The sequence below is a fragment of the Cryptomeria japonica genome, chromosome 8 (genome assembly GCF_030272615.1).
Source record: "Cryptomeria japonica chromosome 8, Sugi_1.0, whole genome shotgun sequence".
NCBI classification, from domain to species: domain Eukaryota; kingdom Viridiplantae; phylum Streptophyta; class Pinopsida; order Cupressales; family Cupressaceae; genus Cryptomeria; species Cryptomeria japonica.
Window position 1 is genome coordinate 457,986,963 of NC_081412.1, and position 72,089 is coordinate 458,059,051.

Genomic DNA, 72,089 nt, shown 5'->3' on the forward strand with positions numbered 1-72,089 from the left:
CTTTCAGCAGGTGTTGATGCTCCTTATCTTTCTTGGGGAATTTCTTCACAGTAGCATAAGAGATTTTTCTATCTCTATAAAAATTTATCCCCTCCATGGACATGCCCATCACTTTAGCTATAAGCTCATCATTAATCTTTGTAACCCTACCAAATGGATTCACCTTACCATCCTTCCACCCCTTCACAAACTTCTTGGTAACACTCTAATTATGCCCATGCAACTTCTCAAGGAATGGCACCACACCCCCCTTTTGCAACCTGTTCCAAATGGTAGGGTTTTTCTTCTAGTTATCACAATTAGGCGGCTCCCCTTTGCATCTCTTACCCCCCATAGTCTCAATTCTTAACACGAAAACAACACTCTTCGATGAAACAGAGTCAACAACACAAAAACTAGCACCAGCTTCCAAAACAAGTAGCACTCATAAAACATGTGAGGTCTGGAGGTAATAATTATAAGTGAAGGCATTCAAATCAAACACAAGCCAAAAAATGATGACAAAATTAATCACTTTCATCATCAAATTTAGTACGAATCTCTTCAAATCTACCATGTGTTTGATCACGCATGAGAAAGGACTGAACCTCAATCTCCAAGGTGTCTTCCTTAAACCAAGTCTTCATTGAGTTAAGCCTAACCCCCATATTAGAAAAATAATCCGCTACACAATTAACTTCCCTATACTTATGGGAAATGCAGGACTCGTCAAAGGTTTTGATTATATTCATAGAGGATCTAATGATATTCTCAATAGTCTAGGAAGGCTTACTTTCCCCGCTTAGGAATTAAATAATTTTATTCGAGTCACCCTCAATGCACACCTTCGTGCATCGTAATTGTTTAGCAATTTGCAAATTTTGGAAGGCGCCCATGGCTTCAACAAGGTGGTTGGTCTGGGTACCCATGGGGAGTTCCACCACTGCAATACACCTACCATGTTCATCCCTTATCACTCCCCCACACCCAATCGGCCCCATATTGCTCTTAGCCACCCCATCAAAGTTAATTTAAAACATCCAGAAGGAGGAAATCTCCACACATAGCCATCTCTAGTCTTCTTCACCTTTCTTTGAATTTTGGGCATAACAACTCTCCACTCCTTAGAGATAGAACTCTCATAATCACTACTCAAGATTGAAGAAAACAATAAACAACACTAAACACCACATTAATATTCTTAGAGAGGGCCCTGCAAATTTTTTTTGCCACCACATCAGGGGGAAGAGAAGAATCCCTAAAAATCCAGTTAGTCCTCTCCTTCCATATATCCCAAGAGACATAAGGGAAAATAAAGGACCACAACATCTTTAAAGTATGGTTAGAAGAAGGACACCTCCATTGCATAAAAAAATCCAAAATATGCTAAGGGAAGACCCAAGATAGGTTCCACTTCTAAAGGACTCTGCTACAAATATCAAAAGAAAAAGAACAATGGAGAACATTATGGGAAACTGATTCCTCCTCCTACAAGCAAAGAAAACATCTGTTGGGGAGCAAAAAATACCTTGTACAGAGATTATCAGTAGTGAGAATTTTATTTTGAAGCATAAGCCAAAAAAAGATGTTAACTTTAGGGATAAGGTTCTTCACCTACACATTCACCCAATAGGAGGGGGGGAGGAAGCAAGAGACAACAAAGAAACAACAGAGGCCACAGAAAAATGACCAGAAGATATTCCTTTCCAAACTAGAGAATCTTGAGAATTCAAACAAGGGAGGCAAGAAAGAAGAGACAGTTAGATAGGAAGAAGCAAAGGAAAGACATCAAAAAATTTAACCCATCGAGAGTCCTTCCAATAGTCCACCATAAAAATACTAAAAGTAGCTTTGCAATCCTTCATGAAAGGAGCAAAATCAGGATTGTCACATAGAGGACCAAGAGAGAGACAAGAATATTCCTAGAATCTAAAAGTATTACCGTTTCCCACCTTCCAAGCACTTCCCATCATAGCCACCTCTCTAGCCTTGAGCACATTATTCCATAGGAAAGAACCCGAGGGGAGAGCTTCTGCATTAAAAAACTCCTTTAGAGAGGGAAAAAAAAACAAATAGTTGTTGTGCCAAATCAAGTTCCATTCACTACTATTTTCAAAAATCCTCCATATCTATTTGGCCAAGAGGTCTTTATTAAAGGATTAGATACATCGAATACCCAAACCACCTCCTACTATAGGTTTACAAACACTCTCCCATGCAAGAAAAGGCATACACTTTTTCTCCTCCACCCCAGACCAGAAGAACTGCTTTTGAATCCTTTCAATAAATTTAGCAAATTTGGTAGGAATTTTAAAGAGACTTAAAGTATAGGTTGGGAGATTTTGAAGAGTAGACTTCAAAAGTTGTATTTTCCCTACCTGACTCAACAAAGTGCCTTTCCACCCCGCCAACTTTTTATTGAATCTATCAATGAGAGATAGCCAAAAGGAATCATGTGGTTTCAAATAGAGGGGAAGAACAAGATAAGTAGAAGGAAAAGAATCAATATCACAACCAAGAATGTCTTCAATCCTTCTCTACCTAACCTCAGGAGTGTTGAAAAAGAAAAGGAACTTTTATTCCAATTAATCAACTGACCAGAAGCCTTACTATAAAGATTAAGAGTATTCTTCAAATTTCTTGATTCCCTAAGAGTAGAACTCCCCAAAACAATAGTATCATCAATGAAATGCTAGTGGGAGAACACAAGATTAGATGAAGAAGACCTCAAACCCTATAAAGAACATTCTAAAACCAGTTTCAGCAAGTATATGCCAAGAGCTTCCACCATAATGGTGAAGAGGATTGGAGAAATCAGATCCCCATGTCCTAAACCTCAGAAATACTTTAAGAAGAGAGAAGGGGAACCATTAATGAGGACAACAAAGGAGGGAGTAGAGACCAGCTGCCAAATAAGCCTAATAATTCTGCCACAAAACCCAAAGGCTTAACAGATTCTGGAAAGAAAAGACCAATCAAATCGGTCATAAGCTTTAGAAAGATCCAGCATCATAAGAAATCCCTCTTTACGAGACACATCCAAGGAATGGATTTTCTCGTGCACCGTAATGATAGAGTCAAGAATTTGCCTTCCCAGAACAAAGTCATTCTATTGTGGGGAAATCATAGCAGGCAAAATAGACAGAAGTTTCAAAGTGAGAACCTTTGAAATAATCTTGTAAAAATAATTACAGAGGCTAATAGGGAAGAAACAATCCATAGCCTCAGCCCCAGTAGACTTAGGGATCAACACAATAAAAGTAGAGTTAAGATCCTTTAGCAAATTATTGACCCCAAAAAACTCTTTCACCCCATCAGAGACATCCTTCTCCACAATGTGCCAAAAAAATTGAAAGAAAAACATCGAAAAAGTCTACTAGCGTCGGGGTTTTATTACCTTCAAAGGAAAAAATGGCAGCTTTCATTTCATCCTTAGAAGGAATAGCAGTCAAAAACTTGTTCTACTCCTCATTCAAGATAGAGGGAATGGATTCTAAAGGAGAATTTTGAGCTTCAACATCCAGATTATCTTCAGTCGAAATAAGGGAAGCAAAAAATCTAGAGGCTTCCCTACAAATTTCATCATCTTTCAACAACATCTTATCACCCACCACACACTTAGAAATCTTATTGGTCACTTTATCTTTAAGGGTAGTTAAATGGAAAAATTTCATATTTTTGTCCCCGGCAAACAACCTTAATGCTCTGGACCTTTTCTTCCAAAATACCTCTTCCCTAGCAATGATTTCATGATATTTTTTCATAATATCATTCTCCCTTTCCAAAGAACCAGAAGAATAACCTTCAGCCTAAATGTTGTCCTCAATATCTCTAAGCTCACACTAAATAACAGATTTAGAAGCAAAAAGGTTACCAAACACATCTTTATTCCATCTTCTAATATTATCTTTCACAAATCTGATTTTTTTGGCAACCCTGAACATAGTAGACCGATCCACTGCAATATTCCACCACTGCTTAATACTATCTTCCAGCAATGGGTGGGACAATCACATCTTTCAAACTTGAAGGGAAAGTTTCTCTTACCATCAATATCCTCAACAAGAACATAAATAGGGAAGATGATCATATCCAACCCTGGGGAGGGTGATAAGAGAGAAAACATACTTTACCAACAAATTATTAAAGATAAGGGTATGATCCAGATGCACTTGGATCAAATCATCACCCACTCTCCTATTGGTCCAGGTAAAAGAGGCACCTTGAAGATCAATATCATGTAAATAATAAGCATCAATAAAAGCCATCAAGTCCAACCGACTATCCACTTGGATTTGAGAGCCTCTAGATTTTTCAGAATTATGAAGGGGAGTATTAAAACCTCCCATAATAATCTAGTTTTCATTATAGTGCTTGGAGCGATGAGCCTCTAACTTCTTCCAAAACTTATTCCTAGCCACTTTAGAATTGGGAGTGTAGATATTAGGAAGAACCGAGGAAAAATCATCCCTAATATGATGAAATCTGACAGAGACAAAATTGGTATCCACATCCAAAATTTCACCTTTAATATAGTTAAGATTCCAAAAAATAGCAGTCCCACTCGAGGCACCTTCAGAACTACTATCAACCACCCCACAATGCTTGAAAAGCTTAAAATTTTCCACCTTTTCCTTAACCATTTTTGTTTCTTGAATAAGAACAACATCCAGCTTATGATCCCTAACCATAGATGGTCCGCTGACTACCATCTCCTATATTATGTCGACATTCTTGATCTCTAATCGATTTAGTATATTTCCTACTAGGAGTGACATTCGGGGTGCCAGTATCAAATTTACATTTCTGCCTAATAGAAACACCAACTTGTGAAGCCCCAACATTTTGTCCAGATTTCTTAGACTTCTTTATCTCCACTTTGGTAAATGGGACTTCACCCCCCAAAACCGCTCGAGTAGGCACATTATTTTATTTCCCTGATTTCAAGGGACCAATACCACCAACATATTCCTTTCGATTAATCTCCAATGAGGTTTGAGAAAGAGAGGTCTCTCCACCTCAGGGTAGGTGGATATCACACACTCCACAGATTGAGAACTCAAACAATTCAAGGAAACATTCAGACCCTCTATTTCCATATGCTTAGGAATAGTTAAAGCAACCCCTCCAGCATTATTTCCTCCATCTATATCTACATCCTCAAGTTGCAGGTTAGAAGTGTTAGGCTTCAAACAATCTCCAACAATACATTACTCCACTTTATCAGTACCATCATCACTATTTCCTTCTTCCATTTCTCTATCCTCCTTTTGTTGGTCTAGAGTCTTTGGCTTCAGAATATCATTAGCACTACCTTTCTCTAACTGAATCGGAACAATTGCAGCAGATCCATCTGGACCCCCTTGACCAACATTATCCTTAAAAACAAGGATTGCATCCCCAATCAGAACCCCCACAGAAGATATAGGACAAGTCTCAACCACACTAGCATTGCCCTAAACCTCCTTATTTTTTTTCTCTCTCCATTTATGTTGTCGATGGACACTCTTGGGGGCAATATTCTTGTTGGTTTGTAGAGGACATTTCTTAGCCCAGTGCCTAGATTTTTTACAATGGAAGCAGACAAACAACATTGTCTCAAATTCCATTGGCTAAGTCCATTTTTCCAACTTAGAAATGATATCCATCAAGGATTGGAGATCAGCATTCTGACTAATACAAATACAAATCCTAGCACAAACCAATCTTTTCCTAGTCGTCATTGGGTCAACAGATAAGAGTTCCCCAAAGGAGATGGCCAGACCCTTAAACACATCCTCATGCCATAATTCTAAGGGAAAGCTAGGCACTCTGACCCAAATAGGGGTAAAAGCAAAAATATCATCATTCAGATCTAGATTGGGAGACCAACGCTTCAAAAGCCAAAGAGGTCTTCATAATAACCCAAGGGCCTCCACAAAGAAAATCAAACAAATCTTCTTCACAAGAAAAGAAAAAGGAGAAAAAGCCTTTTGGCATAGCCGTTATTTCAATCTGACCTTTCAAGCGCCATTTCTTCTTGGCAAAAGATCTAACCAAATCAATATTAGGCCTAGGGCCCATGAACTTACCAACTAATGATAGAGCCGTAATAGAGATGTTATGATCTATCACCCGATCAGGGACAACAATCGCAAAACACCTAGAAGCCGACTTTGAAATATTACTAACAGGAGGGAACACTGACTTACCACCAATTTTAACACCAAAGAGGGAGGACCAAGGTTTGTCAGCAACCCGACCCTCCTTTCATGAGAACCCCTCCTAGGATCATCTAGAATCCCCCCATTTTGTGGGTCCCCATCTTTAGAAATCGAGCCTTCATCCTGACCGTCTCCTATCTTTTGACTGCCTTGTCCCGCTTGTTGTCCTTTAGAACTCACACCCACAACATTCCCTTGCAAATTTATCGTGATCAAAGGAGCAAGTTGCATGCCCAAGTTCCTGCTCAAACTCCCATTCGAATTTTGCCTGCCTTCCATGTTGATGTGAATTGAGCTTCTAATTTATAACTGTGCATTCTTTTTTCTTGTCAATGTTTTGAATCATACTTTCTATGATTTATCATCAAAATCAAGAGCTAGAGAAAAGAGTATCAGATCTGAAACTTCGCATCATATTCAATTATTTATCATAATAGTAAACTTTGCCTACCTCCTCAAGCATAATAAACTATTTAATTGAGAAAAGTCTATTAGAGAATTAAGTATTTTTCTCTCACAAGATTAACATGAGATATGAGATATGAGCAAATTTATCATAATAGTAAACTTTGCCTACCACCTCAAGCATAATGAAGTATTTAATTGAGACGAGTCTATTGGAGAATTAATTATTAAAGTCTATTAGAGAATTAAGTATATTTCTCTCACAAGATTAACATGAGATATGAGATATGAGCAAATGAAGAGTCTTTATATCCATTAAAATCAAATATTTTTATATATAAACAGAAAAAAGGCTTCCACCCTTACAAAGCAAAGCTATAGATCATCGAAATGTACTGAACAGTAACAGAAAAACGCACAACCACTACGCAAGACAAAACAACAAAACAACAGAAAATAGCAAATAGAACCCAGAGAAGAAAAGAACACAGTAGAGAAGGACTAGTAAAGAGAACTTCAATACTTCTTATTCTCCTTCTGGCAGAACGAACAACAATATCCGACTCCCGCAGCACATAAAGTGGAAAGAGTCTCCACACTTACAAAGAAGAGAATGAAATGGTGGAAAATTACTTAACAATAATAGAAAGATACTCAGCTACTAAGCAAGACAAACCAACCGAAAACAACAAACACAACCCTAAAAAGAAATGAACATAGTAATAAAGAGAAATTCAATCCTCCTTGTTGATGGTTCCCTCCACCTCATTTTCAGCTGGTTCAGATGGCATTGGACAACAATATCTGACTCCCGCAACACATGATCCAATGTCGCATCACATAAACTGATTAGCAGGGTAAGGCCAGTCACGGTCCTCATCACTCAAACAACATGGTCATGCATGAAATCTCAGTCTCATTTACGTAGCCACTAACCTCATAGACCTCTATGCATATAGATATATATTATTCTTATGTGCATTTATCTCTCTTCATTTGACCTAGCTATCTACTTGTCACATTCTTGCATGCATTTGTATTCATTTAGCATTATACACTCCAATTTGGCTCTCATTTATTTAGTTCACGATGGGTACGTGATCATTAGGATGTCCTTGCAAGTGCAAATTTGTCTTGTCATAAAATAATAATTAAATATTTAGGATTGGTCAGATGCTCCAGTTTACCTTTCCTTACCCACTATTGTCTAAACGAACATTTTCATGAATTCATAGGATATGTATTATTTAGACATATTTATTGTATTCATTATAATCATTTTATCATCTTAAAACGTTTAAAGACTAACTAATGGTGAAACATGTAGATTTGGTGAGCTAAAAAGAACAATAAATATTCATCATAAGCATTTGTCTATCGTCCTTGATCTGGTTTACAATATCAAAAAGTTGATCTAAATGAAAGATAGTTAGAGCTTGGTTGTATAACAAGATGTCAAAGGTATTTCTAAAAGCCATCAGTTTTAAATGATAAAAGGAGAATTATCTAGAAATATACCAAGAATGTGGAAGAATGAATAGTGCCTAGTCATGATAATATACCAACCCATAAAATATCTTTTGCAAGTACAAAATTAGTATAAGAACAAAGGCAATTATCAATATAAGATATCATATCTATTGAGGCCATAGATCAACATATCGAGAAATATTTATTTATTATATTATTTTTTTGTGACAAATCTAGGCCACTTTATCCTCCTTATTTTTAGTAAGAGTGTCGATTGTCAATCATTCAATAGTGTCTAGCTATTTAACTTTCCTCTACGTTGATTTATTCTTATGTGATTAATTATTATGACCTAGTCTTTGTAAATTGGGTTTCTTATTCATATTACTTACTAGTGTTTTTAGATTTGCATATTACATTTATAACTGTATCATATTTTTATAAATAATTTCTACTTTTAATTAAATTCATCATCTAATTAAGTTTTCATTCTTCATTCTATTCCTTATCATTCACCCACCCTTCAAAATCACATTAGGTTTTATAGTTTTAGAGGTTCTTTTTTTTTCATTTTGAGATCAATTATCTATTTCATTTACAATTATAAACTTTTATATTTCTTCTCTTGCTTACAAGTTCACTATCTCACTACAATTTATTTCCAATGATATGTGTAGACATATAAAAATGACCATATTCCTAAATGAATATTTTATGTTCATTTCTCTATTTAATTAAATCCAATTTAATTAAATTACCCACATTCCTCTATTTAATTAAGTAAATTACTCAATTTATTTAAATTAAATTCACTATACCATTTAATGAATAAATCATTTTATTCAATTAAATCCCCCCTATCCACTTTTAATTAAATTCAAATTTAATTAAATAGTTATTCTAAATTGAATAAATCTAATTTATTTAATTTCTCCAAATTGCAACCAAATTGAATTAAATCACTTTTTTTCAATTAAATCCTATTATCCCTCCATCAACTTGCAAAATCCCAAACCCCTTTCTAATCCCTTATAGAATCTTCTAATCACTTCTAATTAGCCTAACCCATCATTCTAAACTTTGTCACATCCCTAAGCAAAAGAGAGGTCACTTCTCAAAACCTCAAAGTCTTTGATAACCATTAAAGGCTTCAAGCCTCCAACCACTTAAATCCTCAAAGTCTTTGATAACCATTAAAGGCTTCAAGCCCTCAACCACTTAATTCCCCAAAGTCTTCAATAACCATTAATGGTTAACTCAAACCCTCTTACATGGTTAAAGAATTTGTTTTAACTCAACCTTCACCCAACCCAAGGGTCTCATCAAGCCTTTAATGCTTTGACCATGATTATCTCTTAATCATTTGCACAAAGATTTATCCTTGGATTAACTCTTAATCCATTGGGTAAGCCTAACTTAAGCTTAACCCTTATCTCTAAGATAACCATAAGGTCTTCTCAAGCATTGAATGCCTCCAACCCCTAATCTCAACCCAACCCTATGTTGACACTTGTCACCATTTCATTGGTGACAATTGCAAACATGGATCCCCAACTTCCAAACTCAACCCTTGATTAAACCATTCAATCCTGACTATCCATTGCCCTATTTTTGCTATAAATAGAGCTCTCATTCCTCCATTTTGATCATCCTCCAAATTTGTAGTATCACACTTATGCTCAAATACATTCAAGCTCTCATATATCATTTTTTATGCTCATCATTTAGCCTCTCTTTAGAATAGAAATTAGTCTAAATATGCATGTTTAGAATACTTTCTTTATCATTTAGCTCAATCATAGACTAAATATATCATGTTAGAATAGTATTCATACTAACTTTGTCATCTTATCATCTAGTTTATTTCATTTCTAGAATCATGCATAGCTTAGGATGCATTTCATTATAAAATATATCAAAACATCCCTCGTTCTTGCATTTGCCATCCCTAAACCATTTTTGTCAGTGATCTGAGAGCAAAAACATTGGTTTGAGGGACATTGTGAGATAGAGAACCATGGGACCCACCTTGGGAAATTGAGTAATACTTGGTTACTCCATAGCTTGCACCAAGAAGTCCTGTGTGTGTGTGTAGACTAGTATTTAGCAATATTTTCATATATTGAGATTTATCAACCCATTTTTCCTGCATACAATATGTCTTTTGTGTCTCTTGTTAGTGACTTCACTACTACATCATCCCAATATATACTCGATTGATCTAGGGGTATTAACTAATGTGATGTTATTAATAATGATAAAGTGATTAGTACATCTCTTGACATCTCCCCATCATATCATATTCTTCTCCCAGTTCATCTTCCTCTAATGAGTGTATGTGTGTATATATACATACATATATGTATGTATATATGTGCATATGTGTATGTGTGTGTATGTGTGTGTTTGTGTGCACACGTGTGTATACATATATACATATATATATGTATATGTATATATGTATATAGGTGTGTGTGTGTATATATATACATATACATATACATATACATATATATATACATATACATATATGTATATGTATACATATATGTATATGTATACATACATGTATATGTATATATACATATATGTATATACATATATGTATATGTATATATACATATATGTATATACATATACATGTATATATACATATATGTATATACATATACATGTATGTATACATATACATATATGTATATGTATACATATATGTCTATGTATATGTATATATATATATGTATATACATATACATATATACATAGATACATATATACATGTACATATATATGTATGCATATATATGTATACATACACATATATATCCATGTATGTATGTATACACACACACATACACACACACACACATATGATAGGTAATCTCACAATAATGGGACACAATAATGGGACACATCTGATATGTATATATATATGTATATGTATATATATGTATGTACATATATATATATATATATATATATATATATATATATATATATATATATATATATATATAGATACATACATATATATATGTATGTATCTGTATGTATCTATATATATATATATGTATATACATATATATATATATATGTATATGTATATGTATATGTATATGTATATATGTATGTATATATGTATATGTATATATATATATACATGTATACATAGATACATATATACATATACATATATATGTATGCATATATATGTATACATACACATATATATCCATGTATGTATGTATACACACGCACACATACACACACACACACACATATGATAGGTAATCTCACAATAATGGGACACACATTTTGGACAAACATGACATTGAAATGAATATTTTGAACTAAATCTTCACTTCCTGTCACCTATAGTTGCTAAACCATGAAGATTTGAAGATGATGAAAATTTTCCACATTTTGTCTAGAGATTCTAAATATATATTATCGAAATATTGTAATAAAATTGAATTTATTTTTCTATCTCCTTCAATAACTAGTATTTTAACAGTAAACGCCATTTTTAAAGAGTAATGTCTACTTCAAATCATATAAAAAAAATTTATGAAGGTTAAAATTCTTTAATTTTTTGAATTTAGGTCTATAACTATGATATCTAGTGGTTTCATTTTGTTTCATAATGTTTTACTGTGTATTTTTTGTTGAACACTATCCCTGTTGTCTCTCTACCAACCCCTACAATTCTATGGCAAAGAGTAATTGATTGGTCTCCCCAACAGATAATTCTGAGAGGGAATTACTAGGAAAAACCACAATGAAAATCAAACTCACTATATATATGTATTTATGTATGTATGTATGTATGTATGTATGTATGTATATGTATATATATATGTATGTGTATATATATATGTATGTATGTGTAGCGTCGTAAATTGTACACACTTGCTAGGGTGGTACAATTTCACACCTAGTTTAGCACCCACCTTGGCGCATTTTGTATTTTGCATTGCATTTCCCCTTTAGCACTTAATTAATCAAATTAATTAGGTCTAAGGTTCTATTTCATCATTTTCCACATCATAAAGTTGGGCCCTTTCATTAAAGTGTGCCCTTTTCATTTTATTCCTCCAATACATCATTTAATCAAAAACCCTAATTATGTCCTATTTTGAACTTGGGGGCTTGATTTCGGGGGTCAAAACATCTTGAAATCACCTGTAACTTCGGGATTCTACCTAAAATCATCATATCCGACGGCCCTAAAAATTTGGTGAAAAGTTGTCAAGACCATGGCGCCCGGAGTGCACACGGTCCCGGACATTTTTCTCGAAATTTTGGGAGCACAATCCAATCATAAAATAAATCTTAACCCCAAGAAATTGGTGGGAGATTCAATCTCTAGGTCGGCCAAAAGTTGAAATTAAGACCTAGGGTTTCATATATAAGAGCTCTCTTTCTTCATTTGAAAGGATCGGGATTTTTGGCTTTCAAGGAACCTCATATACAATGAAAGAGCAGATCTTTGAAGACTTCAACAACATTAAACATCCATCTATCAAGCATTTATCAATTTCATTCATCCATTTAGGGCTTGGAAGACATTGAAGAGCAATAGGGGATTATCGACTGAAGATTGGCTTGTACCCCTCCCTTGGAGTTGGGTATGATTTCATGTTGTTTTCATGTCTTTGCATAAGCATCATTATATCATTTGTATTCATGCTTTAGATCACTTTGCATCTTGATTTGGAGCATTTACATTATCATTTACAAGCAATTAGGGTTTACTTTCTAGGTTGCTCTAGTTTGCTTACTTGCATTTTAGGATCTTGCACACACAAGGTCTGCACACACATTACTTTTACAATACAACTTGGCTATTCATGGAGGTGGAAATCACCAAAGCGGGGGTTTGACTAAGGCAAAACCCTATATAGCCACCCACCACACCTTTTCAGATACAAGTGCAGGTTTCGAGATTCGGACGACGCCGCAAGTTGCAGATCCGAAAGAAGCAAACCGAGACAGCACTCCACACCAAGTTGCAGAGGAAAAGACCAGGATAGGGGCGTGGGGCGCCCTAGTCCTGCCAGGATAGGGGCGCTGGGCGCCCTGGTCCCTCTGTCAAATAGCAATTTTTAGCATTTTTGACAGCTTTTCAGGTTGCAAAATAGCAGTTTCTGGAGCAGTTTCAGGGGCAGAATCAGGACAGTGGCGCCTGCGCCCCCGTCCCGAAAATTTTCACTCAGATTTTAACTCTGGGTATGCATTTACATTCTTATCTTGTCCTTGTGTTTACAGATTTCCATTGTTTAAGTTCAATTCTGCAATCTTGTTATTAGTTCATACTTGCACTTTGGGGTTAGGAATTGAACTTGCATCATTTCATCTTTCAATTGCAACAAAGGAATAGAAATCCTAATATGTAGCCTGTGGCTCTCTCTTCCACAAGAAGAAGTAGCCAATTGTGAGATACCTCTAGGCTCTTTCGTATTCCACAAGTGTGTAATTGAAAGTGAGACTAGGGCATGTTTGCTTAGTGTCACTTTTTCTCCTACACATTTTGGTGAACCCGACGTGAACTCCAATCTTCTCTAATTCTGATTTATGTTTTCAAATTTGAGTGTTTATGCTATTTCAAATTCAAATTTGTATTTACAAGTTTTTATTTCTTGCAAGATTCAAAAAATTTAGAGGAAATTTTTGCTAAAACCCTAATTTTTCAATTCAAAGTCGAACTTGTGGATAGCTTAATTGGATCAATAATTTCAAATCTGATTTAGGAACTCATTTGAATCATAAATTTCATTTTCTAAATCTACATTCTAAGTGCTTGCATTGGTTAAAATTAAACATTTCCTTCTATTTTGCATGTGGTATCATTTGAAAGAGGAAAATTGTTGTCATGATGCATTCATTTCATAGATGTGATAGTGGGTTAGCTTCCCTTATTTCAATTTTTCCTCCTCCTAAAGAACCTCCCCCCATCTATAACAACATTTTAGTGCCTAAAAGAGTTGCTACCAATCCCTTTGAGACTCTCCCATGCTCTAAGGATGAAGACTTTAAGAGTGATCTTGACAACTCTCCTAAAATGTGCCCTTCCTATTTAGCTATCCTAGAGGAAGAGTATGATATCATAAACACCTTTCTTAATGTTACTTCACCTTCCCTACATGATGCCTCTCTAAGTGAAAAGGTATTTATGGACATTGACTTATTTTCTCCTAAAGTTGGTCCTTCCAATGGGGGCATGTTAGTGCAACAAGAGGTTATGAACACTTCTTTCAAAGATCTCCTTCCTAAGCATGAATCTTTGGAGAAATATGTTCATGTTCCTCCTAAAAAACACTCCCTTCATGAGGATCCTTTTGTGAAAGAAGATGACATTATCCCTACATTTCCTAGTGATGGCATTTCCTTTTCCAACAAAATTCCCACTAGAGATGATGAATTAATGATAAATGCTTACCCTTCTCCTAAAGTTTGTCTTACCCATAAGCATCCCTTAGAGAAAGAAGATGAAATAATAAGCAATTTCCTTAATTCTCTCTCCCCTAAAGATCATATTGAACATATTTTGAGGAAAAAGGATGAGTTTAACACATCTATTGATGCTCTCCCTCCTAAGGATGAGGAATTAATAAACAATGTTATCTTCTCTCCTGAAATAAACAATACTTCAAACATTCCTTTCAACAACCTTACTATTTGGGATGAACCATTAGAAGAAGGTGTAGATTATTCTCTACCCCATGAGAGAACCCTAGCCAAAGGGGATGAAATCAAGATTGAAAACTCCCTTGATAGTCTCTCACCTTCCTTGAATCTCAATTATTCTCCCTCTAAAAATAAAGCATCTCCCTCTCCTCAACTTGGTTCTACTCATAAGGATCCCCTAGTTCAAAGCAAGATGGTTAACATCTCTTTCAAATATCTCCCTCTCAAAAGTGAGACTTTAGAGAGTAATGTTGATCCTTCTCCTAGAGAGTTTATTCCCCATGTAGATCCTTTGATGATAGAGGATGATATGACCTTTCCTAGTATTACTTTTCCTACTAGAACATCAATGCCTACCCCTTGTCTCTCTCCTAAAATTGATTCAATCCATGATAAGATTTTAGTGCAAGAGAAGACTATCAATAATTCTTTCAATACTTTTGTTCATTCCTCTAAACCATCCTCAATCAATTTGATACATGTGAATGAAACACCTAACAAACCTCTCTTCACTGTCCAAGGTGCTTGTCCTCAAAATTCTCAACCTTTAAATAAGCCTATCTTAGTGGTTCAAGTTGGTTATGCTAATGATTCTTTTTGCACTCCTAAGAAACCTATTATTACTGTGCAAGGAGGTTATTCTACTAAGAGCCCTTATGAGTATGCTAAGCAACTGACTAGAGAGAGTTATAATGCGGTTGCGCATACCTATAACACAAGAAACAATAGGCAACCTAATCCTCCTCCACTTATCCCAACTTCACTTCCTCCTTCCCAACCTATTCTTCCTCAAGCTCCTCGTATTTCACAAGTTCTTGATAAAGAATATGATCTCATAGGACAACTTAAAGCTACCCCTGCTAAGATATCCCTTTGGGATTTGATCCAAACTTCTTCCGTTCATCATGGAATGTTACAAGATGCCTTGAAAGATTTGAATGTTCCTCCACCTAATACATCTAGTAATATAGTATCTTTGGTTAACTCTGTGATGAATCCTAAAGCTCAAATTGTGTTTACTCAAGATGAATTGCCTACTAGTGAAATTCAACATCAATATGATCCCTTGATGATTGTTGTTATCATAAATGACACTGCTATAAGACAAACATTGGTAGATAATGGCTCTAGCCTTAATGTGTGTAGCATTAATCTATTGCATAAGATGAATGTGGATACATCCCTTATTGAGCCTGACTCTCGTCCCATTCGAGGCTTTGATAATGTGGCTAAGTCTTCATTAGGTATTATCACCTTACCCATCACAGTGGGACCTGTTACTTTGCCTACTCCTATCCATGTTATGTCGGGAAATCTAACATACAACTTGTTATTAGGGAGACCTTGGATTCACTGTATGCAAGTTGTCCCCTCTACATTGCATAGACAAGCTAAATTTATTTATAACAATAAGACATATACCTTGATAGGTGATACTAATCTTCAGGCTTGTTTGCAAACATCTACTTCGAAAGGGAGTTCTTCTAAATCTTCCTCTTCTAATGATGACTCTTTAAACAAGATACCTATGAACAAATCATCATCCTCTGATAGTCAAAATTCTTTGGATGAGCCTAAAGTTCCTGAAGAAGATTCTTCTCAACCTGAATCTACACATGAAAAGGCTTTTGATCCTGAGAAGGTTCTCGCAGAAGACGATTGGGGATCTTTAGACTTTAACCCTACTTTTATAGGAGAATATAGAGTGCCTAAGATTGAGAAGGGAAAATCTAAGGAAGAAACTAAAAATCAATCAATCTCACCTGAGCTTATGAACAATAATTTTGTGGCTGCTTCTCAAACTTCTTCTCCTCACACCTCTAATTCTGAAGGATTTGATTCTTTGTCTTATGAAAAACCACCTTCTCTTTCTGAAATGGCTAATCGTTATGGTCATGGTTTTCATATTTTGGCTAAAAGTGGCTATAGTGGAAATGGTTGTGGCACAAATGAACAAGGAATTAAAGTTCCTTTAGAACATAACATGCATGAATATTCATTTGGACTTGGCTATAATCTTTCTAAGCCCACCAAAGCATCTAAAAGACCATCTCTCAATGTGAATGCTATATTTAGTAGTGATGATGATCTCACTTCAACTAAATCATCTTCTACTTCTATCAACTCCCATTCCCCTCATAAGGAAATCTTGGCGATGAACAAATCTCTTTATGAATCCCCTCAAATTTCTAATTCCACTTATGAATCTCTATCTCCTATCCATCATAAAGTCCTTTCCCCTAGGGATAAGGCTCTAATAAATTACACTCATCCCTCTTCTAAGATTTCTTGTGACTTTTCTTCTTCAATTTTATACATGTTTTTGATCTCCCTTATAGTTGAGCATTTAGCATGTTATATTCAAATACCTCATTCAGTCTATCATGTCTTTAAATAACATTAATGGCTATTATGTTGCTCATCATTATGTGACATTGGTAGCTCAGTTACTGGGGGCTCATTGTCATTCATGATGGTACAATTTCAAGTGCAATCATATTTTTGAAGCAACATAATAGCCTAATATTCTATGTTATCTCTTGTTCCTATGGGGACAAGAGTGATTTCATACATCTCTTCTTTTTATGGTTAAAATTTCCCTTTGGGGTAATAGTGTGGAAATATTGATCATCTTTTCTTTAGAATCCTCTTTTCCTAGATATGGGAGAAGATATTCTCTTTCTTATCCTACCCACTTCTTGTGAGGAGCATTTTACATACACTAATGTCTTGCTTGCATGAACTCATGTGAGTATGTAGTACATTTTGCTTATGTCTAAATCTCTCCCTAGAAGATTGTGTAAGTCCTTCTCATTGTCCTTATCCTTGGGAGGCAATGATCTTTCCTTATTTTTATCTAAGGATCCACTTTTTCCTATTTCGTGGATGGTGTGAGCTTTATTACTTGATGTTATTCCTTGTATGCATTTGTTGTTGTTTGTTCAAGGATTCTCTCTTACAAGAGGTGTAAGTCCTTGACTACAACCTCTTTTGCACTTGGTAAAATACATCCATAATGAATTCACTCTCCCAATTGGGTTAAAAAGAGCGTCATCCTTCATTAAGAATCACTTTCACATCGCAAAAGAAGGAAGTATTGCATTCTTATTCTCTTCTTTGTCTTATTCTAGAAGATGTTATATTTGTCTAAGACAATTCCTCTCAGGGATAGGTGTCTTTTGTACAAAGATCTCTTCTCCTCTAAGGATCTCCTTTACACATACTACAAGATATCCCTTTTCAACTATCGTATCCTTGCTTAAAGAGTGCAAAACTCTCTTGCTTGGATCTATGACATTATTGCATTTTTGGGGTATCTTCTTTTGTGATGAAGGTAGGTATCCTTGTTCTACTTTTCTTATGACATAAACATACACACTTTTTGAGCAATGGGTCATTCTTGGAACCAGAGCACAGACTCTTAGAGTGAGATGTCTTCATTTTTCTTTTATGCAAGGTGATTATTCTCGGAACCAAAGCACAGACTCTTAGAGCGAGATGTCACGCTTTTGTACTATACATATACAGGTTGTAGCATACTCGGGCATAGACTCCTATGAGGTGCTTCTAACCTCCCTTACACACACATGCACAAGGTTGAGTGGAACTAGCGGCATAAGGCTAGACTTTCTCACTCTCCTCCCTTACATGGATCACCTAGATAGACTCTAGGGGCTAGTTTTCCATGTCCTCTTTCCCATGGATCACCTAGACAAGATCTAGGGGCGAGAAGTCCATGTTTTCTCTCTCACTATTCTTTTCATGGATCACCAATGTGTGTATTCATGCTTTTTTCCTTTCTTTTCTTCTCTTTGCATGTTGTTTCCATTTACATCCTTCATCTTGTGTTAGAGAACTCTCAAATCCTCACACTCTTTGTTGAGTTGGAATTGAGATTTAGTCCTCTTTCTTACCAAATGATTCTGCATTAGTTTTTGATCTCATATCAAATCTTCTTGTGAGCATTTGTCATCAATATTCTTTAACAAGTTGAAGTGGTAAACATGATACCCTATTTCAACTCACTAAAATTAGCAAGCCGAAAAAGGGGGGGCATATAGCTACCCTTGAATTTTCATCACCTTCCTTAGTAAGCATTAGGTGATTTTGGGATCTAACATGTGGTTTTGTAGGTTGTGGTTCTTAACTGAGTACTGCAGATACCACTGGGGGCTTCATCCGACAACTTATGGATATATCCTTTTTCAAATAATGTTTACTTTTCTGTACTTTAGCTTGCATATGCACGTAGTGTTCATATGACCGCTAAAGTGGGGGCTAAATGTAGCATCGTAAATTGTACGCACTTGCTAGGGTGGTACAATTTCACACCTAGTTTAGCACCCGCCTTGGCACATTTTGTATTTTGCATTGCATTTCCCCTTTAGCACTTAATTAATCAAATTAATTAGGTCTAAGGTTCTATTTCATCATCTTCCACATCATAAAGTTGGGCCCTTTCATTAAAGTGTGCCCTTTTCATTTTATTCCTCCAAAACATCATTTAATCAAAAACCCTAATTAGGTCCTATTTTGAACTTGGGGGCTTGATTTCGGGGGTCAAAACATCTCGAAATCACCTGTAACTTCGGGATTCTCTCTAAAAAAATCATATCCGACGGCCCTGAAAATTTGGTGAAAAGTTGTCAGGACCATGGCGCCCAGAGTGCACACGGTCCCGGACATTTTTCCCGAAATTTTGGGAGCACAATCCAATCATAAAATAAATCTTAACCCCAAGAAATTGGCAGGAGATTCAATCTCTAGGTTGGCCAAAAGTTGAAATTAAGACCTAGGGTTTCATATATAAGAGCTCTCTTTCTTCATTTGAAAGGATTGGGGTTTTTGGCTTTCAAGGAACCTCATATACAGCGAAACAGTAGATCTTTGAAGACTTCAACAACATTAAACATCCATCTATCAAGAATTTATCAATTTCATTCATCCATTTAGGGCTTGGAAGACATTGAAGAGCAATAGGGGATTACCGACTGAAGATTGGCTTGTACCCCTCCCTTGGGGTTGGGTATGATTTCATGTTGTTTTCATGTCTTTGCATAAGGCTCATTATATCATTTTTATTCATGCTTTAGATCACTTTGCATCTTGATTTGGAGCATTTACATTATCATGTACAAGCAATTAGGGTTTACTTTCTAGGTTGCTCTAGTTTGCTTACTTGCATTTTAGGATCTTGCACACACACAAGGTCTGCACACACATTACTTTTACAATACAACTTGGCTATTCGTGGAGGTGGAAATCACCAAAGTGGGGGTTTGACTAAGGCAAAACCCTATATAGCCGCCCACCACACCTTTTCAGATACAAGTGCAGGTTTCGAGATTCGAACGACGCCGCAAGTTGCAGATCCGGAAGAAGCAAACCGAGATAGCACTCCACACCAAGTTGCAGAGCAAAAGACCAGGACAAGGGCATGGGGCGCCCTGGTCTTGCCAAGATAGGGGCGCTAGGCACCCTGGTCCCTCTGTCAGACAGCAATTTTCAGCATTTTTGATAGCTTTTCAGGTTGCAAAATAGCAGTTTTCGGAGCAGTTTCAGGGGCAGGATCAAGACAGTGGCACTCGCGCCCCCGTCCCAAACATTTTCACTCAGATTTTAACTCTGGGTACACATTTGCATTCTTGTCTTGTCCTTGTGTTTATAGCTTTCCATTGTTTAAGTTCAATTCTGCAATCTTGTTATTAGTTCATACTTGCACTTTGGGGTTAGGAATTGAACTTGCATCATTTCATCTTTCAATTGCAACAAAGGAATAGAAATCCTAATAGGTAGCCCGTGGCTCTCTCTTCCACAAGAAGAAGTAGCCAATTGTGAGATACCTCTAGGCTCTTTCGTATTCCACAAGTGTGCAATTGAAAGTGAGACTAGGGCATGTTTGCTTAGTGTCACTTTTTCTCCTACATAGTATGTATATATATATATATATACACACACACATATACATATAAATACATATACATATATATATGTATATGTATTTATATGTATATGTATATGTATATATATACATATATATACATATGCATATGTATATATATACATATATATACATATATATATACATACATATACATCTATATATATGTATGTATATATATATGTATATGTATATCTATATGTGTGTCTGTGCATGCATATATATAATATATATGTACATACATATATACATACACACACACACACACATACACATACATACATACATACATACATACATACATACATGTATGTATGTATACACACTACTCGAGACATGCAGACTAAGGTGCACAAACTAAAGCAAGATTCAAATGAAGGACTTGCACAACTAAAGATCACTTCTTCAGGTCAAGATATAGAAACAATTGTCCAAATACAATATGAGAAATAGATTGAACTACAATGAGAAAAAGTATCTAACAAATGCAGATAAGAGATCATTATTCAAGCACTCATCTGATTGCTCTAAATGACTTCTAGATCTCTATTCTATCTCAGCTTTAGATAACATTAGCATAGCATACCTTACTATCTCAACAACATGTATCACCCACCATTACATTACTGATCCAACTTATTTATACCATTAGAATTAATAATGTTCATTGTAAAGTTGGTTTGCTAAAAATGTAACATGTATTTTACCATCAGCCCAAAATAATCAATACAACTGATATCTTCATTTTTTTGTGAGTGTCTAAGGACTGTGTTCATATGTAAATAACATTTTTTATTTCTAGAACCATAACTTTTCCATTGATGTCAAAGGGGGAGTGTATAGAAGTAAAAAATGTTGATCTTAGGGGAGATTTTTTATCCTTTGATTCTTTAGATTCTGACAGTTATATTCTTGTTGCAGTATATATATCTTGGTTTTGTTCCGACAATTAGTCATTTTTTACTGAGTGTTTCCATCAATGCCAAAGGGGGAGATTGTTGGTGAGACACTCATGTTGTCATTGATTGGAACTTTAATTAGATATCCAATCCATAGTTCATGACTCATTCATATCGGAAGATTGATTGAGGTCCAGTGAAGTCCAGTGAGAAGAAAAAGTCATCTAGAAGAGTGTGCAGTATTGTGGTTAACAACTCAGTTGTGTTGAGTATTTATGGTTGTGGATGTGCAATATGCCTTATTCTAGGTTTATGGCCTCCAGTGTTGTGAATTGAGTAAGTTGGAAGATCCGGTAGATAGTTTTCTAGTAGAACAATATTTTGTGGCAATAACGTGTGAAGATTCTATGTGCAGATCATGCAAAGTGATTTTGGTAGTTGTTTGTGTGTTCGAGGTTGTTGAGATGACATGTGTGAAGTGGTGGACATTCTGTTTTGGTCTGCTTAGTTGTTTTTGGATTGGATTGAGCCAACTTAGGTAACATGTTTCATGTTACATGTTATGCATCTTTGGGCCGACTTGATGAAGACCAAATTTGAGGTTGCAAATATATAAGACTAATTGATTTGATCATTTGGAAGATCAATGGTTATTTGTGGTGTGTATGAGTAATTGTGCATATTTTCATGTGTGTAGTTGAAGGATTTGTGCTTTGAAGTACAATAGAATATCATAACAGAGCAGTGGTGCAAAATAGGGTGTTTCGTGCTTAGCAAGAACTATTTCAGGCATTTATAGATGTTGTTTATTAGATTTTGGCAGTTGTTTGTGTGTTTGAGGTTGTTGAGATGACATGTGTGAAGTGGTGGACATTCTACTTTGGTCTGCTTAGTTGTTTTTGGATTGGATTGAGCCAACTTAGGTAACATGTTTCATGTTACATGTTATGCATCTTTGGGCCGACTTGATGAAGACCAAATTTGAGGTTGCAAATATATAAGACTAATTGATTTGATCATTTGGAAGATCAATGGTTATGTGTGGTGTGTATGAGTAATTGTGCGTATTTTCATGTGTGTAGTTGAAGGATTTGTGCTTTGAAGTACAATAGAATATCATAACAGAGCATTGGTGCAAAATAGGGTGTTTCGTGCTTAGCAAGAACTGTTTCAGGCATTTGTAGATGTTGTTTATTAGTTCAAACATTCCAATTATTATATGTAATCATTTTGTAAGGTATTGAGCCTTTCAAGGTTGTAGCCCTTGCTTGTAATTGAGTAGTGAGCTCTAGGTAGTGCGCTTGAATGCATGTGCATTACCCTTATGTAATATTTTTATACTTCTAATAGAGTATACTAATATTGTGGTTTTGAATCCCACCATGGTTTTTCCCTTAATGGCATTTCCACAAAAGAAATCCTCATGTTATGGTTTTATTATTATTTTCTTTGTGTTTCCATACTTTAATTTCATTCATTGCATCAAGTGGTTTAAAGGACAGATTAAGAATGTTTTAAATTACAGAACACTGATTCACCCCTCCTCTCAATGTTCCTTGATTCTAACAACTCATCCATCCAAAATTACTCTAGTCAAATGATGCACTTCAACATTCTTTACAAGTATCAACATCACCACTTCTTTGGTCACACATAACCCTATCACAACTTTAAAAAGTTTCCTTCAAAATCCTGTATGGTTTATCAAGACAAATATATTCATCATGAATTTTTTTAAGAATAATTTTGATAATTTATTCATCACCGAACATCATAAAATAATTCCATGTATCCAAACCCTTGTACCCTAGGCTACTAAATTCACTTTTCAACCTCTACAAACTATCAACCAAATTATTGTGCCTAAATGCCCTAATCTCTCCATGATCATATTCCTCTAGAACAATAGTAATATACTAACAAAAATCTTCCTTATGAATAACATGATCATCATCTCCAGAAAAAAGTTCCAACTACATTTATATCCCACAAAATGAAAGGTTTCAACTCATACTCAAGTCTTGGTTCATAATTGATGCTTACATTTTTTTTCCATTTTGCCAAATCACTGCTTTGTAATCCTTCATCACACACTTTCACTTGAATTCAATCCTTCATTCTCCTTTGCTTTCCAAATTTGCAAGTGCACAAATGATTGTAATCGTCAAAATAAATACTCGCAAATTGGGTTTTCAAAAAGCTGATACATTGTTTTTTGAACCTTCAAGAATTACATCTAGACCACAAGGTATGCTCAAAACCTCCAAAAAATTACCACACAGATCCACCATTCTAAGAGGAAACCCAACATCAAACTAAGAGGGGTCGAAATATGTTCTTATTAAAGCTCCCCCTCAGGGCTTGTTGTATGAGTCAATTACTGAAAGAGGGAACTTCATCCACAACAGATGTTGAGCCACCTTCAACACTTCCTTCAATCTTCTCTTCTGATTTCTTTACCCATAATGTATTTCCTTTTCCTTTAAATTTTAGCACATTCTCGAGACTGGAATTCCTTCATTTACTGCTTTTACAAAAATTTGTAATACCAACAATATTACAATTATAGCATACTAGACTAGATTATGTATCATACTCCCATTCACATTTCTTCTGAAATTCTTTTTCATCCTACATTCAACAAGTTTGTGCCCATATTCATTGCAAAGATAACAACATCTACTAAAATACTAGACACTTATATTCATGTTCATTAAACTTCTACACTCACTAGCCTTGTGCATAAACTTATTCCAATAATGATAATTTTCATTGAAAGAATAATTATTTGTCTGATTCCTACATCTACTTGCTTTGTGTCCTACTTGATTACATGAAAAATAATTTTCTTTGAAAGATATGTACTTGGAAGAAACATGAGGAGGTCTCTAGTCAATCAAAGACTTCTAAAAATTCTGATTAGGCATGAAAATATTCTTATCCTCAGTATAATTATTCACTCCTTTGTCTTTCCCTTCATTGATCTTTGAGCATTCACCAAACTCTCCATTATTCTAAAACTGCAAGATAGATTCTCGTATGTCTTTTTCACCTTTCAGACTTCTAATCTGATCTTTAGCATCTTTGAGTTCCTTCTTCTAATTTATCACTTCCTCTTCTAATTTGGAACATTCTTTAGTCTTCTCATAAAGCTACATATCATATTCATCAATAGCCTTCTTTCCTTTGTCCAATAATCCCCTTACGAAGGTAATCTTCTCAAGTGCCTTCTTATTTTTGTCTCTACACTCATCTAGATCAGCTAATGCAGATCTTAGTTCTCCTTCCATATCAATAGCTCCTTCAACATAATCCTAATCACCTTGATCTAAAGCATCCATATCATTTGGCTCTTCTTCAAACATAGTGTTGAAGACTCTAGATCTACCTCAAGCAGTTAAGCTTACTCAAGAGAAACCTTGCTCGGATACCAATTATTGAGCACACACTGGATGCTAAGAGGGAGTGGTGAATCAACATTAAACTTAATTATGGGCCTCAATCTAACAATTAACAACCTTATTCAAGATATACACATTACGAAGCATTAAGCAAAGTCATCATAAACACTAACACAAGAAATCCGATATTTATACATGAAAAAACTAAACTAGGCAAAACTGTGGTGAGCACATGTTCACATAAATGATCCACTATATTAAATTATTTATAGAAAAGGGATCTCACTGCTCTAAATTTGTAGACCAAGGCTAACTCTTCATGGGGCAAGATACAAAAGAGGACTTGCAAACTTAAAGCTAACTGCAACAATGCTAGATATAAATTCACAACTTTGAAGAAAAGAATTGTATGAACAAGAACATCTCAATATGCTTATTACAGTCATTTTTATAGCACAATCTCTGACCTTATTGAAATATCCGGACCACTAGATCTTCCAGATCACTGCATCTACATCCACTGTCACTTTTGCACTACAATATCATCTGACACTGCTCACATCATCATTCTTACATCAAGTTTCATATACTCACTTCTGAATTCCACACACATATCTCACATATTCATCATCATCAAACTTACTCAAATTTGTCTCATATGTTCTTTTCAACAAAAACTACTATATAATTCATGAAGCTAATACTATTTAGGAGTAATTATAACAATCGATAATTTTAGAGTAATTCTAGCAGCATAACTACATATTAGAAAATAACCAAAGTGTCTCACAAAAAAAACTAAGGCACCAACATATTTATAGAGTTCATGTTTAAAAGGTAGGCACCCATAGTTTCCAAAGCCATCCCCTCCACCTAGGTTGTCAAGTGGTTCTTACAAAAACAACTTTCCACGTCCTTAGCACGTTGCAAACAAAACATTCCATACCACTAATGCATGTCCTTCCATAATAGAAACTTTCGATATGCACTATGTCCACTTACATAGAAACTAGAAAATCCATAATTAGGTATCCACCATGCATATAGATGCTTGGTAAAAAATAACTCAATAATAAATATAAACTACCAAACATTAATCTATCTAGCAAAAAATTAGCAACTTGATTCCTTCCCTTCTAGTATGGCTTCATTAAACACCATTGGATCTTTGAATGAGTATGTCGATATCTTTCTAATATTCATTCAATTTCCATGACTAGATATATGAGGAATATTTATTCCTAAAATGATCAACAAAAAATGTAGAGTCAAATTGTAGAATAATATAGGAAATATAATGTACATTAGCTTCTTAAAGGGTTTGATAAATGGCCATAGCTTCATCAAAGTTATTAGAAGCAACACCAAGACTACCAAAATATTAAAACTTAACTTTGCCTTTATGGTCATGACAAATACCTCCATGTATTTATAGGATTGTCTTTTGAAGCTCCATCTATATTGATTTTAACAAAGCTTAGAGGAGGACATACCCATTTAGTAATTTAAAATCATGAAAACTATCGAAAGAAGAATAGGGAGGAGAAGCCACTACAATACCGAGCCTCATAAAAACTCCAAATTCTCACTAAGGACTTGTTTTGTCTAGTAAGTTAGGAATATGAAAGAATATTATTCATTAATTTGAGGACGAATAATACATTTCCAATATAGTCCTTCAAGATTTTTAATTTTTATTTCCCCAACACTTCTTGTAGAGAATTATCTCCTAAATACATATTGTCATTGAATGGTTCAATATGAAATAAAATATCATATGTGCAAGTCATGTGTTAGGCAACACAATCTAAGATCTACATTTTTTCAATTGATATAGTGAGAACTCTCTAAATAGATAATTTATTTTATTTTATAATTTTGATTTAGATTTCCTCTATGACTACTTTTGTGAATATTATGTTATGTTTATTTTTCAATGCAATTCAAATCTCTACGTTTATATTTGAAATACAATTCAAACCTCTATGTTCTAGTGTGCCATCCTTATTATGTTTTAATATATTTTTTTTAATAGTTTTGAAATCATTTTTAATGATTAGATGGATTGAAATAGTTTTGAGTTTCATTTTCTTTTCTTATAAATAATTAATTTTATACCAGATTAATATAAATTTTGATTCATATTATTTAAAATCAATGTTTAAAATTATTTTATCTTCCATATAAATGAAAATGAATCATAAAAATTATCGTCTTTTAAATTCTCTTCTTCCAATAGTATTCATGTGGACTATGAAATATTATAACTTATTTTTATAACCTACATAGAGAAACCAGAGATGTTAGAAAGACCCCCAGTTATAAGGTGTGCGCTCGTTGTCAATCGATCGAGCAAAGTTGTCAATATTTGTGTAGTTTCCCTCATCCAAATCCAAAGCCTCCTCTTTCATTTCACAATATCTCATCTTCTCCACTCCGCCAACCTCTGAGCTCATCTCCCACATTAAAAGAAGGCTCCCTCAATCCACATTGACATGTTCTCAGTTAGAGTTTGAATAGGAATCAATAATAAATCTAGATCTGTTTTAGATATTTATCAACCATCTCCAGTTTGTTGTCAATCGTATCCCATTTGCTGTCAAAATATGTAGCTATTTTATAGAAACACTGTTATTCTTCCACAGCTATAAATTTGTAACTCGTCAAAGATTGAATAAACTCAAACATATTGCTGTTATATTTTAAGTAACACCATCATAGAATACATTGCGTTTGAATATTTGTAATTCACGAGATGGCCAAGAGCGAGAGCATATATGCCTGCCTGGTGTTTCTATTGTTGCTCACAGCGACGTTTGCTTCTGCTTCTGCTGCTGGTATTATACGTTTCCCTTCTTTTATTTCAATATTTTGTAGTTTTATAGATGGACTTTGTTTGTTGATGCTTTTTCTCTCCCTGGTGCTGCTATTTTGTAGCTTTATAGATAGATTTTGTTTGTTGATACCGACGATAATTTCAACAAAAGTTCTGAAATACTTTGATTATTTGTAACAGGAATAGAAGTGTCTGAGGGAGACAACAAAGCTGTGTGCAGAAAATGGAGCGCAAGATATATGGGGATATGCATCAATTCTGATCAATGCAACGAGGTTTGCATTGATGGGGAACACGCTCTTTTTGGAAAATGCAAATGGAGGAAACATGGACCTGCATGTTTCACTGTTAGAACAGGACCGTTTCTGTTTCTTATTTCTTTCTTCTTCTATCATACGAGAATAAAACTCCTGGTCTTATAAGCAGGAATATATTTTTAGGTCAAAAATATTGTAACCTTTTTATTTATTCAAGCAAATTTTAATATACATATATATTTGTTGTGCCCAACATTTTAAAGCAGTTTTCCTTTTCTATTAATAAATTTATTAACAGAGGTTTTAATAGTATCCAATATTATACAGATGCATTATTTTTATACACTATGTTAAAGGTATAGTTTAATTACTTGATCATCATCATTAGAATTTTAACGCACAATTCACATAAGAACAATAAGTGTAGACTTCTTTTAGCAACATAATAAATATTAATTTATTCTGATGAATATTAATATAATATCTTTTGAAAACTTGTGTCTTTCTCCCTTCTACCGTTTCATTAAAACTCTTGCGCTTATAAGTAAGTATATAAATTTAAGTCAAAGTAATGTAATGTTTATTTTTTATTAATGCAAATTTTTCTATACATATACATTTGTGTACAATATTTTAAAACGGTTTTCTTTTTTCTATAGACAAAATTATTAACAAATAGTTTTCATATAAATAAACATATAGGTATTATAAATGAATGAACATTTTTTTCTCTAAAAGCATATGTATATATTAAAAAGAATTTTAATTAAAAGTATTAAAACTATAATTTATGATTATATTCTTGTCAAAAGAATTTATAAAATGTAGTTTTCTAAACATATGATAGTATATTTCATTCAAACTACGACTTATGTCCTTCCATAATTATAGAAAAAATTTAATAGTATTTAAGAGAATAGAGATGGTAAAATTTACATAAAAATATTTTATGTGATGATCATAAAAAATTTATTTAAGAACAATAACTGCAACATTTCATATATTAATTTATTTTAATAAATATCAATCCAATATCTTTTGAAATCTCTATTCTATCTTTATATACAATATATATTTTCCTTTCACCTATGCATAAAAATATTAAAAAGAATAGCTCATATAAAACTTTTAAAAATAAATAAAAATAATCTTTCTACATATCATTTTCTCTTGTTTAACAAGGACGCAAAGCGTCAAATTCGTTCCTGCCATTAGTGTGATTAGTTTATAGTTCGTGCCATTAGTATTAGTTCTGCCATTAGTATGATTAGTTTATAGTTCGTGCCATTAGTATGATTAGTTTATAGTTCGTGCCATTAGTATGATTAGATTATAGTTCGTGCCATTAGTATGATTAGCTTATAGTAAATAGAAATAGAGATAAATATAGAGGGAGAGGAAGAGGGAGACAAATATATAGAGAAATAGAGAAATAGAGAGGAGAGAGAGAGAGAGAGAATGGAAGAGATAGATAGATATAGAGGGATATGCAGCAATATGATAAAAGGATAGAGAGAAAGGGATAGAAGGATGTAGAGAGAGAGGGGGAGAGATAGAGAGAGATAGGTAGAGAGGGAGAAGAAGGGAGAGGAGAGAAGTTAGTGTTATCAAATTTTAATTTAATATATTGAAATTCCTTTTTAATATTTGAAAATGAATATTAGAAACTTTTAATTAAAATACTCTTGTAGTTGAAAAGATTTAATTTTAGTTGTTTAAAATGAGTGTTACTACATTATATAAATATTGTTGTTAATGAATATTAGTTTAAGATTAGCAATTACAATAAATTTATTACAATTAATTTTGAATGTCTTAAATTTTTATCCATAATTCAACTAAAATTAAAAATTCATTAGAAAATTTTTATAATACGCAATTCAATTCAATGAAAATAAAAAATAAAGTTAGAAGGTGGAAAACCTAAAACCATGAGATTTTTCTAGGGTGATGTGTTTTAAATGAACCAATCACTTTACAAACAAAATTATCACCATTACAATAAATACTAAATACTATAAAAAATCATTTGAAATATACTATAAAAAATCATTTGAAATATAAATAATAATATTTTTTATAAATCTAATTATTATTAATTTATAGAGAGAGGAGTGAAATCAAATAAGTCAATGAATTGCAAATTGGCTTTTTACTTTCAATAGATTTCATTTTTTTAATTTTTTCTAATTTTATTTTATTTGTATCTAAAAAATACAAAAAAAAAAAAAACATTATTAAACATTATATTAATAATAATAATTCAACTTCTTTAAAAAGAAAATTAATATCATTAAAAAATTATTTTCTAAACAAATTATGAAGCTGGTAAGCTTTTAAAGGAATTAATATAATTACAAAATTATCTCAAACTATGAAGCTGCAGCTATAACCATAATTGCTAATTATTTAATTATAAATAAATTAGTAATTTAATTAAATTTTTAATTAACACCAAACAACTTGTTTATTACAAATTAAATTTTATGTCTAATAAAATTAATGTAGATCAATGAGATGAGAAATAAATCATGTTTTAAAATATTTTTGTTAAAAATTGTGCATGTCTACTTTTGAAAAAATAAAAAATTATTTTAATTTGAAAATTTTGAAATACTAATTGATTGTCAAGTACAATAACTAATAGATATTTAGCACCATAATGAATGCATAAGTAATCTTGCAGGAACTAATAAATAAATGAAAGGGCACAGCCACAGATATCAATAAATTACAATAATGTTATCAGGATTTTTCATCTTTACAAATTTCTAATCTTCACACATGAGCGGAAGAATCTTCACTTTTATACTTATAGCAATATAAATCGAATGCCAAAATATCTAGACAGCAAAACAAGAATATTACCAAGCCATCGCTCTATGAATACATTAGAAACCAAAACCATAAATATATAAATATGGCTAGTTCTTTCAAAATCAACCAATAGATACATTTGATTTTAATTGTTGAACATGATTAAACTAAAGGTAAAATAATTAAATATATATATTTCAATTATAAGTAAATATTATTAATGTATATATTTTATATTATAATTTAGCTGTTTTTATTAAGATAAATGGGTTTTACAAAAATCCAAAACCCAAATCTAATATCAAAAAATAAAACCACAAAAGTATAAACAACTACCAATCAAAAAACAACATAAACAACACAAAGTGAGCAAAATAACATCTAGCAAAACCAAAACTAGTCAAGAGCTTTCATGAGCTCTGTATTTTTCCGGATCATATTCCTATTAATATTTTCAAATCAACATCCTTTGTGTTTATTCCCATATTCCCAATCTCTTCTTCCTCATCTTGGCTGGTGATGGCTAGGCTCTTTGAATAGTAATTCTCTCATTAGCCCTTTTGAGGCCCTCCACACTACTATTCGTAGCCTCTTTGTTGATTTCCACACTACTATAACAATTTGGTTGTTAATTTAAATTAACATATTATATTTTTTATGGTAAAAGGTAAATAATCTGAATATTATATTGATAATAAAACTATGAAAGGAATAGAAAGAAGAATATAATGTCTTGGATTAGAGCCAACAATTGATCCAAACATGGGTTCATGAGTCAAAAGGTCCTTAAAGACTCATAACAAAAGCTATATATGAACAAAATACTCCAGCCCTGATTACTCTTATAGGAGAGCAAATGTGAATGTGACAATAGCAAGATAGTATCTAGTAGGCCTACAAAATGATCACTTCATGTTTATAGTATCATTATCATCTTTTATACACATTTGACCACTACACCCTCACAAAGTACCATATGAATTCCTCATAACATCACAATTATAGATGAACTATGACATGAACCACTGCCCATCAAAACACTTGTATATATTAGTAGCCAGAACAAGAGCTATAGGTGCATGATAAGATAGATTCTTTAAAAAAATACCCATGTCAAACCCCCATAATACCCACATCTGTATATTTTGGGGTCAATTAACGACTGTCGGATTAGTACCCTCAAAAATAATTTTGAGGGTCCCTTTTAAATAAAACAAGTTGTGCCTCTTGCTCAGTTTTTTGAATTCTTCATGCCTATCATGTTTTATTTTGCACAGGACTTTTTGACCCGATGACCCAATGTCTAAAGTGTCCATTTATGTATCCCTCATCATGAAACAATTGGCCCCATGGTCCTAGGTATGTTCCTTAGTCGAATACCTATTCATAAAGAAAGCACAAAGGCTTCTTGTAAAGCTACTTGTGACTCGGCAAGAGGGGTATACTCATCTTACTGAGGCCCGAGTGAATCTTTAGTGTGCACTTGACCGAGTTATCCACAAAGGCAGCATACTGGTGAATGAATGGAGTAAAGAGGAATGTGATTACATGAGACTCGTTCAAGTTGACTTTGTATGTTCAATGAGTCTCAAGTTATGGCCAATGGGGCATCTATTATATGAGCTTGAAACTCGGTGGAAGGGTATTCAACATTTTACAAAGTTTTCGAGTATGCGCAACCTAGGATGTTCGCTATAAGGATTATTGTAGTAGACCCAGTGGCTTATTGTGATGACAGGAAAGGTGATGAGGTAAACAATATTGCAACTAGCAAACTTATCATCACTGCAAGATCTTCATGATTGGAATGGGTTCTGTGTCGACTTCAATTTCATCATCAAAATACTACCTACAGCAAGTTAGTTTCACAAAATAAAAAGGAAATGCTATAGGAAATCCAAACTCAACCAATGAAACTACACGAAATACATATGAAATAAAAATACTATTATTACCTTCATGATTTATGTTTCATTGTGTCCTAACTCCACTATTCATGGTTGCATATGGTGTGCTCTCAGACAAGCATCGATAGCTTCCAAGATGACATATGAAGAATGGACTAATAACTAGTAGTTAACTGATACTATGATAAGCAATACTAAATGATATGCTAAAATGATTATGCTAAATAACTATGCTAACATGATTGTGCTAAATGATTATTTTATTTGCTTCAAGATTAAAACTCACAAATGCATAAGTTTTCACAAATGATTAGCTTGAAAGCTCACTTGAAGACTAACTCTCTCTCAACTCAAACTCCTAATCTTATAGACTTTGAGAGGATAAGATGATGTGGCCCAGATCTACAGATTTGGATGGCCATGAGAAAAGATGAAGGTTGAGAGAAAGAGGGAAGGAGAAGACAAGTGTCACTCATCTCACCTTGACTAGGTTGTTGACTGAGGGAATCTAGGGATGGTTGGAGAAGATTTAGGCATGAGAGGACAAGTAGACTCAAGTCCTTCCTAAGATGTAGGGATGTTGGAGGGAATATAGAAGAAGGTTATGAAATATGTGTCCATACACAATATTTCATTAAATTTGGAGGTTGAAGATAAGTGGCTAAAAAATGTTTTATTTATTTTAATTTGTTGAATTAATTTAGCCACATGATGGATGAGTTGGCAAAGGAAAGATGAAGTGGAGATGGAAGGTGAGTTGGAAAAGGGATTAAATAATTTAGAAATTATTTAATATTTGAGACTATAGGATAGGAGAATAATCATTAAACATTAGATATTTAAATGATTGGAGGAAATAATTAAATATTAGATATTTAATTAAATGATTAGAAGAATAATAAAATATTGGATATTTAATTAATTATATGAAAAGGATAGGTGAATTAATTAATAAAATATTTCAATTAAATTAATTAATAGAAAGACACGAAATGAATTAAATAAATTAAACTTTTCAAATTAACTATTTAATAGAAGAATAAACATTAAATAAATATAAAATATTTATTTAATTGCTCATAGCCAATTTTTATGTGTATGCATTTTGCCCCTCTTTGAAATGATGTCAAGACAACATTGTTTCAAAGATTAAATCAAGTCGTATGATAGAGATAAAACTCCTCATTGTGTGCCCCCTTGGGAGATTGATCGTGAAATTGTTGAATAATTTTGAAAAGCGATTGATCTCGCGATAATTAAAAAGGTCTATTAGTTAAATTTATTCATAAAAAATAAATATAATTGCCCCATTGAAAAACATTAATTACCCTTCCAAATAGGAAATATATCATCCAAAGTTAATTTTATTTTCATTTGCATCCTTGTCAACTTTGTGAAGAAATTGCCTTGGTGAGATGGCAAAATGGTGATCCCATTGTAGAACCATCGATTTGAACGTGTTCGATGATATCAGTGACCGCCTGAGTATGGGTATCTGGTATGTATCTTATCCTGAGTTTCTTGCAACTTGTCATTTAATTTTTCATATTTGTTTAGCACATTTTTGGCTATTTTTGAATTTTTTCAATTTTCAGAATTATGTTTAGCATTTTTGTTTTCTATTTTAGCGCTTTTGCATGTAAAGTTAGTGCATATGCTCATTAGGGTAGCGCATGTGTGATGTATGTTAGCACTTTTTCTTGGTCAGTACTTTTTCTCTAAGTGTTTGCACTTGTGATGCTAAAAACATCGCTTTTGTTCATTTCATGCATATGCTCGAAGGTTTAGCACTTTTGTTAAAAAGGTTCATGCATATGTATGATTTAGTGCCTACATTAAATAGAATAGCACTTTTGTTAAAAGGATTAGTGCTTTTTCTTCTGATGTATTTCATAGTAAAAAATCAATTTGATGATTAGCTTTAGGCATTTTGATGCGCAATTGTCACGAATAGGTACTTGATTGTTTGATTTGATAATGTTGATGGATAGGATAAATGATTGATTGATTTGATTTGATTGGATAGAGTAGCTCTAAGAAACTGATTTAGTTTTTGATGAAGAGCATAGAAGAGTTTGAATGAACTCATTGATTGATAAAAAACCATGATTGATAGGTTTAAATTGATTTGATAGCCTGATTTGCTTCATTTTAAAAGATTGATCAATTGGTGATGTTAGAGATTAGCAATCTCTTTGATTTGATAGATAGATGATTGATGATTGAATTCTCTTGCTAAATAGGAGAAACTTGATTTTCTCCAGTGTTGGAAGAAATTCCCGGCGATGCGGCACTTAGTGTCAGAGCTTACACAAGCAGAGGTGAGACATATAGATGCCTGCAGATTACGTCACTTGTTATACATGCCTGATATTACCCATAATAAGGGATTCTTGACTATGTTAGCCGAGAGATGGCATAGCGAGCATAACATTTTCCACCTGCCCATGGGTGAGATTAGTGTGACACTTGAGGATGTCTACAGGATTCTCCACATCCCAGTGACCGATGGGTTAGTTCAGTATGATTTTTAGGATCATGGAGGAACAGAGGCATGCAGAGCCATATTTGGTGATGAGAGCATTTTGAGAGGAAAGATCTGATGGGAGGATATGATTATGTATTACAAGACTCTCCTTGTGATTTTTGCAGGTTTGATTAGGGGATTCATCTGTCTAGATAGGACATCTCAAGGTTTTGTTGTTGGTTGGGGTGAGATTCTTCAGAGCATGATGCAGCATTAGACTTGATATGTGTAGGGTGTTTGTATGCTTGCTCATTTATATCATGATATTCATCAGGTTATTTTCGATGATGGTGCTAGTCTGTCGATAGGATGCACACTTTTGAAAATTTGGTGCTAGGAGCACATTGTTATTACTTGGCCTATTCATCATATAGTTCGTGGTGAGAGATAACCATATGTTTATCTGTATGCAGGTATCCTTACCCAGCATAAGTTGGGTAAGATGGAGTATTGGTGTTGGGTTCTTGATTCAGTGGATAGTTTTATTTGGAGACCTTATATTGATTGTGAGCCATGGATGGATGATGCAGAGACATTACCATTTATTATGCAAAGTAGATATCTCGTTGGTCGGACTCCAATTATTGTTGAGAGACAGTTGATTAGTCGCATTTTGAGACAGTTTGGTATCATTCAGCCCATGCCTACTAGTGTCACGATATATGCACGATGGTATAGAGATAGGTGAGATTGGGAACCTTCTTTATCATTTTAGTTAGCATGTGCAAAGTTTCTGGCTACTCCTAGGGTAGCTTATGATATGAGATTGCACATTCTTGATTTTGGGGTTACTGCAAATTAGATTGTTGGCAAATGCACACTCCAATGATAAATTGTAGGTGATTGAAGGTATTGTCATTGATGGAAACCTTACAATCATATGATACCAGCAGGTAGACATAGGCACCGGCACCGACAGACTCTACACCGGCATACAGATCACCAGCACTGAAAAAGAAGGTTATCGGCACCATGGTCAACAGGAATTTTGTATAAATGTATTTTGTAATTAATTGTAAAATATTTTGTAAGACGATATGGTATATTGTATCATGACTTATATAAGTATAAGATCATTGTAGATCATTATAAAGTGAAGTATGAAAAAGAATATAGCAGACCTAATGTGTGAATTATTAGGTTAAGGGTTTATGTATATTGTAGAGCTTAAACCGGTACTAAATTTGGCATAGATGATGCTGATCTGAAGTAGTACAAGACATTGGATTTAGATAATCCAATTTTGTAAGTCAATGTGACTTCTTTTGTAACTGAGCAATGAGCTTTAGGCACTTGGCCCTCCTGCATGTGCAGGGCCCTATTGTAAACAATAATATTCCCTTATTGGCCAGTAAGTGAATATTGTGGGTCACAAATCCCACTAAGGTTTTTCCCACACCAGGTTTCCTCATTAAATATTGTGTTATGGTGTGTCTCTTATGTTGTGGTTGTTGTTCTTATTTACTACATTATTTTTGGTTTACCGGTACATAGTTTTGATATGCTTTTCATATTATAAGTTCAGAAAATTACTATACCGGTCAGATACTAATTCACCCCCCCCCCCCCCTCTCAGTAGCTTTGGGAATCCTAACAATTGGTATCAGAGCTTGGTCCTCTATTTTCAAAAGTCTAATAGCTTGACGAAGATCTTGTCACCGGTAGAGATGGAAAACTTGAGAAAGCAATTGGAAATAGCTCTTTCAAACTATGATGTAGAAAAGGTGAAGAATATCAAACTTGAAGATGATCTTAAGGCTTCTCAACATATCATTCAAGGACTTCAAGAGAATTTAACTATTGCAAGGAATAAGAGAAGAAAACCTTGTGAAAAGATGCAGAATGAGGAAGATGAAAAGGAAACTCTTAATGATTTGGTAAACAAGCTGAGACAAGAAATCAGTACAACAAAGAATGAGATGCAGGATATGACTATGAGGTTTTGTAAAGAAATTGAAGATAGAAAGAAGAATGAAGATGATTTGACTAGAAGAATCAATGATGTTACAAATGAAAATCTAAGACTTAGTCATGAGAATGATATGGTAAAGACACATCCAATTCACTTAGAACATGATGAAACTGAATTCATGAGACAGAAGGACTTCATAGAAAATGAATTGGCTACTGCAAATCAACACAGGGAGAAATTCAAGAAAAATTCAGAGGAACTTGATGACATGCTGAAGAATCAGAAACCTAATGGTGATAAAAATGGCCTTGGCTTTGAAGTTGGTGAAAGCTCTGGTACTGCAAACAAACATGATCATAGTAAACTGGTAAGACAACCTAATGCTTACAAATTCAATGGGAAATTCTTTAACTATAACAAGTATGGTCATAGAGAAAATCAGCGTAGATCTAGAAATTATTAGAACACTAATACACCCACCGCTCAATGTTCTAAATGCAACAAAGTTGGTCATAATTCAGAAAATTGTAGAATGAATGTAAGATGTTATGTTTGTGGAAGATTTGGACACTTATCTAATCAATGCAAAACACATACCGGCATAGGATATGGTAAAGCTATTTAGAAAAACAATGTGACTTGTTATGCTTGTAACATATTGCAAAATTTTGTAAAAGTAAGGCATCACCAGAAAATAACAAAGGTCCTAGTTTGAAGGGTAAAGAAAAGTTAGAAGAGGTAAAGCAAGAATTCTCAAAACAATGAATCAGAAAGTCAGATCAGAATGTTGATGGGAAGACTCCTCCACCAGCAGAATAGAGTAACACTCCATCGGCAAGAGACTCTTCATCTAACTGAAGGAAAATCCTTTGGGGGTTTGGCAACTAATTGAAAAACATGCTAATATACCCGCGGGGTATGGTGAGAAGTTGAATTACTTCTTTACCGGCAGATGAGTTAAGTTGTGACTTAACCGGAAACCATTAAATGTGGTAGTTGGAGAAAATAAAATTATAAAGCAAGTGTTTTGGCTCCTTTTTCATTCACCAAGCATTCAAATCTTTGAGAGTGTGAAAATTCCTGAGCAAAGGCATCCTTAGCAAAAAAGTGAAGCAGTTCATCCAAGCACTCATCCCTAAGGCATATTGAGGTATTTATAACTATGGCTTCTTCATCCACTCCTGAATTTATAGAAAACCCTACTATTATTGAGCTTATCAAGCACCCTAGACCCATATTCAAGCTTGTTCCTGAAATAGCGAATAAAGATGATAACATAGGTGCATTCTCTCAAATTCCTAAAGGAGTAGTATATGTTGAAGATCCTAGAATATATATACACTGTCACATAGAGGAATTAGGAGATGATGAAATCAATAAAATGTATAGAACTGTGATTTGTGATGAAAATGGCAATATCAAACTGGAACACAAGGTAATAGAAACCCTAGGTTTTGTGGATATTCTTAGCATTCCTGATTTTCTTGAAGATGTGATAAGAATAGTCCTAAGAAGAGTCCATGGTGAATTCTTTTGGTTAGATTCAATTCATAAAATCACCAAAGAATTCATCAAAGCAGTAATAGGGTTACCTTCCACCAGTTGCCGACCTGGCAGAACTAAAAGAGTCTCAAATGACACAGTGATGGATCTAACTGGTGCAACATTTGACAAAAGGTCTCTAAGGATAAATGACGTGAAGGAAATCAATGTTAGATTTGTCAGTATGATTTTAGGCTACGAAGCTATGCATGCAAATGGGTTAAACTCAGTATCTAGCTTATGTATTAAAAGTGCATATGATGTGGTTAATGATAATGTTAGAATAGATGTGTGTGAATGGCTCAAAGATGAACTAATAGACAATCTGAAAAAAGATAAAAGGGTAGAAAGGAAAAGAAAACCCTTACCGGTACCCTCACCCACACCCAGCAAAACAAGGCAAAAGCAACAGCTAGTGAGGCCTCCAGTCAAGAAGTTGACTCCTAAGAAGAAGAAAAAGAAGAAGGTAAAACAAGATATTGCTCCACTGGATAAACTCTTAAGTGAAATAACTGAAGAAGGAAAGTTGAAAAACATTAGCAAACTGTACAACACACTATATGTTGATGACAAAGAAAGCATAGAGAGCAGTGTAATTTTACACTTGGATATATACAAGAAATTTTTGATGGAAATTGTTGATGAAATACCAGCTGATTTGTATAGAAGACTAGAAGCTAGAAGGGTAGCTATTGTTGAGATGGACAAGAAAATAAAAAATGGAAAAACTACTTGCAGTGCATCCTGTAAACTCGCCTGATGAGATAGACAAATTAATCAATGAGGCAAACCGGACAGTATTTTCCACTGCTCACCAGCATGTAGCATTGATGGCAGGAAGAGTGAATGAGGTAATAGAAGAAAATGCAAACTGATGGGATATATTCTTTGTCGAAAAAGAGAAACAAGAAGAGCTACTAAGACCTAAAACCATCAGGGTATACCAAAAGGACAAGGATAAGGGAAAAGGTAAGGTAGGTGGACCTCCAAGCCTAAAGATAACTGATAACTTAACCCCACCTCCTTCGAATACTCCACAAATAGAAACTACAAAGAGTAAGGAGACTCCTCAAGAGGATACTAATCGTAAGTCCAAAAATTTTGTACACTATAAATATAGACACACAAGAAGTAAATGTTGTGGTTGACAGAGAAACCACTAAGGATAAGAAGGAAGAAGTGACTACTGAGTCACCGACTGCAGATGTTGAGGTTGAGGTTAATAATACTGTAAACATAAGCATAGAAAAACCTACTCTAATAGAGCAACCGATAGAGGACACCACTGGTAAAACATTAGAAGAACTGGTAGATCAAACTAAAAAACAATCAGGAGAACTGGAAATGGATAGTGCAGAGATACAAACTGAGAAACCCGAAGTGCATACAGAGACTACATCTGAGAAACTAGTTGTTGAGAGCTCAAAGAGACCTTTTGAGACAAAGATGGAGAAATCAGAACAGAAATAGGTTGAGACACAAGTTCAGACTGAGATAGTGCCACCGGCTAAAACTAAAAAGCCCAAACCTTTGCTAATAGAAATCCAAACACGAACTGACCTACTAGAGGTCAAAACAAGCAAGGTTATCACTACAACCAGTAGCATGGATATTGTGAAAATAGTTGGGTAGACATCTGGTACTTCAATAGCAAAATTTCAGCCTACAAATGTGACAGAGGTCTTACTGGACTCAATAAAGAAAATCATAGAATGTAATGCACAATCCTATAAGACTATCGATGACACAATTCCTATTCTCAAATTGGTAGCACTCAAATGCATTGTGAATAATAAGGATTCTTTAGGTCAACTAGACACATTTTCTAAGTTCATCACCGGAAACATTTTGATAGTTGATCAAATCAATGAAGACACATTCAAAGAGAGGATGAATAAAGAGAAAGAGAAATTCTTTGAGGAAATAGTAAAGAAGAATAAGGAAAAAACTGAAACCTTATTACCGGCATTAGGAGAAACAATTTTGGATTTTAAGAAAATGTACAGGGATACTTGCAAAACAGACATCTTGACATAGGATATAGATTCAGAGATCAACAAAACTCAAACTGAAATTAACAATATTGTTGACAATCTAATAGGTACATCGAATTCAGTTTTGGAAATAGAAAAGAAAATTGCAGATCTTGAAGAGAAAATTGAGAAGTTAGAGAAGGATAAAGAGAGAATAAAGGATAAGGCAAAGAGCTTAAAATGTAAACTTGGTCCTAAACTAGATTACCTCATTTCTTTGAGAAAAGAAATTTTTGAGGCTCTAGTTCCTAGACTTAAGACGCCGGAAGAGAAAATGTACATACTCATCGGTAGAGTTTAGAGAACACAAGAGGCATTATAGGGAAGCAAAAGATTCAGCGACAGTTTAAATCTAGTTTTGGCAGATATATTCCAGATTGTAACCCACAGGTTACAAAAATCTAGGTAGGAACCACACTCCACTGATAGTGAATGATAACCTTTGCCATTGATGTCAAAGGGGGAGTAGTGTGATGAGAAAAATGATCAGAACAAGACATCGTCAACTTAGGGGGAGCATACATTTTTGGTCACATAGTTTTGGTAAGACAATTTTGGCAGATTCTTTTTGGACATTATTTTGGACACTTTTTTATTTTTCTCATGATTGTTGTCATCAATGCCAAAGGGGGAGATTGCTGGCAAATGCACACTCCAATGAGAAATTGTAGGTGATTGAAGGTAATTTCATTGATGGAAACCTTACAATATTATGATACCGGCAAGCAAACATAGGCACCGGCATATAGATCACCGATACCGAAAAAGATGATTACCGGCACCATGGCCGACAGGAATTTTGCATAAATGCATGTTGTAATTAATTGTAAAATCTTTTGTAAGCCGACATGGTGGATTGTAACATGGCTTATATAAGTATAAGATCATTGTAGATCATTTTAAAAAGCAAAGTATGAAAAAGAATATAGCAGATGTAATGTGTGAATTATTAGGTTAAGGGTTTATGTATATTGCAGAGCTTAAACCGATACTGAATCTGGCATAGCATATGTTGATCTAAAGCAATACAAGATATTGGATTTGTATAATCCAATTTTGCAAGTCAGTGTGACTTCTTTTGTAACTGAGCAGTGAGCTCTAGGTACTTGGTCTTCCAGAATGTGCAGGCCCTTATTGTAAACAATAATATTCCCTTATTGGCCAGTAAGAGAATATTGTGGGTCACAAATCCCACCGAGGTTTTTCCCACACTGGGTTTCCTTGTTAAATATTGTGTTATGGTGTGTCTCTTATGTTGTGCTTGTTGTTCTTATTTACTGCATTATTTTTGGTTTACTGGTACACATTTTTATATGCTTTTCATGTTATAAGTTAAGAAAATTACTATACCGGTCAGATACTGATTCACTCCCCCTCTCAGTATCTTTGGGAATCCTAACAATTCTCAGTACATATTGGCACACCTGTTTCCTCGTATTCTCGATCCAGCGGATCCTCCTTCTCGCTCAGGAGATGAGGATGACGATTCAGATGATCCAGTTATCAGGAGATAGAGATGGAGATGAGAGCTTAGAGATGCTTAGGGGGTCGAAGGGGATGGAGGTGGTGGTGGTAGGAGACCTGGACAGAGAGGAGGGTGATTTAGAGTCTGTGGAGGACCATTTGCTCTAGTTGGGAGGATTGGGAGACTACTTCCTATGGGTGGGAGAGAGGTTGGATCGATTGGGAGGGATACTGGTAGGGTAGGTATGAGATCACCAAGAGGGTTGTCATTAACAAGAGGAGGTAGGATGACTAGACTAGATGGGGGTTGCAAGCGAGGCATTGATTTTGGGTAGATTCAACCCGACCCTAGGGTTATTGCAGTGCATGGTAGAAAGGATGAGGATCTAGAGGATCATGTTCCACTCATTTGATGATGGGTTTTGAGAGATACTTGGACTTAGATTCCAGTAGGTGGACAAGGAGGTGGAGATGAGGGTATTGGGGTTCATGTGCCATAGTAGGAGACCATTGATAGTCTCAAAGCATAGATACATCAGCTTAGAGCACAAATATGGACACTCATGACAGAGAGAGACACAGCTATTAGGAGACAGCACGATACTTAGGGCCTTCTTGATCACATTCAGCAGGTTGGATCAGGCACTCTCTCAGTTGACACTCTTAGAGCACTAGTTCAGGTTGGGAAGGAGACTTCCCTTTGGGACAACTATATGAGAATTGAGTCACACAGAGACAGGGAGCAGGTAGTTATCATAATACTATGAGGATGGATACTAGCAGCGGTGGAGTCATGGGACCTCCTTAGAGGAGTCGTGATCATGGGAGACAAGCATCTGGAGGATCTTCCCACCCACAGCCATAGAGACAGACAGAGTCAGGTGGTAGTGGTACAAGATAGCCTTGACTTGACTTTGTATTGATGAGGCAGATGTACTTTTGATCTGATATCATTGTATACTTGGACTTTTATTGTTTTATGATGATCTATATGCAGACATGGACTCTATATGATGATGATCTTTAATATGCATGTTACTCTATTTTATGATGATCTATATGCATTGATTATATGGATGCAGTGATTAGATGGATGCAATGATTAGATGGATGTAGTGATTAGATGGATGATGTGATGATCTTTTTTTTCTTCATTATGATGATGTTTTATATGATGATGCAATGATGAAATGTTTGTGATTTTTTATTTTGATGACCTTGGATGCAACTGAAAATGATTTACTAAATCAAATGATATGAATGCAATGATCGAAATGCAATAATCTATATGGGAATGCAAATGAATGATTGATTGCTTTAATGTTTATGCATAATATGATTATGAATCTAAGTACAAAGATGCAACTAAATGATCTTTAATGAAATTATAATGCAAATAATAATGATGATACACTACATGATTAATGAAATGCACTTAATTGAATGCAAACTAATGCAATGATTAAAATGCAACTAAATGAAATTAATGATGAAAAAAAAAAGAATGCACCTAAAATGATCAAATACAAATTGTTTTTGTTTGTCCAAGTATACTCAATCATTATTCATGACCATTGATCTCTGAATGAAATGAAATTCTTATAATGCAAATGAATAATGATCTAATGAAATGATCTAACTAAAAATGATACTGTCATTCTTCATATGTTATCTTGTAACAATGCTTGATTTCATCATTGAGCTTTAAAATGTTGTAAGAAAATACAAGCAACCTGACATAATGATTCAAGATGACCTGAGTATTTCTTACATGGATTTTGATATAGCAAGTTAATACAAGCAACTTGATATAATGAATCAAGTTGACCTGAGTATTTCTTGGAAAACAGACAAGGATTATCCCCTTTCATGCATGAATCGGAATGTCCTCCTTGATCTTTTTCCTATCATAGACTAAGACAAGTACATACCTTAATAAGAGATAAACCACAGACAACAATCAAAGAAAATAATCATGCCACATCATAGCTTCTCTTGTCATGGACATTCTTGAGTCGCATAGAAATGTATGTACATAAAAATTTGGCTATGAGCAATTAAATAAATATTTAATATTTATTTAATGTTTATTCTTCTATTAAATAGTTAATTTGAAAAGATTAATTAATTTAATTCATTTCGTGTCTTTCTATTACTTAATTTAATTGAAATATTTTATTAATTAATTCATCTATCCTATTCCTCTAATTAATTAAATATCCAATATTTAATTATTCTTCTAATTGGTTAATTAAATGTTTAATATTTAATTTTTTCCTCCAATCATTTAAATATCTAATGTTTAATGATTATTCTCCTATCCTATAGTCTCAAATATTAAATTATTTCTAAATTATTTAATCCCTTTTCCAACTCGCCTTCCATCCCCCCTTCATCTTTCCTTTGCCAACTCATCCATCATGTGGCTAAAGCCACTTATCTTCAACCTCCAAATTTAATAAAATATTGTGTACATACACATATTTCATAACCTTCTTCTATATTCCCTCCAACATCCCTACATCTTAGGAAGGACTTGAGTCCACTTGTCCTCTCATGCCTAAATCTTCTCCAACCATCCATATATTCCCTTAGTCAGCAACCCAGTCAAGGTGAGATGACTGACACTTGTCTTCTCCTTCCCCCTTTCTCTCAACCTTCACCTTTGCTCACATCCATCCAAATCCGTAGATCTAATCATGACCATTGATCTGGGCCACATCATCTTATCCTCTCAAAGTCTATAAGATCGGGAATTTGAGTTGAGAGAGAGTTAGTCTTCAAGTGAGTTTTCCAGCTAATCATTTGTGAAAATTTATGCATCTGTGAGTTTTAATCTTGAAGCAAATAGCATAATCATTTTAGCATAGTCATCTAGCATTGCATATCATAGTATCAATTAACTACTAGTTATCAGTCCATTCTTCATATGCCATCCTAAAAGCTATCAGTGCTTGTCTAAGAGCACACCATCTACAACTAGGAACAGTGGAGTTAGGACACAATGAGGCATAAATCATGAAGGTAATAATAGTATTGTTATTTCATATATATTTCATGTAGTTTCATTGGTTGAGTTTGGATTTCCTGTAGTATTTCCTTTGTATTTTGTGAAACTAACTTGTTGCAAGTAGTATTCTGATGATGAAATTCAAGTTGACACATTTTGGCGCCCACCATGGGGCTCGGACCTCAAACTTACCTTTTCTAATATCTTGTCTTATTCTTGCAAAATTAATTTAATGCTTTTGTAAGTCAATTTCGCGCATCTGTGAAATTTGACAATGCATATGTTGAGTAAGTTAGCACTTTTCTTGCTTAGGTTAGCACCTGTTTTCAATAGAATAGTGTTTTTAATCATGAATTCACACATTCAAACAGTAGGTTAGCATTTTTGTAATAGTGGTTAGCACTTTTGTAATGGAGGTTAGCACTTTTGTGACACAGGTTAGCGCTTTTGATCATAGTTTAGCGCTTTTGTAATGCAGGTTAGCGCATTTGATAGATGGTTTAGCATATTTGACAATTGTTTTAGCGCATATGTTCTCTAACATAGTGCATTTGAAACAGAGTGAAACAATTGTAATCAAATCTTGAAATTAGGCTTGTGGAAGAGCAATATATATGAAATATAAAATTTAAGTATAAGTGTTATTTCCTCTTCTCTTTTCTCTTTATTATATTCCATATATATTGCCAAGATGTTTGAGAGGGGTTTCGGACCTCTAGGAGTTATAATGCAAAATCTAGTTTTTGGAAGATCCTCCAAATTTCAGACTTAGCCAAATTTCAGGGCATTTGAGGAACAAAAGTGAAAAGTTTGTAACCACGATTTGAAATTAGGCTTGTGAAAGCCCACCTAAGTCTTTGGATTTTCACTAACTTCTTTTTTATTGTAGGTTTCTAACAATTTCTTGCAGATTTGGAGGAAGTAAGTTAGGATTTAGTGATTTCTTTTCTAGCTTTTTCAAAGTTGGTTAAAAAGAACTCATATTTCCTTTTGGGTAAAAAGAACTTCATTTTTCAATTTGGTGTTCTAAAAAGTAACTCACTTGTTTTTGGTCTCTAAAAATAATCACATTTGAAAGGTAAAAAGAACAACAAATCAAACATTTACTTTCTTGCAAAGTTGGGATTCATACCTCAGATTTTGGGCTCTAAAAAGAACAACAATCTTTCATTTTCTTGCAAAGGTAAAAAGAACAATCAATCATTTTTTTTGCAAGTTAAAAAGAACAATCAATCATTTTTTTTGCAAGTTAAAAAGAAAAATCAACTTTTCCATTCTTACAAAGAAAGTTACTTTTTGCAACGATTTTCATTTTGTTGACCAGGATTTCCAATTCCTAGTTTAGAAAATCATTTGCTATGTGGGGCTAAAATAAACACCATGCTTGTTGGAGAAACATCTCCAAATAGTACTTACCCAACAATTTCTTTGAAAAGGTTGAAAAGAACTTTGATTACTTTGTCTTAAGTGGTAGGTATATGCTCTCCCCTTAATTGGGTGACCAAAAAATGAAACCCAGTCTTTTATTCTTTCTTTACTTTCAAGAAATTGTATCCTTTAGAGGGCCTACCTTCTGGAAGCCTCGAAAGGGCTAGTGTGAAGGGTACGACCCAAGTGGGAAATGACTTTATCACCAAGTTTACCAACCCACTATAATAAAATGTGGAAGCTGATGAAAATACCCTCCAACGAAAGAGTGTATTTGATAGCCTTCCCCTAGTATCCTTGTGATGCAAAAAGTCTTTGTTCTAAAGGTTGGGAAGCCTCTTAATTGAATTTATCATTTGTCGTGTTGAACGGAATCCTTACTATAAACCATAGAAGTAGAAGCTTTGAGCCGAGTCAGTTTCCATACATTGGCAATATCATAGTGCAAGGGTGGGGAAGAATCTGCCCCCAAGATACTCACCATATATCTCCCAAGATAACTACTCAATTGAGGAGCAATTCTCTTTGGGTTATTTTTTGGCAAAAGGCAAAAAAATGAGCGTCCTCTAGGGGGTGACAAGGCTGCTTGAGTTGACAAAGTATCGAGAGTAGTGGGCTATGATATTGTTGATGACATTTGAATAAAGTGTCTATCTGATGTGTCCTTTATTGTAAATCAATCTAGTGAAAATATTGGGGATTTGAAAATATCCTCACAAAAACATACACTCAATGTTTAGCATAGGGATGATCATTGTTTTCATGTGTGCTATGTCTTCTTGTTATGAACATTGAAATATCTTTCAAATCAACCAATACAACAATCAATTCAAAACAAAGAGAAAAAGAGCAACCTTAGAGAGAAAATAATTTCAAAATCCAACAAAGCACTTTTTTTGAGGTGGTTATCAACTTCTCAAACTATCGTTAGGCAAGACTTTCATCCAAAAAGATTAGGGGAGTATCAAACCAAGTGATCAAGAGTTTATCATCCAACTATCTCAACGACAACAATAACTAGCAAGGTATTCAAGTTAGTCAAATAAATTTTCCATATCAAGAGACTTTATCCATATCATTTAACATACTTTGTCATAGGAGCCTATCGAACAAACCCTCTATTTGACTTAGTGAGCTTGAGTATCTGAAATGAAGTATCCATCAAGTCAATAATATCAACCTATCTAAACTGAAACTTTGATCACTCATGTGATCATCCTTGTCGCTTGAAAAAGAAGAAGCTTATTCAAAGGAAATGAGTCCTAGCCTAAATCAAGATCAAGATATCATGGCTCTCCAATCTAAGCCCATTTTTTATCAAGATCCTACCTATCAAGAATATTATGATGATCACCTAAAATTCTAGTATTATATCCATGATGATCCCCTTTTATCTCAAGAGCAGAGTCCTATTCAACATCCACCTCCTAAGCAAGAGCATGGTATCCCTTCGATATCCTTCACTAATCTAATTCAAAATCAAGAGAAAAACACAAACTCAAATGATCCTACTCCAAGTCAAGATCAAGATCAATAAAACTCTTCATCATCCAAATCCATTTTAGGTGCTTTCGTTCCAAAGTCAAACTCTTCATGGACTCCAAATCCATTTTAGGTACTTTCATTCCAAAGTCAATCTCTTTATCCTCCAAATCCATTTTAGGTCCTTTCATTCCAAATTCAAACTCTTCATCCTCCAAATCCATTTTAGGTCCTTTCGTTCCAAAGTCAATCTCTTTATCCTCCAAATTCATTTTAGGTCCTTTCATTCCAAAGTCAATCTCTTCATCCTCCAAATCTATTTTAGGTCCTTTCATTCCAAAGTCAATCTCTTCATCCTCCAAATCCATTTTAGGTCTTTTCATTCCAAATTCAAACTCTTCATCCCTTCCATCCATATTGGGTCCTTACTTCCCTCCATCCATCATTTCATCACCTTAAAAGATTCATAAGAAAGATCAACAAAGGAATGCATCTTTGAAATTCTTTCAAATGTCTATCTAAACATCTTTTCAAAACTATTCTTCCATCATTTCCTTTATCTATTTTTGGTTCTTATGTCCTAAAATTCAATTATCCTCCATCTCTCCATCACTTCTTGAGTTGTGTACCAATACTCCTCTTGTATATATTTCCATCTATCCTCACGCAAATCTTCAAACATTCTATCTATTATCCAACACCTCTTTTCTATCCTTCCATCCCTTTCATTAAATCTTTTGCATAAATTCATCATCTATGAAATAGGCATTTGTGTTATTTTGTCACATGCTTTCCCATTCTTGCCCATGCTTGCCTATGTTCAATCCTTTTCGTAGATATCTATTCATGATACACTTCAGAATCTGAGGTTGTTCCTCTTTAACATTATCTTTTAGTTGGGATACACACTCAATCTATAAAAGAACCACTTATCTTATCTTGGTACCAACATCTTTTGATTACTATATCTCATGCACTTAATCAATTTCTCTAAATTATTGTGAAGTTGAAGACATGGCTAGTGAAAAATCTAAAATCTTGCTTCAGCGCCACTGTAATTATCAAACCCATGTAAGTTTCATTACTTACAAGACAATGCAATCAAAATAAGAAAAGAAAAAGACAATATCAAAAGATCCAAAGAATGATCAGGAAAAGAAATATCCAGAAAAGAAAAGAAAAAAAGAAAAATCAAAAGCTTGGCTATGGGAATATGCAAGTAACTCCATTGGGGCTATGGACACCTAGTTGGAAATGGAGCAATATTTGTGATATTACAGCGATAACCTCATTGGAGCTATGGATACTTTCTAGCAGTGAGACTCTATCCAAAATGCTTTTGAAGTCAGGGTAACTCATGTAGCTAGCCACGTTGGATTCTGAAGATTACAATGATCATATGAGCTAGAATGAACTCAATTGCACACACATGGGTAATCAAAGACTAAGTACCTTGATCCAGTTTGGGATGCTTCTTCCCTTTTAAGTCTATTTCCTAGTTGCTAGATATGTTTGGTTAAATTTTTTTGGAGGTTCTAAGTGTGGGTTGGGTCTCTATCTTTGAAAAGTTCAGGAACACTTATTTGGGTGGTGCTAAATAAGGTGACAATCTTACATATCACCTCTTTATAAATGGAGACCTCTATACTTAGGGTCAACATTCCATCCACTCTATTCTTCATACCACATCTCCCATTATCCTTCCTCTAGTATCCATTACTCTATCTAAATTCATCTAGTGCTATTTACGATCTTTCTTCATGCTAATCTACACCATATATCCTAACTATTCATTGCTTCCATCATATATCACTATCTATGATCTTGTTTCTCCTATCCATTTCCTATCTCCATCCATATCCCCTTTTCCATCCTTGATCTTGATCAAAACTAAGGACAAAAACATGATTTCAATAAAAAATCTCCTGCAATGTCTCTTCATGCTCCATAATAAGATGCATCCATCTTTCACCCATTCATCTTCAACTCAAAAATTCATCCATTCCTTTTCTTTCTATACATTGGGGAAACCAAATACATCTTGCTTCTAATTCAAAAAAAAATTCACAAAAATGGCTTAAATTTTTTTTTAAAAAACATCAAAAGAACAAAATTGAAAATCAAAGCATGAGCACATGGCCCATCCATCAAATCAACAATAGAAAAACTATTGAAGTCTACAATCAAACTGATCCTGTGTCTTATACAGGGATAGATACACTCAAAACTAGACAAATCGGTCTTATACGCGGTACTCACTCTTTGAAACCAAACATTCTTATCAATCATTGAATAAATCAAAACAATGACATAAATCAGTATGACTGCTAGATTTTGTTTTGGGTAGTCTTATCTTTATCAATTCATGGAAGGACATGTTTCATCTCTCAAAAATCAGGAAAGACAAAAAAATTTTAAAAAGTCAAAATGTGCAATAAAACAAGTGAAAACCTAGCAAACAGGAGCTACCTAAAAAAAAAGTGACTTCCTCCATCTATGAGATTGCTTTGCGCACCTATCCACTCCATCCTATCGCATCTATCACTTCCATCTATCTTAGCTTATCCATTCCATCTTTCATTTCTATTGCTTTGAACCATTTAGTATGTAGCTTACCAACAATTATCAATTTTTGACATACTTATCGTAGTCACTATCTTAGATTTTATCATAATCAATCATATCTACATTCATATCATGCCATGGTTTAGATCTTGATCAATTCATACATCCATAATAAATTTTTGTTTCCGCTAGGGGAAAAATCCTAATTCCTTTTTCTAAGGTGATCTTTTGAATCTTTGAAAATCCAAAACATTCGAAAAAATTAGAAAAACCAAAAACACCTAGGGTTTTGAAACAGATAACAAGCAACAAAGCAATGAAGATCAAGGCATTTCACGAAAAATGAATCATGAAACTCAAAAAATGAAGAATCAACCAGCAAGTAATAAATGATTATCAACGATCATTCATCAAGATGATTATATCAGTTAATGACCATGAGAACATGTGAATGACATGCAAGAATCAGTGTTTATATCTTGATTTTATAATCATGTACTCTATGCGACTCAAGGATGTCCATGACTAGAGAAGATATGATGGGGCATGATTATTTTATTTGATTGTTGTATGTGGTTTATCTCTTATTAAGGTATGTACTTATCTCAGGATATGATCAAAAAAAGATCAAGGAGGACGTTCCGAGTCATGCATGAAAGGGGATAATCCTTGTCTGTTCTGCAAGAAATACTCAGGTCAAATTGATTCATTATATCAAGTTGCTTGTATTAAATTTCTATATCAAAATCCATGTAAGAAATACTCAGGTCGTCTTGAATCATTATGTCAAGTTGCTTGTATTTTCTTACAACATTTTAAAGTTCAATGATGAAATCAAGCACTGTTACAAGATAACATATGAAGAATGACAGTACATCATTTTTTAGTTAGATCATTTCATTAGCTCATTATTCATTTGCATTATAAGCATTTCATTTCATTCACAGATCAACAATCACGAATAAATATTGAGTATACTTGGACAAACAAAAACAATTTGCATTTGATCATTTTAGGTGCATTCATTTTTTTCATCATCAATTTCATTTAGTTACATTTTAATCATTGCATTAGTTTGCATTCAATTAAGTACATTTCATTAATCATGTAGTGTATCATCATTATTATTTGCATTATCATTTCATTAAAGATCATTTAGTTGCATCTTTTCACTTAGATTCATAGTCATATTATGCATAAACATTAAAGAAATCAATCAATCATTCATTTGAATTCCCATATAGATCAATGCATTTAGATAATTTCATTCATATCATTTGAGTTAGTAAATCATTTTCAGTTGAATCCAAGGTCATCAAAATCAAAAATCATAAACATTTCATCATTGCATCATCATAAAAAACATCATCATAATGAAGAAAAAAAAAGATCATCACATCATCCATCTAATCACTGCATCCATATAATCAATACATATAGATCATCATAAAATAGAGTAACATCCATAATAAAGATCATCATCATATAGAGTCCATGTCTACATATAAATCATCATAAAACAATAAAAGTCCAAGGATACAATGATATCAGATCAAAAGTACAACTGCCTCATCAATACAAAGTCAAGTCAAGGTTGTCCTGTACCACTACCACTTGACTCTATCTATCTTTGTGGTTGTGGGAGAGAACATCCTCCAGATGCCTATCTTCCATGATCACCACTCCTCTAAGGAGGTCCCATGACTCCATCGCTGCTAGTATCCATCCTCATAGTGGTATGATAACTATCTGCTCTCTGGCTCTCTGCGACTAAATCCTCATATAGTCGTCGCCAACGGGAAGTCTCCTTCTCGACTCGAACTAGTGCACTAACAGTATCAGCTGAGAGAGTGTTTGATCCAACCTGCTGAATTTGATCAAGAAGGCCCTGAGTATCTTGTTGTCTCCTACCAGTTGTGTCTCTCTCTGTCATGAGTGTCTGTATCTGTGCTCTAAGTTGATCTATCTTTACTTTGAGACTATCAATGGTCTCCTGCTCTAGCACATCCTGCAATGGAACATGAACCCCAATACCCTTATCTCCACCTCCCTATCCACCTATTGGAATCTCAGTCCAAGTAGCTCTCAGAACTCATCGTCTAATGAGTGGAACATGATCCTCTGGATCCTCATCCTCTCCACCATGCGTTACAATAACCATAGGGTCTGGCTGAATCTGCCCAAAATTAATGCCTCTCCCGCAACCCACATCCAGTCCAGTCATCATGCTTCCTCCTGTCAATGGAAACCCTCTCGTTGATCTCATCCCTTTCTTGCCAGTATTTTGATGATGAAATTCAAGTTCACACTCATGACAAAGAGAGAGACAGCTGTTAGGAGATAGCGGGATACTCAAGGCCTTCTTGAACACATTGAGTAGGTTAGATCGGGCACTCTCTTAGCTGATACTATTAGAGCACTAGTTTGGGTTGAGAAGGAGACTTCCTGTTGGCGACGACTATATGAGGATTTAGTCGCAAAGAGCTAGAGAGAAGGTAGTTATCATACCACTATGAGTATGGATACTAACAGCGATGGAGTTATGGGACCTCCTTAGAAGAGTGGTGATCATGGGAGACAGGCATCTAGAGGATCTTCTCACCCCTAGCCATAGAGACGGACAGATTCAAGTGGTAGTGGTACAAGATAGTATTGACTTGAGTTTGTATTGATGAGGTAGTTGTACTTTTGATTTGATATCATTGTATACTTGGACTTTTATTATTTTATGATGATCTATATGCACACATGGACTCTATATGATGATGATCTTTATTATGCATGTTACTCTATTTTATGATGATCTATATGCATTGATTATATAGATGCAGTGATTAGATGGATGATGTGATGATCTTTTTTTTCCTCATTATGATGATGTTTTATATGATGATGCAATGATGAAATGTTTGTGATTTTCGATTTTGATGACCTTGGATGCAACTGAAAATGATTTACTAACTCAAATGATATGAATACAATGATCTATATGGTAATGCAAATGAATCATTGATTTCTTTAATGTTTATGCATAATATGATTATGAATCTAAGTGCAAAGATGCAACTAAATGATCTTTAATGAAATGATAATGCAAATAATAATGATGATACACTACATGATTAATTAAATGCACTTAATTGAATACAAACTAATGCAGTGATTAAAATGCAACTAAATGAAATTGATGATGAAAAAAATGAATCACTTTGATCATTTGAAAAGATTGATCACGGTGGGTGCCAAAATGTGTCGACTTGAATTTCATCATTAGAATAATACCTACAAGAAGTTAGTTTCACAAAATACAAAGGAAATGCTATAGGAAATCCAAACTCAACCAATAAAACTAAATGAATTACATATGAAATAAAAATACTATTATTACCTTCATGATTTATATCTCATTGTGTCCTAACTCCATTATTCCTGGTTGTAGATGGTGTGCTCTCAAACAAGCACTGATAGCTTCCAAGATGGCATATGAAGAATGGACTGATAACTAGTAGTTAACTAATACTATGATATGCAATGCTAAATGACTATGCTAAAATGATTATGCTAAATGATTATGCTATTTTCTTCAAGATTAAAACTCAGGGATGCATAGGTTTTCACAAATGATTATCTTGAAAACTCACTTGAAGACTAACTCTCTCTCAACTCAAACTCCTGATCTTATAGACTTTGAGAGGATAAAATAATGTGGCCCAGATAAACAGTCATGATTAGATCTACATATTTAGATGGATGTGAGCAAAGGTGAAGGTTGAGAGAAAGGGGGAAGGAGAAGACAAGTGTCACTCATCTCACCTTGACTGGGTTGTTGACTGAGTGAATCTAGGGATGGTTGGAGAAGATTTAGGCATGAGAGGACAAGTGGACTCAAGTCCTTCCTAAGATGTAGGGATGTTGGAGGGAATATAGAAGAAGGTTATGAAATATGTGTACGTATACAATATTTCATTAAATTTGGAGGTTGAAGATAAGTGGCTAAAAGATGTTTTATTTATTTTAATTTGTTGAATTAATTTAGCTACATGATGGATCAGTTGGCAAAGGAAAGATGAAGTGGAGATGGAAGGTGAGTTGGAAAAGGGATTAAATAATTTAGAAATTATTTAATATTTGAGACTATAGGATAGGAGAATAATCATTAAACATTAGATATTTAAATGATTGGAGGAAATAATTAAATATTAGATATTTAATTAACTGATCAAAAGAGTAATTAAATATTAGATATTTAATTAATTAGAGAAATAGGATAGATGAATTAATTAATAAAATATTTCAATTAAATTAGTTAATTGAAAGACACGAAATGAATTAAATAAATTAATCTTTTCAAATTAACTATTTAATAGAAGAAATATTAAATAGATATTAAATATTTATTTAATTGCTCATAGCCAATTTTTATGTGTATACAGGTTCAGATTGTTAGTCATGCTCAAGATGTTAGTGCTAGTGATGCAATATCTATTGCGTCAAGTACAAGATTCAAGAAAGCAATGCTATCACAAGATGTTTCGCACAAGTTTTGAAGTGGAAAAGCAGAAAAGATTGATTTATGTGATCAAATCAAGTGTGTGAGACCTGGGATGTGGTTGTCACTGTTATACATTTTCTATATTATATGCTCAACAAAGGTGGCATGATATCATTGAATACAAAGTGGTGTGAGGATAGATTAGTAATTGCTTGATAACAATCAGAAGGCTATGAAATGGGATTTGAAAGTGTTGCATCTATGTTGAGGCCCTACAAACTATGGATCATGTTGCAAAAAAATGTAGAAGTCCTGAAGAAACATATGCAAGGAGTCTATCGTATAACCAAAGGGGTATTGAAAGTATGTATGAATACTAGAGAGGAACAAGATGTTCAAAGTGCACTTGCAAGACTACACTTTGCAGTTTGCAAATAGTTCCAGCCTCTTTGGCTGCCAAATTCTCCCTTTGGAAGTAGATAACTATGGAGATAACAAAGGGTGCAGACCCTGAAGATGTGGGTTGGTAGCTCTGTAAACCCATATGTAGGAAATTCTTAGAGGTCTTCTTTGCTAGGATAAACAATGAGAATCTTGTATCCTATCTTTCTTTGCATCTATAACCACCCATGTCGATGGTGGCTTGGCTCGTATGGTGGTTAGTTCCCATGAAAGCACTTTGATCTAGGCATGAAGGCTTTCATGAGTAACCATTTAGGTGGTTACACTTCAGGACAAATTAGAGGCACCAGCTCTATTAGGTCATATTCTTGTGAAAGGGCTAATTAGGTAAAGTGAGTTGGACACATCATGTAAATATCTTGAAGCTAGTTGCATTCCTTACCATTATTAATGGGATTCTAGGGCTGTTAGAAGGGGTTCTGAAGTTTTATTTTAAGTTTTCTATGTATAGTGATAGGGCAGAATTCTAGAGTCAGGGATATGCCTTATTATTTCTAAATGTGCAGTTTCATGAGTAAATAATAGCTAGTTTAGGAACTGGGTATGTAATGTCACAGAATTGTCTCCATGATTGTAAATTCAGCTCCATTTAAATGCAATGCATTAATGATGCCTTGAATTCATCCTTTTTGAATTCTTGATTTGTGTCAGTTGTTTCTTGCTTCCTTTCAAGGGAGGGATTGAATTGCTCTGAGCAACTTGCAATGATGTTGAGTGAATAATATGGATCTGTAAGAAGAATTTTGTGATAGCATAAGTAGATTTGTTAATGTCAGGCATTAACATAGGAAAATATACTGGTTAAAACATTTTTACTAGTAGGACTCCATTTGCACTCTCTTGTTTGACTACATGCCCAAGGATAAGCATTGTTCTATGTGTGGCTTAATTTAATTTTAGAATACATTCATTCTTAAAACCATATTTCTTTCCCTTCTCTTTCTTTCTATTTAAAGTTATTCTAGTTGTGTCTCTTTGGGGTTTTTAGTGTTATAAAGGTAGAGCTGGAAGGATTTTTTTCTATTTTTTGTCCCTTTTTGTATGTGATAAGAGGCATATAAATTATTTGTTCTAAGATATTCTCAAAGACAAAGCAAGTGGGATTAAACTTGAATCTAAAGTAATGCATAGAGTGTTCTTATGTATCTGAGAATAATCCATTCTCATTATGCATGTAGGTTGTTTTGTTAAAAGGTTATTTCAATATAGGCCCAAAATTAGGATTACCCTCCTTAGTATGATGGAACTCAAAGTGAAGAAGTCTATGAAAGCCTTGTTATGTTGTGTTTTCTTGTCTTCAGTCTATTGATAGTGCAGGTTGTATAGTTTTCAATCCCATAGCCTCGAAGTTTTATTTCTCCTTAGGACTGTAGGTATCAAGAAAAATCCACCAACATGTTGTGAGGACCATTGGGGTGTATTTTCCTAGCTCTGCAACATTTTCACTTCTTGAGAAGACCATCTTGCCTCCAATACCACATTTGATGCTGCATGTAATGTACTTATTAACCATCGGATGACAAAATAGCTATCTACTCTATTGTGAAGACCATGTGGAAGAAGGCATTCCCAACCTTGATATCGCTTGCAAAACAGTTTTTTGAACTAGAAACCATGGCCCACCCCTTGAACCCATTGACCACCAAGCCCAAAGAAAGTATTCCCAAACTTTAACAGTTCCAACAAGAAGAATGATTATTCTTGAAACATGTTGGAAAATTAAATTTTTCCTAAGCTTTCCAAGGACCTCCTTATGCACACCTCCCCTGTCAAGAGCAACCAAGAGTAAATGTAGCCTAGAGAGGATTGTAGTATATGATTGACTTCTAGAAGATTGACTTGGGGATTGCTTCACCCAACTTTCTCCTTATGTTGTAGTAATAATAACTAGTAGAATTTAATGTTGGTAGGTGATTTATGAATTTGAACTATGAAGGGGAATTTTTTTTGTGGATGGCCCCAAGACAAAAGAGAAGAATGTTTTCACAGTGTTAATTAGTTAGTGAGTACAGTAGCATGAATAATGTTTTTTATTCTCTGAGTTGTTTAGAGTGTGTACCAAGTTGATCATTGTACTTTTGACTTATATATTATATATGTACATCTCTAATTTTTTGTATATTTTAAAGTAAATTTAGAATGTATACCTTAATGATTACCTCACTCTCAATTTCATAATTAAGAAAACTTAATCATATTATAGACATGTTTTTTGAATTTAAATATTTATGCATTTGGTACTTCTATGAGGCTAATGAATGAGGTACTAAAATCATATCTTGATAAATTCATTATTAAGTATTTGGATAACATTTTAATTTTAAATAGAAATAGAGAAGTTCACTTAGAACATATAAAGTTGGCATTAAGAGATTAAGAGGACAAATTCTTGAGATGAATGTAACTTGAAATGTAGTATCATGAAAGAAGAATTAGTATACATGATATATTTGTTGTTTTTGTTGATAGTTGAAGATGGATCCCAATAATATTAAATAATTTTTTGACTATTCTATACATATGTGTCTTTCTAAAGTTAGACCTTTTCATGAATTAACAAATTTTTGTAGGAATTTTACTAATTAAATTAGTGGTATTTCACACCAATTATTGACACAATAAGGAGAGATAAGAATGAATTTAAGTGGATGTTACTATTGATAAAAAAATTGAAGTGTTAAATAAGAAAGTAACTAAACAATCTACCTTAGACTTGCAAAATTTTAACATGTTAGTTTAAGTTGATTATGATGCAAATGGGATTAAATATGCAAATATTTTAAGTCAAGAAGAGAGACCTCTTGCACACCTTAATGAATACCAAGAAGACATATTTTATTCATGATTAAAAATTATACAAAATTGTATATAGAAATAGTGAAATTATTTACTATCAAAGGAATTTATTTCATATGTTGACTACCAAGCATTGCAACATAGTAATAGTCAAAGTAAATTGAATTTAAAGCATGTTAAATGACTTAAATTTTTGTAGGCTATTTATTTGTGTTCAAACATAGAAGCGAAGAATTCAAACTAGAGTAGTTAACATTGACTAGAAGACATAATTTGTTGATGAAAATGAGAATATAATTTGTATGAGAATAATTCTAATTTTCTTGATGCATAGACCACATGTAAGATGCGATAAGTGTATAGAAAAAACTATGGTTTGGATTATTTGATTCAAGGTATTTTTTTGTTTAGAGGTAATCAATTATCCATTCCTAAGAGTTTTAAATGAGAAATATAGTGGAGGATTTACATGAGATTTTTGTATATATAAAATATATGCATTGGCAAGAGAAAAATACTAGTGGTCTATATTATACATTGATGTTAAGATATTTATATAAAGTTATAGAATTTCATCAAATTAGATAGGTAGTACAATTAGAATTAATCATTTCACATACCAGAGAGACCATGGGCTAGTTTAGCATTGTTTTGTATTAGGATTTCTAAGAAAGCAAAGAGGATTTTATTTTATATAAAGAAAAGACATTGAGGATATGAATTAGGAAGGAAATTTAGAGGAATAGTCTAGATAAGACTAGAAAATCTACAGAAGATCAGGCATAGAAATGGGTTTCCAAATTTTAAATGATTTTATTTGATCTAATTTGTAATCAAACTATTGCCTAACACATTGCAAGCTCTTTCAAACCTCTATGCACTATATTTATCCTAAATCAATAAAACAATCTTTTTATTCGTATTTTTTATCATTTTATCTTCCATTACATTTTAAAGATTAAATTATTATATTAAAATCATGAGTTTATACCATTTTTCATAATCAAATAATTGTTAATTGAACCCTCCAACCTAAAATTACACAACCTTAATTTCATCAAAACCAATTATTTAGTGATCCCATAACCCGCTCCCCAACCTCACTTAATTTAATATAAACACTCTTTACTCCATATATCTAAAACTCATACATTTAAAATTGCTCATACATTTCATAAAAGAAAAATAATATTTTGAAAAAGTTGAGAAAGTAATAAAGGCATAAAAATAGTGGAAAATCAGATGGTGCACAAGTGAAGCACATAGTATATATGTCACAAGTAATTATTTTATAAATTTAATTTTCATTTAATTATTACTATTTACTAATATTAATATTATTATTTAATATTATTTTATTAATTTTAGTTATAATTTATAAATATTATAATGTTTCATTTTATTTATTTGTTTATTTTTTAATTTTAATTAAAAACAAAAAAGTAATGTTTTTCTTTTTATTTATTTATTTAAAAGAAGCGGGGAGGGGACCCCGCAGCCTCGCGTGAAAAGGAAGGGGGAATTTCGCAGCTGCGAAAAATCCAAACTCAAATGGAGTTAAGAATGAGGAGAAAATTGCTCACAGGAGAATAAAACATGCACACAAAAAAACTCTTGAATTTTCCTAAATTTTAGAGCGTTTTCTCATACGATGAAAATGTTGAAAGATTATTTTTCTCTCTTTTGCGACAACTATAGAAGAGCCCTTATTGCATATTTTTCTCTCTTTGCAATGATTCCATATTAGTGAATGCCTCTCTAAACTTAATGGCCTCTTTGAAAGTGACATTTCTCTTTCATGAAAATCTCCACCTGAGAATTCCTATCCTTTTTCGATGTAAAGGGAGGTTTGTTCCATCTCTAAAGGATGGGAAATGGTTTGGTTTTATTTTACGAATAAGTGATTATATTATCATTTATAAAATATGTTAGATATATAAAAAGAGGTCAGTGGAAATTATTATTTTGATGATTATAAGTTTCTCTTTCATAAAAAATCACATTTTTTGAGACAAGAATGTTATTAGCGTAAGGGTTATACAATTTGTAAGCTTTATTATGCTCACTATACCCAACAAAAATATAAGACTTATTCTTGAGATCTATGTACATCTCACAAAATTCTCTAATTCTCTATGCTTTGATGGATGTCCATGCCCTATTTCAAAGCTCCCATTTTGACACAAGCATGGAGGATGCTTGCAAAGGTTGTGGTATTTGGATTTACACCTACCAATTGTATTTGCTTGAAAGTTTCTAAATCCATCTAGTACATATATCAACCAACCATGACATTTTATCAAACAAGTCATGTTCTTTTTCTATGCTTCCATATTTTGCATACATGTCAACTGGAGAAGTGGCAAGTATTTGACAAAATTTTTCTATCCTTTATGCTTTGATGGATGTCCATATCCTATTCCAAAGCTCCCATTTTGGCCAAGGCAGGGAGGATGTTAGCAAAGGTTGTATTCTATCTTAGGAGATGAAAAGGTGATCGTAGACATTTTTTATTGTCATGTAATTGGACCACTTACAAAGCTAATCAGAGTTTGTGTGCTCAACAAATTAGCTCAACATCCACAAGGGTATCGTAACCCAAGATGATATGTTTTGTTGATATGCTAAGGATATGTTTAGCTGGTTTATGATGTCTCTTTGTGCTTTTATTGATCTTCATACCATGTTCTAAAGCTCCCATTTTAGCACAGGTAGAAAGGATGTTGGCAAAGGTTGTGGAATTTGGATTTGCACCTACCAATGGCATTTCCTTGAAAGTTTATAGATATTTTTTTAGCAAATGTATTTTGTGCATTTCATGCATTCATAACATTCTATAAAACCACATTTATTCGAGGCATTTTGCTAAACAATTCATGTGCCTTACTGTTCTTTGAGGCATTTTGTCAAACGATTCACATGCCTTCACAAATGTACATATGAATGTGTGTGTGTGTGTGTGTGTGTGTGTGTGTGTATATGTATATGTATATGCACATATATATAAATATATAGATATACATATACATATATATATATATATATATATATATATATATATATATACATATATATGTATATGTATATGTATATACATATACATATGTATATGTATATGTATATACATATACATATGTATATGTATATGTATATACATATACATATGTATGTATATACATATATATGTATATGTATATGTATATACATATATATGTATATGTATATGTATATACATATGTATATGTATATACATATACATATACATATGTATATGTATATACATATACATATACATATATATGTATATACATATACATATGTATATGTATATGTATATACATATGTATATGTATATACATATACATATACATATATATGTATATACATATACATATACATATATATACATACATATACATGTATATGTATATATATATACATACATATGTATATATATATATATATATACATATACATGTATATGTATGTATGTATGTATGTATGTATATATGTATGTATATATGTATATATATACACATACACATACAAACACATACTTGTAATTAATTTAAGGTTAATTAGATTATAAAATATAATTGTGGTTAATTTTTTTTTTATTAAGTATCATAGAACAACATTACAATAAAGCTCATTTTTTTCTCATTTAGAGCAAACTTATTACAAATACTAGCTCCTTTCAAGCACCAAACTAGAAACAACAATTGGAAGACCAAGGGTCACAACTTAGAAATCCACTTTAAACAATGTGAGAAATACAACCAATGGATGACCAAGAGTCACAACTTATAATTCCACAAAGATGTCCCTCATGGGAGTTGAACTTGGGTCTCCACATTGAGAACTCAATGCTTTAACCAACTAAGCTCAGCCCCCTAGACAATTGTGGTTAATTTAACAAATAAAATGTGATAGATAAAGATATTTAGTTTTAAAAATGATGGAAGAATCATATCAAAAATTGTGTAAATTTATTTTGTTTATGTCTAAAAGTTAATGTCTTTATTTTGTTAACTATATTAAGTTTTATGTCATTTTAAATATCATTGTGGTTGAGATTTAAATGTCATGAGTTTAATATTTATTTTTGTTGTTTGGGTGTGTATAGTCATTAAATCTTCCAAAACGTGAAAATTTAAATACAAACGAATGCAAATTAATTTGAAACTATGGAATTCATTCTAAATCTCGCTTGCAATACATTACGCATAAAAACATTAAATTCACAACAAATTACCCTCAAATTTTATTTGATTGGCCCATTTGTCTAGGTCACATACTTTATTTTCTCATGAGTGTTTTCAAAGTCATTTCCCCCACACACTACTACATAGAGAGGGGGGGGGGGGTTAAGACAATTTTTGAGTCTTAACTTGACACACAAAAAAAAAAATTATTTTAAATAGTCTCTCAAATTATCGTCTTAAAAAATTGTCTATATAAAGAGAATATTAAAAAAAAAAGTATTTTTGTCTCTTTAGAGACAATAGTTGGGATTAACCAATTATTGTCTCTTTAGAGACAATAGTTGGGATTAACCAATTATTGTCTCTTTAGAGACAATAGTTGGGATTAGCCAACTATTGTCTCTCTAGAGACATTATGAAAAAATGTATTAAAAAAATTAATAATTTATTTTAAATATTTTTTTAGTGTGGTTTTCATCATTCAAATTTTTGAAATAGCAATAATACAATATTCACTATAATTATTTCTAACATTTCGTTTCTTACAAAACACTCAATAAAATAGCATAACAAACTAACTTCACTAGAAATACCATATTAATTGTAATTATTTCCAATGTTTTGTATCTTACATTATGTGGGAGTTCTTCCACAACCAAAAAAAAATACCATGGATATGGCATAACCATTATTGAATATTCACACTAATTTCTCAAACATAAAAAACATGAGAATCAAAATATAAACCAAGGAAATTTTTCAAAGATATATAACCTCCCAAGAAATCAAGCATGCACTTTCATAAGCAATAATTAATTTTGTTGTATTAAAATGTGTTTGTACAATGGTTGCCTTTGGAGTTGAATGTTGGATAACCCAAAAAATTAAAATAAAATAGTTCAATTTCCCTAGATAGGACCATTTGATGTCTCCTTATATATTTCTATTAGAACTATCATATACATTATTTTGTTAGATAATTTACAAAATTTCAACCGTCATTGTAAAACACATTGAATGCATTCTATTGAAATGAAATCGTAGGACATCTTGCATACCCACTTGGGTAATTAGCATTAACATTGGTGTAACTCATTAAGGTGTGTGTGATTTGTGAATTCATTTCCTCATATGTTTGACAACCTTCGACACTTAGATCAAATATATTGGCTTCCTTGATCCATTTTGCAGCTTCTTCAATGGGTAATGTGTTGCTTTCAATTATACTATTCACATAATATATTATCATATCAAAATTTGTCACAGCAATTTGCTACTTTCAATTATACTATTCATATAATATATTCTCATATCAAAATGTGTCGCAACATTAAAGCCTTTGAATTTGATGGTAGAAATGTCATATGCTTTAGCAGCCTCTTCTTGTGTACTCTCAAGTTAACTCAATCAAGTGAAAACATGAAATAGAAAAAATGACAATGTATCAATGGTTTCCTTTGAAAAGTTATATTATAATAATATAATGCCATATTATAAAAGAAAAGAAAATCTAAATTCTCTACTAAATTAATATTTAACACCCAAAAAAATTTCCATACAAAATCCAGTGCATGCATAACTTAAACCAAAAGAACTTGATCTCAATAATCATTTGTCTTGCTGCATGAACAAAACAAAGATGGGCATTAATTTGCATTAAAAAATAAATAGAACAACAAAAAAGACTAGGATGATATATGCATGTTTTTCACATCATGGGTTCACTTCTCATATCAAGTTATTAAAAAAAAATGGAAGGAAGGGGTGAAGGAGGTGGTTTACTTAGAAAGTAGAAGTTTTTTTTAAATTGCATAACCAAAATTTTTTAAAAAGTAGTATATGTAATGCATATAGAGACCATATAAGATATATGTTCCATATAAAGACCACAATTTCATACAGAACTAGAGGGGCATTATAGGAGTCATCTGATGTGATTAAGGATAGGCATGTTGTTGAAGAAAGAAAAGATGAGGAGGATGATCCATGCAGTGCTAATAATATTCTAATTTTCCTAAAGGAAGAAATTGGATTGAAAAAGGTTGGTGAATTATGGCCTGAGCATCCCTCCTATGATCAAAGGTCAAATTGAGGAAATTCTAGTTGATTATCTGGTCTGAAACTATATTTCTTTGGACAGTATTGTAGACATCTTGTCAGATGTCCTATGTGAAGTGCTTAAAGATTTAATGAAGCAATCTATTAAGGCATTGGTTGCTAAAAAGGATATTAAGGATGACATGGAAAAGAAATGTGTATATGCTCAGAACAGATTATTTGAAGACATAAGGAATATGAGAGTTTGTGTGGCAGAAGCAAGAAAAGTTTATAGATACTATTTCTAGTACCTGTAGTTGTGGAACAATTCAAAGAAAAAATTGACTCTATTAAATCTGAGTTGTATTCTTTGGGTAAGTCATTTGATATTTTTAGTGATCTTGATGGTGCATAGAGAAGAAAGATAAACTCCTTGCAATCAGATCTTATATTTTATTAGAAATAGAAAGAAGATGTAGTGAGTATATATTCTTGAAAGTAAAATAGATTGTTGAACCTCGGTTAGAGAATCTTTCCAGACTGATATTCTCTTTGAAGCTAAGAAGTGTGAGTAGAATATCTATGTTCCCAGTTTGTTATCAAATGTAGTTGATGTGATCGTGAAGAATGATAGTTTGAGATTGAGTATCCATTTGGTGATGAACTCATCGAAGACCTTCCTTCCTAAGTTGAAAGAAAAAAAAAGAAAAAAAAGAGGATATTTGAAAAGCGGAGATGAGGTATTTTTTGAAAATGTGGTTATGTTCTTTTGTTCACCCCTGTCTTTGATGTCAAAGAGGGAGAAATTTTGGAGATGTTTGGAGTTTTTTGGTTTTTGGAAGCTCTATCTAAGGGGGATTTTTTCTAACAAATCTTTTGAAGTGTTGATCCATCAATGAAAAAGGGGGAAATTGTTGGAATTACTTATCTGAGTTTCCATTGATGTCAAATCTGGTGATTTGGATTGGTTTGGATTATTATTTGAAATGTTGTATATGCAAATTGTTGTATATGCTGAGTTGTAGCATAGTGGAAGATATGTATGTATGTTACAAATTGTAAATCCTTGGTGTTATTTTTGTTATTGTGAGAGAGTGTGAATATGTATGAAAGTATAAGGATATCATTGAACATATTGTGAAAGAGAAAGTGAGCATGATCAAAGAATAGAAGTGGTATGCAACAGAGATGAAGTGTTGGTCTAGATTGGTGCAGTGAGTTGGTGAAATTTTTTGCAAAGGTTCTTAACTGGATCTACTACAAACGGTCAATATTTTGCACTGAGTTGTTGAAGCATTTTGCAGAGGTTCTTAACTAGATCTGTTGCAAGCAATTCATTTTTTGTCAAAGCTTTAACTAAAATTGATTTCATGCATGTGTAGATGCAACTTTCACAGTTCACTCCTTTTGACAATAAGTCTTTCTAGTAATAAGCCCATTGTATCTGAGTAGTAAGCTCCCCGGACAATGAGCCCTCTAGCAGTGAGCGTGTTTTTTAATCTCATATAACTAGTTATATTATCTTGAGAGTTAACCCTCTTCATGGTTTTTCCCCCATTGTGTTTTCCACATATAAAAATCTTTGGTGTCTCTTTTGTGGTTGTGTTATGCAATTCATTTCTATGTTTTCAAGCATAATTAAGATTAAGTTAAGATCATCATATTATCTATTTCAGTTTTAGAATTTGAGTAGAATACTGATTCAACTCCCCCCCCACTCAGTATTCTAGTATGTTGAACAAGTTATATGTAGAGTTACAAGATTTGATTTATGAATTGTTTCAAAATAAAATATTTTTTCAATAGTTGGTAGTTTGGCTTTCTATTGATGTACTATTTGACCTCTCATTATTCTTTGTGTGGCTTGAAAAATTAGAGCAACACAAAGCATAAAACAACCAATAGGGTTGACTCTTGTAGATAATTAAAAATAATTATGATTTCGCTATTATGATTATTCATTAATCATTGGTTTTAATATCATTATTAATATATATTATCATCTTATTATTACCATTAATCAATAATATGCCATCATTTATAAATAATTCCTTATTATTTAATTAAAATTCTATTTTTTATATTAATTACTATTTAAATTAAATATTAAAAAACACCTAACATCTATTATCAGTTAAATAAATAAATATATCCTCAAAATCTACCTCATTTAGTGAACTAATCAATTAAAATTAATAAACCCATTTATATAATTAGTTCACTAATGTTCACTAGAATTTATACACTTCGTAAACATTTCCATGCACTCACTCAACTTCTTCATCCACTCAATTAACTCACCCATTTAATCTCTATATAACTATTTAAGTCCTCTTGTTAAGATAATTTGTTGCACTAACTAAAAAATGAGGTTCAAATGTGACCACTTTTTTTTTTTTTTAATCGTCTAAAACTAAACTCCAAGAAGTAATACATAAAGTCCATTTTCAAGATGTAAAATGAAGAAATTGTAATACTTTGAATCTAGTTTCTCAACTACAAGAAAATTTTAAGATGTCTAAGATGAATAAGATTGGATAATAGATATATTATCAATTTTATCACTAAATTATTACAGTGTTTTGTGTGGATGCCAAAATAAATTTGTGTCAAATATTTTTTCAAAATCAATTAGTAGAAAGATATGTAAAACAATCACATTTTTTTTTTTAATTTAGATAAATATATCAAACAAGATGATGAAAAAGTTATACATATGTATTTAGAAATATAGAGACATCATTGTGTGTGTGTGTATATGTATGTATGTGCATATGTATGTATGTGTGTATGTATGTAATGAGTAGATTGATACTTTATAGTCATTTCATACAATTCCATACAAACTTGTTAAGAAAGAAGTTTTGACTTACTTAGTTTGCAAGACACTATAACTTAGATCAATCCATAGAATTTGAACAATATTAAAAATAATAATCTTAATTCATAATTGCAGATCCTTGATATTTAGTAATTCTTTTTACTTGCATTTTCCTACATCTCCCACTTGCCCTTCCTAAATTATTCTAGAACCTATCTAATCTTAATCAAATAGCCTAATCCATCCCCTAATTATTGTCACATTCCTAAGCAACATGGAGTCACTTCTCAAAGACTTCAAAGTCTTTGAAAAGCATTAAATGCTTGGTGTGCTCAACAATTTAACCTCTAAAGTCTTCTAAACCACTTATGGCTCTTACATGACCATTTATGGTTAACCCCTAACTCAACCTTCATGTGACTCATGTGTCTCCAGAAGGATTTATTGCTTTGACCATGGTTATCCCTTTAACCTTTGCACAAGAGTTTATTCATTGGATAAAAGCTTTATTCTTTGAATAAGGAATTTATTCACTCAACCCAACCTTGACCTTAACTCCCAAGTTAACCCTCAGGTCATATCAAGCATTTAATGTGTATTCCCTCTCCTCTCAACCTATCTAATATTGACACTTTTAATCCTGGGATTGGGTTGAAAGCCTTCATATGGATTTGATATCATTCAATCCTGACCCTTGTTGATATTACTCAATCTCAACCATCCATTGCTCCATTTTTCCTATAAATAGAGCCCATTTCTTTATATTCCAGATCTTGAAAACTTGTATGCATTTAATCTGTAGTGAATTTTAGAGAGAGCATTTAGCATAAATCACAGATTTTGTTAATTTGGACTAAAATAAATCTTAGTTCATTTCATAATATGTCTAATTAATTTGTTTTACACTTGCGTAGCATAGTTAAAAAATTTCAATCTTGAACCTCCATAAGCATCCATAATGCAAAAAGCTGTTGAGAGCTACACTAGTTTAGAACTTAGAGAGGAGAGGAACAAAGGAGAAGGAGCTAAGAGTATGTTAGAAGGCATTTGGAGATGCCTTGTGATATTTGTTTCCCTAGTTAAATACTTTGGCATGTTTTTTGTGTCTCTTTTGATATGCTTGCTTAAATTAGTTTTTGGGTTGAATAACACTAACCTTTCATCCTTGTTTCTTGTTGTTTTTGTGTGTTATATGACCACAGGATTTTGTCTAATCTTTGCCCCATTTCATAAAGATTCATTTGGTGAACCTGACGTGAATCGAACACGCAACAAATTTTTTTTACAAAAACTAACTTTTTTGACTGTTTAGCTTGACACATAGGTCACGCTTTAGCACTTTTGCCCACACTTTATCGCTATTGCAATTTGACATTTTCGCGCTATTGTTCTTACAATGGCGCTATTGTCTCAAATTTGGCGCTTTTGCCCATATTATAGCCCTTTTGCTTATTAACTACGGCTTTTGTCCATGTTGTAGCACATTTGTTATTGTTGTTTAAAATTTTAGTTTAGAGCATTTGTGTTAAGTAATGCTTCTGTTTTTACACAGAGTAGCGCTATTGTAACAGAACGTTGTAAAAAAGGCTTTGTAACCGAGAAAATAAATTTTCTTAGGCTTGTACAAGCCCACCATATGATTAGATTTTCCTAACTGTTTGTTTCATGTGTAGGTTTAAACTAACTCCTTTTGTTGTTTCAAGTTAATTTTTTTTTTTGTGCTCTAAAATTTACAAACACAAATTTCATTTCTTGCAAGTTAGGATCCATTTCATTTGGTGCTCTAAAATTTACAATCAAATTTGTTTTCATTGCAAGTTAGGGATACACTCTATTTTTGGTGTTTAAAACAAGACAAATCTCCTTTCTTGCATAAAACTTAAGGAAAACTCACAATCAACACTTCAATTTTTGGTGCAAGTAAAAAGAACAATCAATTTGTCTCATTTTGCAAAAATGAGTTACTTCATGCATACGTGTTTTTCATTAAGTTGACCAGGATTTCAAATTCTAGTTTACTCAAACATATTTCCTTTGAAGTTAAAAAGAACATCATGGTTGTTGGAGCAACATCACCAATTAGATAGAACATCATTGCAATGACAAGTTAAAAAGAACAAGTGTATTTTGTGTTTGGCACACTTGTGCAAAAGAGTTGGTCGAGTGGTCCTACTTCTAACACACACTATCCTCTCCCTTGGCTTTCATGGTCCTAGGTGCAAGAGAAAAGTGTTAGTAACACAAGTTTTATCTTTTTAAGAGAGGTCTTCCAAGAGACACGTCACTCTTGGGAACAACCTCGCGCGGTAAATCCTTCGAGCCGCTATAGAAATCAGGTGAGAGCAAAAGTTGTAGCCTTGGGTATAGTTGTTCCTACAGTGTAACTTGCCGAAAGGACAAATGGGCCCCACCAAAAGTTACAAGGCTCTTAAGTGAATCACTACAAAATGAACTTATGTCCAAAAACATCAAAAATTACTAAACACTTTTAAGTAGTAGCCCACTCATTCTGTTGATTGAGGATATTTGTGAGAAGTTCAGTGCAAGAGCATAGATGGTTTTGCTCCCAAGATACTCACCATACATATTTCCTTGAGTAGAAACATAGCTTTTTGAAAGGTTACTTGTTGCCCGATAAAAGTGGTGACTCCCCCATCATAGGGATCATCTATTTGTTATGCTTGCGCAAGACTTAGTATATCACATCCTTACCTACCATGGCAGGATTCATAAGGTATGTAGTACCAAAGTCGAAGAAATATCAAGATGTGGCCTGAAATTATCTCAACTGGCCATTTGACCTTAGGGATAAAAAGTGTTTGAAGATTTTGAGTCAAGACCATTGCAAAATTGAGCCGACTTCAGGCTTTGGAAACACCTAAAATACATTTGAAGGAAAGGGTCATAAAAAGTTCAAAAGATTGGGTTGATCTAGACCAGTACTTACTTGTGCCTTTTAAGGAAACATTCTTGTGTTTGTGTGCTTGCTTTGTTTTCTTGTCAAAGAAACATCATAAAACCAAAATCCAAAACAAGTATTCATCCCACACAGACATTTTCAAAAAGATAAAAAACAAACAGCAATAATCAAAAGTATCAAACTATATGACCATTCTTCACATCTTGAGAAAGAAGAATCTTCATCAACATATCAACTTGAAGAAAAGACCATTGAGCTCAAAGGCTCTTATACTAGGATGTTAAAAGGGGTCATATGGTGTTCTTAGGGGTCATATGGTGCCCTAAGGGGTCATATGGGCTCCTAAGGGGCCACACATGTGATAGAACACCATATGATCCCTTAGGACATCATATGACCCCATAGTATGGGGTCATATGGTGTCCTAAGGGGTCATGTCATGTACTAGGATGTTAAAATGGGTCATATGGTATCTTGAGCAGTCATATGGTGTCCTAAGGGGTTAGATTGTTTCGTTAGGGGTCATATGATGTCCTAAGGGGTGACACGTGTTAAAACACCATATGACCCCTTGGGAAACATATGACCCCTTAAGAGATCATATTGTCCTAAGGGGTCATATGGCATCCTAAAGGGTCGTATGGTGTTCTAAGGGGTCATGTCATGGACTAGGATGTTAAAAGGGGTCATATGGTGTCCTAAGGGGTCATGTTGTGCACTAGGATGTCAAAAGGGGTCATATGGTGTTCTAAGGGGTCATATGGTGTTCTAAAGGGTCATATGGTGTTGTTAGCAGTCATATGGGATCCTAAGGGGCTACACATGTGTTAGAACACCATATGACCTCTTAGGACACCATATGACCCATTAGGATCCATCATATTCTACTAAGGGTTCATACGGTGTCCTAAGGGATCATGTTTGTACTAAAATGTTAAAACAGGTCATATGGTATCTTGAGCTGTCATATCATTTCCTAAGGGGTTATATGGTGTCATTAGGGGTCATATGAGGTCCTAAGGTGTGAAACATGTGTTAGAACACCATATGACCCCTTAGGACACCATATAACCCATTAGCACATCATATTTTCCTAAGGGGTCATGTGGTGTCCTATGGGCTTATGTTGTGTACTAGGATGTTAAAAGGGTTCATATGGTATCCTAAGGGGTCATGTCATGTACTAGGATGTTAAAATGGATCATATGGTGTCTCGAGGGGTCATATGGTGTTGTTAGGGATCATATGGGTTTCGAAGGGGCACCACATGTGTTAGAACACCATATGACCCCTTAGGACACCATAAGAGAGAGAATATTAAAAACACTAAAAGGGGACAAAGAGAGATAGGTCCTAAAAGGACTTAAGGAAAGAGAGAGAGAGAGAGAGAGAGAGAGAGAGAGAGAGAGATGTACTAGGATGTCTTAAGGGGCCTAGGATGTACTAAGGGATCATATGATTTGTTTGAATAGATCCTAGGATGTACTAAGGGGTCCTAGGATGTACTAAGATGTCCTAAGGAGTGGTATGATGTCTTAAGATGTACTACTTGGGGTCCTAGATGTCTTAAGGGGTCAATAGATGTCCTAGG

General features: G+C 33.5%; 1 protein-coding gene across 1 annotated transcript; it reads left to right on the forward strand.

Annotated features, from left to right (window-relative positions):
- Positions 1 to 27,666: 27,666 nt before the first annotated feature.
- On the forward strand, positions 27,667 to 28,331 carry LOC131061701 (uncharacterized). Its single transcript, XM_057995517.2, has 2 exons — positions 27,667 to 27,822; positions 28,002 to 28,331. The coding sequence occupies exons 1-2, from the start codon at positions 27,741 to 27,743 to the stop codon at positions 28,241 to 28,243; spliced, it is 324 nt and encodes a 107-aa protein (XP_057851500.2). The 5' UTR covers positions 27,667 to 27,740; the 3' UTR covers positions 28,244 to 28,331.
- Positions 28,332 to 72,089: the final 43,758 nt, after the last annotated feature.

Coding starts and splice junctions, on each gene's coding strand:
- LOC131061701 (XM_057995517.2), top strand. CDS start 27,741: ATGGCCAAGAGCGAGAGCATATATGCCTGCCTGGTGTTTCTATTGTTG. Junction 27,823..28,001: donor TGCTTCTGCTTCTGCTGCTG/GTATTATACGTT, acceptor TATTTGTAACAG/GAATAGAAGTGTCTGAGGGA.